This window comes from Syzygium oleosum, unplaced genomic scaffold, assembly GCF_021117445.2.
Source record: "Syzygium oleosum isolate NSW1041296 unplaced genomic scaffold, Sole_v2.1 Sole_v2.21, whole genome shotgun sequence".
Lineage (NCBI taxonomy): Eukaryota > Viridiplantae > Streptophyta > Magnoliopsida > Myrtales > Myrtaceae > Syzygium > Syzygium oleosum.
The window spans coordinates 2,946,872-3,017,777 of NW_026607505.1; the positions used below are offsets into that span (position 1 = coordinate 2,946,872).

A 70,906-nucleotide genomic window follows, 5' to 3' on the forward strand; every position below is an offset into this window, starting at 1 on the left:
TGTCTTACAATGCCTTCGTTTTTGTAGAATTCATTAAACTCACCTCCACAAAATTCTAGCCCATCATCTGTTCTTAGTCTCTTGATCTTCTTACCAGTCTGCTTCTCAATCAATGTTTTCCATTACTTAAATGTAACAAAAACATCACTCTTTTGCTTTAGAAAATAGACCCAAACTTTCCTTGAAAAATCATCAATAAAAGTAAGTACATACCTCAAATCAAGGCCTTTCGAAGGAACTTTCGCAGGGCCCCAAAGATCAAAGTGAATATAATCCAAAGTGCCATTTGTTGTGTGAATTCCTATCTTGAAACTAACCCTTTTCTATTTTCCAAAGACACAATGCTCACAGAAATCCAGTTTTCCAATTTTCTGACCACACAAAAGACTTCTTTTACTCAACTCCTCCATCCCTCTAAGACTCAAATGGCCTAGTCTCATATGCCATAATTTAGTATTATCTCATTCTGACATAAAGGATGAAACTGTAGCTACACCAGTAACTGTAATACCTTGCAGTTGATACAAAGTTCTAATTTTTAGACCTTTCATCAACAGAAGTGAACCTCTCATAATTTTCATAACTCTACCTTCGGCTGTAAACTTACAACCATTAGCATCAAGTGTATCCAAAGAGATAATGTTCTTCTTCAAATCAGGAACATGTCTGACATTCTCCAAGGTTCTGATCATGCCATCGTGCATCTTACTACTGACAGTCTCAATTCCACCTGCTTTGCATTTAGCATTATTTTCCATTAGAATAACTCCATCATCATATTCATTGTACGTGGAGAACCAATCACGATTAGGATACATGTGGTATGAACATCATGAATAAAAAAATCCAGCTATTACTGAATTTGTCTTTATCATCTGCAACCAATAACCAATCTTTGTTTTCTTCTTCAGCAACACCAGTTTGAGCGGGATTTTTGTTTCCCTGATTCTACGTATTCTGGTAGTTCTGATTGTTCTGTCGATTTGCATTCCTTTGATTTTGCTGATTCAGATTATTTTCTCTTTGCTGTTTTGCCTTAATTTCAGACAATTTATCTTGATATGTCCCTTAAATTTACAGTAGTTGCAAGTCAAATCCCTATGCTTCGATTTTGAACTGCTCCTACCACCATTGCTTCTCTCAACAGATCTTCCTCTAGCAACTAAACTAGCCCCATGATCATTATTGCCTTCAAAAGTCAATTATGTATCTAGTTTATGCTTATTTAGAAGACTAGTCATGACATCTTCAAAATCGATAGTTTTTCGACAAAAAATCATAGTCTCTCTAAAATTCTTATAAGAGGGAGGTAGTGAAACTAGCAGTAAAAGAGCTTGATCCTCATCTTCAATCTTAACATCAATACTTCTTAATTCAGAGATAATAGCATTGAAATCAGAAATATGAGACTTAAGAGAAGAACCTTATGCCATACGAAGAGTGAAGAGTCGTTGATTAAGCCTCAACCGATTGGTTAGGGATTTTGTCAAAAAAATACTCTCCAATTTCGTCCATAAACCTGAAGCTTTTTTATGATTTAGTACCTCCTGCGGAACTTCATTGGTGAGACACAACTGAATAGCAGATAGAGCTTTTTCATCCAATTTTTCCCAAGTTTCATCCGATGTGCCAATTGATTTCTTTCCTTTCCCAAACGAAAACTCTGCTGTGTAAAAACAACCAATACCATAGGTTTGCTACTCCCATCAAACTTCTCAATATCAAATTTTGTTGTTGAACTTGAAGCCATAACCAGAAGATCGAAAAACCTCAAGGCTATGAGACAATAACGAAATAAAGCTAAGAAGAATAAAGAACACACAAATTTATGTGGAAAACCCTTGAGGGAAAAATCACGGAGAGAGGAGAAGCAAAATCCACTATAGAATATTGAAGATTACAAAATGTGGCTAAAAAGCTAAAAACTTTTTGTCTCAACTTCTTAACCTAATAACTTGAGAAAAAGCAATATTTATATTGCCCCCAAGCCCTAACGTTGGCCCAAGTCCATACAAAATGTAAGACATACTCAACATTATCATTATTATCTTTTGGCTAATTGTCACAATTCTTTGTTATTACGTCCTTATCAAGCCCGATCTGGTATGTCCCTATTCAGTTTTTTATCTTGGTCAAGTTCACAAATTTTTCCTTTATCACACGCGTAAATTGTTCGTTGATCATATGGCAACTGCTTCACATTGAATGACGTCAAACGAAATATGAATGGTCAAGTTGGCAATTCCTCAAGAGCCCTTATCAGTGACTCAGCATATAGTTGAATGTCCAGAAAATTCTGAAATTTTGTTGGGCAATATTGATGTTCTAAAGTTTGAACCGCTAAATAAATGCACGGTTTAATATATAAATGGTCTTATATTCTCCTTTATTTGGATATTAACTTAAGACTAAAACGTAGAAATATGTAATACGGGAGGCAAATATGGGCTTGAAAAAAATTTGAACTCGAGACATCATGTTTAATAACATGTGAAAGTTTGTGGGATCAAAGTTAAATATAAATGGTCTTATATTCTCCTTTATTCATTTTGGAATTGTAGGCTGCCTCCCACAAATTTCGCAATGAATAAGGAAAAATAAATGTCTAGTTTAGCCAAGAAAATGTTAAACTAGCCCTTCTGTCTTACCAAGACCAGTCTCACTTGTATTAAATAAATTGCTGTCCAGATCTGATGAAGCACAATGTCCAAAGACATACAGTATCTGGTCAAAGATAGCTTTATGGGCAACAGTTTCTTCAACATTCAACTCCATGATCGACCCTGATGGATATGTAAAATACGTTCTCTCTAGCTTGAACAATTACATGTTGAATCCCTCTGGAGTTTGAAAAGGGAAATGGAGAGAAGGGTAGTGATCATAGGAGCAGGAATCAGTGGCCTTCTCGCCTGCAAGTATTTGGTCGAGAAGGGCTTTGACCCGGTGGTGTTCGAGGCCGACGATCGCATCGGGGGACTCTGGAATCGCACCATTCGATCGACCAAGCTCCAGAATGCGAAGGAAACTTACCGGTTCTCAGACTTCGATTGGCCGGCCTCCGTGCAGGACATCTACCCGAGCCACACTAAAGTCCTGGACTATGTAGAGTCCTATGCTCTGCACTTCAGTTTATATCCTTACATCAAGTTCCATTCCAGAGTGATTAGTATCAATTATGTCGGGGAGTCGTTCAAAGAGATGAAGATGTGGGATTTGTGGGGCGGGACAGGGACGGCCTTCGGCTCGAAAGGGAAGTGGCATATTACTGTCCTGGACACAGAGACTAATGCCACAGAGGTAAATTAGCTATTTCTTGATAGTTCAGTTCAATTCGATCCTGAGATTTGAGAAGCATCAATACGTGCTTATTGTCTAGTTTCAGACATTTATGATTGCTTGATGCGATTTTAAGTGAATGGTGCAGTTTGGCCAGGTTCACCAAGCTGAATTTGTTATTCTCTGCATTGGACGGTTCAGCGGGCTTCCTAACATTCCAGAGCTCCCACCGAACTATCGCTCCGAAGTGTTTGATGGCAAGGTGATGCATTCAATGGAATATTCAGATATGGAGAAATCTGCAGCTGCTGAATTGATCAAAGGAAAGCAAATCACAATCGTCGGTTCGCAGAAATCGGCAGTGGATTTAGCATTTGAATGTGCAAAAATAAATGGTAAGAGCAATATCGAGTAGACTTATCTGCTGGTAGACTGTGGTTGTGTGAATTGTTACTGTGAGCTATATAATCAAGTTCTGTCAAAGCTCTGAAATTCATAATATCCTCTTGAAAGTTCATCTGAAACTTCTGCAATTTCGTCGAACTACATTGAAACCCATTCTATAGATGAGTAGACAAGCGCATGGAGTGGGGTTCAATCATGCTCAAAGTTTCTGCACATAAATGATTTCGTATCTACAACTCCTGACGCTTCTTATAGGAATTGAATGGTTGTGGTAGCACACCAACAAGGACCATATTCTAATAGAAGACTTCATCGAGAGATGCGCTTTCCATGCTTTAAATGATCGAGCTTATCTGATATTAGCGTTTTCCTTATCCCATCCTCATTTCTTGGTCGGAATCAGGAGTCAAATACCCTTGTGTGATGATCCAGAGGAATCCTCATTGGTTCCCGCCCAGCGAAAGCTTCTTAATGTCTCACCTTGGCTACTTGTACTTCAATCGATTCGCAGAGCTGCTTCTTCATAAGCCGGGACAAAACGTCCTGTACCGGCTTCTTGCCACAGTGCTTTCCCCATTGGTATGCGCATGCTTCCACTTTTTCGGTTTAGTACCGCAAAAACTTGCTTGTCTATCAGTCGTAATCGTAAATAGACGACTCTTTTATCTGTCAATTTTTTTTTTCATAATTCTCTTTGTTATGTGCATCCACTTGTCAATCAAAAAGTTTGTTCACGAGGTAACCCTGAAATTTCTAGAGATGGGGCATCTCGAAATTCTCGGAAATCTATCTCCAGTGGAAACTCCCGTTGAAGAAGTACGGATTAGTACCGAGACAAAGCTTTTTCGAGGACATGTCTTCGTGTCAAATTGGCGTTTTGCCCGACAAGTTCTACGATAAAGTGGGGGAGGGAAGAATCCTAATCAAGAGGTCGGAGAGCTTTCGCTTCTGCAAGGAAGGTCTGATAGTCGGCGGAGAAGACAAACCGATCTCGAGCGATCTCGTGATCCTTGCTACCGGATATAGAGGCAATCAGAAGCTCAAGAACATTTTCAAAACTTCAGTCTTCCAAAAGTACCTCGTGTCTTCACCAACATCAATCATTCCTCTTTACAGGTACCATTTCATACTTGCAGCTGCAGCACCAGTTAGCATTAGTTTCCACTTAGAAGCCTTGAAATCCAAGATGCATCTTAATGTTTAAGTGAGGATTATCTATCAAGGACCAACAATAAGATATTATCTAACTCTGAGACCGCATTGCAGCATCTGGCTAACCTTAAGGTCTATTATGTATTATTACAACAATAAGGTGTGGTACGAATTCGAGGGCACTCAAAACGTAGTTTTTATCCCCAGAGGATTTTTTAGTCTCATTATACCTGTCTTAAATGCCGACTTCAGGCAGGTGATTCATCCTCGGATTCCGCAGCTCGCGATTATAGGATACGCAGAGGGCTTCGCGAACCTGCCGACCTCGGAGATCAGATGCCAGTGGCTCGTGCACTTCCTTGAAGGTAACATCAAGCTGCCGAGCATCGGGGCTATGGAAAAGGACGCAGCGAGTTGGGAAATTCACTTGAAGAGGTACGGTGGGAGGAATTTCTGGAGATCATGCATTGGAACCACCAACATATGGTACAATGACCAGCTGTGCAAGGACATGAACTGCAATCCCAGAAGAAAGAAGGGGTTTTTGGCCGAGTGGTTCCAACCTTACGGACCAACTGATTATGCAGGCCTAACTGATCAGAAACACTAAAAAACAGACATAAACCTTCCTATGATCAGTGATGGATTCGACATGTTGCTTGTGATATATTATATTATAGAATAGGGGATTGGTTCATGATATGGTCGTATGCTTGGATTTTTAAGCAAAAGTCTACAAGATTCGAGTCATACGAATGCAAAAAATAGTGATTTTTTGGCATTTTGAATGTAACTTCTTGAGACAACCCGCCCTTGATACCATGCTCTACAGAATGAGGGTGCTAAAGACATATTTTCATATGGTGATTTGAGATAAGCGTATTTTCAATGGCTTCCTGTGCTCTCTGACTCAGCCCAATGGTTATAGAGAATCCAAAGAGAAACTGCAGATTCGTACATAGAGGAAGATGCCCACAAGTCATAAAGAAAATATAAATTAATTAAAGATGATTGAGAATTGATCAAATTGCAATGAAAATCAAGGACCAAACCGTAAAAAATTAGTATAATTTACTCGAGATAAAACCTTCCAGAAGAGGGGGAAAAGACAACTCTTATTTGTCCTCTGTTTTTTTGTTGGGGAAAACAAGAAGCGAAAGACGTGAGTTTTGAGATGTTATCCCAAATTTGTATGGAGCCCCCAGTTACTTCGTTTGAGCCAGCATTTCCACATACAAGACACTCGGGAACAAACAAACATCACCCAACTGCGAAACTACGATAAAGAAGAACTAATGAACGAGAAACCCAGATCACAAAACAGAGACACCACGCTCTGCAACCATCTTGATGACCATGGCTTCCTCTTCGATGCACCAGCTGTCTTTCGCCAAACGCCCCCTTCTTCCTCGTGATTCCCGGCTGCAACCTCGCCCCCAATTCTCGTCCGTACGCTTCGCATCGTTCAGCGTCCGAGCCAGCTCTGCTCTTGCTGTTGAGCCGGTACACCGTACACTTTCCAAACGTTACGCCCGTTTTTTTTTTTTTTCCTGTCTCTCTTTTTTTTGTTTGCCCCAGTCTATTATGGAGTTCCTGCTATGCAGTGTTTTTGAGGCTGTTGATATACCGTAACTATGTATGCTCTAGTGTTGTCTTATTGTAATTCTCGCGTTCTTATTCCACAAAAAAGAAGTAAACTGTAATAAGAATGACATCAAGAACTGTCAAGAACAACCCCAGAGCCAGACACCTAACAAGTAAAAACTTTCATTGAGCCTTACTTGCTGAATTTTGCAGCATTTTTCTGTTAATGTGTTTCCCGTGGCATGCTGTTCAAGGTAGTCAATCTGACTTTGTGATGTGGTAACTTTCTGATTGTATAAGCCTTATTAGTCCACAATGAGTGTGACTTCACGATAATACATTGATCCCATCTTGGTTTAACACTTCACCAGAATTATGCTACGTAACCGCAAATGTTTGGAATTTAAAAGAGCGGCAACATCAACTTAGAAAGGCAGGATTTTTCACTGCCTCTTGAATTTGTGAGCCAACTAGGAAGTCAAATTTATTTTTTCTGTGTTTTAAGTTTGAGGGTTGAGTGGCGAGTGCAGACATTTCTGTAGTGTAGCAATTTAGTTTATGATGTATATGCGAATGATAACCATAACGGAGCCATCCAAGTTTGACTCTGAAATTTTTTCATTTTAATGAATCTGCTGCAGCTGAACTGTCTTAGTGCTGGATCTCTAGTCTGTTAATGACAGATCTTTTTCCCTTAGTAATGTTCCCAACAAACTGAATTTTTTTGAAATGCCATTTTATGGGATATATGCCAGTGCCGACATCCTTATGCAACATCCTTGTGGGCCAGCTTCTTTCTTTCTTTCTTTCATTAATATGCTTGTGAGTGAATCAGATTTCTCATTTCTCAGGACTTGGGAACTCAGAAAGATCGAACTTTGGAGGCTGAGATATTTTCATGCCCGATATGCTATGAACCATTGATAAGAAGAGGCCCATTTGGTCTAAACTTGTAAGTTCCGGAACTCATTATCTGATTTAGTCAACTGATTTGCATTAATGCTTTGATGGGATTAGTTCTTACTCATAACTTCAAAATGTTCAGGAAAGCTGTGTATAGGTCTGGTTTTAAGTGTAGTAAATGCAATAAGTCATATTCCAGCAAAGACAACTTTCTAGACCTTACTCTTGCTGCTGGTTTAAGGGACTACATTGAAGTGAAGCCAGAGCGGACAGAACTATTCAGGTATTATTAACTGTGGTTTACGACCAGGCCGCTTCAACTTGAATTATGGAATTATCATCATTTAATACCTTTTGCACTATTGGTGTAAAGGTCTTCTTCTTTTTTTACTTTTAACCATTACCTTTTTCGCTCTTTACCTCCACATCTGAAGTTATGTTCAATTGGTTGGGGTGGAAAGCAGGCGAGGGAGAACAAGTCCATACTTCATATGTTGAACTGTGATAATCGAGTCCTCTTTTTTATAGGCAGCAGGTTAAGGTTCCTCTATGGTTTGTGGATGTTCTTATAAGCCGGAATGGAATTTTGGAAATTATAAATTCCATAATGCTTTTAGTTGGTTGTGCCATTATTTGAGATGACTTTACACTTTTAACTACTGAATTAATTGTGTAATGGCAAGGATATTCACATAAGAAATAGGATATTGCCCTTCCCCAAGGATGGATGTGCTAGCTTCCTTGCACCCATTGCGAATAATACTTGGTCTTTTCGCAATTTCCTCATTCTCAGATCATACTTTTCTGCTCAATAAACCCACCATATTATTTAATTGCAAGGTACATAATGTACATTCTTGCTCAATTTCTGCACTACTTCGTCTTCTCTAGATTTCCTTAAAGATTCACTGATAAATTTCCGTGAGGGTTCCGATTCCTCACCTTGCATTCTTGCTTTTTATAGGAGCCCCCTTGTTTCATTCTTATAAGAGAGAGGCTGGCGTCAAAATTTTAACCGCAGTGGCTTTCCTGGTCGAGATGAAGAAGTACGGTTTCTGGCTGATTTTTTCCATTAATGGATTTAGCTATGAGGATATGTGGAAGATCATTTTGAAACTGCAATAGCTGTAGAAATTTTACCTTGTAAAATGTGCATGCGGTGTTCTTACATGGGCTATAAAAAAATATCAGATTCCTCCACTAAACCTGTTATGCAGGAGCAAGCCAATTCTAATTTTCTAAGCTTATTGTTCTTGCAAGATTTCCATGGTAAGCTGCTAAAGGTGTAATCTATTATCTGAATGCAGTTTAAAATGGCTGAAGAGTACTTCAAACCCGCAGAGGGTGGCCTTCTAGTTGATGTTAGCTGTGGAAGTGGTTTGTTTTCCAGAAAATTCGCAAAATCCAGGACTTATTCTGGAGTAATTGCTCTTGATTATTCCGAAAATATGCTGCGCCAGTGTTATGATTTCATTAAACGGGACGATGCTGTTTTAAAAGCGTAAGTTCTTTCACTCCATAGGAACTTGAAATTGTGGAAGCTGTCAAGTAAAATGTTATTCTTGTGTGCCTGTGAAATTAATAACTTATAGAGGAGATGGCTTTCATGATGCCTACTATTCTGGGACATTTGCAGGAATCTAGCTCTTGTTAGAGCTGATGTTTCAAGGCTTCCATTCTCATCTGGTTCGGTTGACGCTATACATGCTGGGGCAGCATTGCACTGCTGGCCTTCCCCTTCCAATGCTGTACGTTTCTATCTCTCATTTAATCTAGCTCAGTGTTATTGAACCGTACTGTCTCATAAGTCACATAGGCATCCCGGAAATTGACTAGATACTGGAGTTATGTTCGGGTGCTTCACAGAATTCAGAATGAGTAAAGTGAATTTCAAATACGAAATGGTGACACATGCCAGCGAATGAATGTTAGGCTTGAAGTTGTATCACAGATGGATGTCATTCCAAGCAGCTTACCTTAGTATTTTTTGTTTTGATCTCCTGAAGATACTTCTGTCTGGGTCATCATTTCCTTCAGTGGGGATTTGTATTAAAACTTGGAAGAGATTATCGATTACAAAATATAGTTGACAGTTACGCATCCATTATCGCTTTGAATGTGGCCAAGACATTCTTACTTTGAATATGGCCTATGGGCCATATCAACCTCTTTTCAGTGGTCATACTGGCAAAGTCACTCCGTGGAAGGATGGGTTAGTTATTATCAAGTTAAAATGGAAACTGGCCAGCTGCTGTGGCCCTGGACATCTTTATTGCACTACTCACTTCCAACAAAGATTAGCATTGAGTTGCCAACAATTGCCATTATAACAGGGGAATTACCTACCACAGATATCTAAAAGTCGAAGGATTTATAGGGATTACGTCCAGAGGCAACTTCAGACACTGTGCTATGTCTGCCTCCAGAAGGCAGAAGTACGTCATCAGAAGCATGGAGAGAGAGAGAGAGAGAGAGAGAGAGAGAGAGAGAGGGAAGGGGGAGTGGGGGCGGAAGCATGTAGGACCTGATAGCACCTCCCCTTGAACATGATGGTAACTTCAGATGGAGCTTAAATGAGTTGGTAAACCTGATTATGGAAGAAGGCTGAGAATGGAGACAAAATAATGAAATGCTAGAGCTATGTCTTCTTTTAATATGAGTGATGAAGGGTCAGGCAACAAGAGCCAGTAGTCTCTTCTGTCAAGAAGTCAAGCAACAAGTCTTCCTAAGCAGAGAGGTTATTTTATGTGGTAACGCTACAAGAAATGTAGAGATTGAGACAAATTGAATAGGTTCACAGCACGGCTGGCATGGAAATTAATTAGGAATGGAGCTTGCACAACCAAATTATATGAGGTTCTTAGTACCTTCGTGCAGTGATGCAGTGTGTTACAAGTGTATTGATGAAGCTGATGGTTTGGGAGTAGTTAGCGGATTGGTCTATGAGAGGTCTCTAGTAAACTCATGGAGTATTTCACATATATACATGTCCAGGCCATATTGACCAAGGAGGGATACCGCGGTGGAAGAGGGGATGGAAATCTTTGTAGCTTTAGATAGTTACTAGCATACTTTAGAATCTGGTCTTGAGGGTTGTGAATCTGTACCGTTTCAAATAATTTCTTGCCGGTAATTTTAGAAGTTAGTAATTTCATATCTGCATGGAAAAATAATGATAATTCATGGATCTGGTTTGCATGATTCTGTGACTCCTCCCTAAAGCGCTCAAAGCAAATTTCATCATGGCTTAATGTGGCTGAACTCAATGATAGGTTCAGTTTATCTAATCACAGTACAATGATGTGAAAAAAGATGTGGAAAAGAAATTTTGGTGATTACAGGTCTGACGAGCTTTAGCTGTGGAACAAGTTCCTGATATACACACTATTCTTCATCTACATCAAATGGCTCATATAAAGTTCTCGACCCCTCTGCCATGTATCGGCAGATTGCAGAAATTACTCGAGTATTGAGAAGCGGTGGAGTTTTTGTGGGAACCACCTTCCTCCGGTACACTCCGTCTACTCCCTGGATAATACGGCCTTTCAGACAGGTACATCTGTATGCATACTGCTTGGCACATTAGACCCATTTTTCTTCTTATAATACCACTTTTGTACACTTTAACCTGCATACATTGCTACTCCGCTTGGACCATGAGGAGATGAAAATAAGATATACTAATTCACTTACGAATGGATTGTCGTTTCATTAAGGTCTGCGATAGAGGTTTAGATTTTGAACATCCAATGCATGTGTATTGACAAGTAATCCATCTTGTGGTCTGATGCGAGCCCACTTGCTCCAGATATAGTATACTAAGTAGCGCGCGACACGCGACACGACACGCGATACGTTATTTCAATTATGTATAAATAAATATATTAATTAAGAAACTAAAAATAAATAATTAAATTTGAAAAAAAGGAAAGTACAAACGCTGCCTTCTCCTTTACGTCTCCACCCTATTTTCTCTCTCTCTCCCTCCTCCAAAGCCTTCTCTTTTAAGTTTTAACACTTTTTCTCCTCACGCTCCTCGACGCCCGCGAGGGAGAAGATATGCCTTCGGACACGAGCGAGCGCAGGCCGGCCCAGCCTTAGGCCTCCTCCATCGTCGCGGGGGGAGGAGCCGGCCTGCACCATCCGCCTCCGCCGCCTCAGGCGGAGCCGCTACTCTGCCTGTGCTGCGACTCCACCAACACCAAGTTTTGCTACTACAACAACTACAACCTTTCCCAGACTCGCCACTTCTGCAAGTCCTGCTGCCGCTACTAGACCCAAGGCGGCACCCTCCGCAACGTCCCCTTCGGCAGCGGCTCCCGCAAGTCAGCGGCAGCGGTGTCGGCGTCGGCGTCCGCCTCGTCGAAGAGGCCCCGCCTCCGTCCTCGTCTCCTTTCTGCAACTCCTCCAACTCCTCCATGACCCACGACCTTCGGCGCCGGACACGCGTGTCACCGGCATGTCCGGCGCATTGACCGCGTGTCGGATCTCCGACACGCGTTGACCACGTGTCGGCCGCGTGTCCGAGCGTGTTGAAGCCTGTCGGACACGCGACACATGTCCGACACCAACTCGGACGCCTCCCAAGCATGTCGGTGCTACTTAGTTCGTTTCATCAATGATTACTTGTGTGACTGTTTTCTAGTAGAATTGGATGCATAAACACAACGAAATAAAGAGTAAAGGCGAGAAAGAGAAATTGAGATATAAGGTCTATCCTGGTTCACCCTTAAACTAGGGCTACATCCAGCAAGAGATTCTACTATAATTAGCACCTCGCACCTCTCTGTTACAATTTTCAATAAAAGATAAAGAGATTATATATAGGCGGCATAAGAAAACCCTAGGAGCCGAGAAAGTCCTAGGCCATTTAGTAACTATTCACGGGCCTAAGCCCAAACTACCAATAAAATACTAACCGAAACTATAAAAACTCTCTGGTGGGACCATTAGTAAGTAATTCAAATTACTACAACACCCACACGCAAGATCTATTTCAAATATTCAACACGTATTCCCCGTAGTAGATAATCTATGAGTTGATTAGTCTGGATCTCCTTTTTCGCTCACTGTCTTGGTTAAACCATTCTACCTAGGCTGAATCTAACCCTCTCCTTTTCCGAAGTTGAAATTTCTTGAGCAAATGGTTCTGATCCGTGCACCTATAACTCACTCTGCATAACTCATAGTGCAATTACAATATTTTGTGATACTAGGACAGCTTCTGATTGCCACATACCATGCACTCTTACAACTTTCTGATGTATGCTGGACGATCTCATCCTATGTTAAACTCCCTCATAGAGTGTCTTGTGAAGACAAAATGAAATGCTCTCAGACAACAATAGAGACCGAAAGGTTTTCTTCCTTCATGGTCTTAGCATCTCTGCCTAGGTGGATTTCCACGAAACTCTTTTTTCGTACGGAGTGATTTCCTTAAGGTTGTCTCAAAGACAAGCTGTTATTCTCATAATGCGCGTCGAGCTTGTTTGTGACAAAGTTTGGTTGTGTGGCAGAGAACTGCGCAGAGTATCGGCTTTCTGACTGCCGAAGAGATCGAGGATTTGTGCACTTCATGTGGTCTAACCAATTACACAAGCAAAATTCAGCAATCCTTCATCATGTTCTCTGCTCAGAAGCCTTGACACCAAGTAATGCTCAAAATTAAGATATTATTTGCCCCATGATTAGTTTCAGTGTTTCTTCCTTATCAATAAAGTGGGTACTACATGATTTCTGAGAACATGTGAAATTATGAGCTTGAGTTCTGGGGAGGTGTAAAGTATTGTATTGTTACCAATAAGAAAGAAATGCATTTTGGTGTCAGAATGATGATATTTTAGGGCCTTCTTTGAGAGAGGGACCGGAATGACAGTGCAACGGCCAATGCCACGGTCGATTTTTTTGTTAATGATGATTTGAATCCAATGTTTGATGGTCCCAGATGGTCGAGTTGATAAAAACATTGGGTTAGTCTGTGGGCAAACTGATCCAATTTGTTTCTAGTGTTTAGGTGACCAAAACAATCTACTCCCTAGAGTTTTCTCTGTTATTCTTCTCTGAGAAAAGACCAAGTTCTTGGAGCTGCACATAAGGTTAACAGGCACACCAAAGAAGTAAGTCGAATTGACTCTCATGATGTACCTCATTAGACAAAAGAGTTTTCTTTTGTTCTTCTTTTATGAGAAAAGACCAAGTTCTTGGAGCTGCACATAAGGTTAACATGTAGACCAAAGAATTAAGTCGAATTGACTCTTATAATATACCTTATTCCAAAGGAAAAGAAGGGATTTAAATAATCACAAGAGAAAGGAATTGGAGAGATTTAACTAAAAATGCATTTTGAATTCTAGCAAGAGAAAGGAATGAAATGTTACATGTTATGACCGTAACTCTAATGTCTTTTTACGTGATTGTAATAAAAACTACAATAAGGGTAAAACTAGGGAAGAAGAAAAAATTATTTGATAAAAGCACAAATGCCCAAATTAACTACTCCTGATCCCACCTGTATACGTATCTATACGCATACAATAAAGAGTCTACTTATGTGTACAAAATCTTGTGATATTCATGGGATTCTCTGTGAGCTTCAACACATAGGCTCTACACATTTATATGTACTGTAATCAATTATGTTCGTAATGTTAACAATTTGTACATGAAAACCACACTAGCATCACTCTTAGATCTTTCTTTTGGAGAAAGGGCTCTACATGTGAGCTAGCTCCTACAATATTAAGTAATATATATGATATATAATTGTTTTTGGGTGCGAATATAATAAAGATGGGTGCATGTGGAGGAGGGTTGGAGTTATAAATAGGAGGTTTAATATCAGGAAAAACTCCAAATTAGTATATTTGTGTCACATTTATTACAAACTAATTTTTGTGTTACAAAAACCCTTCATACTAGTACACTCGTATCACATTTACCTTCCATTAGCTTCCGTCAAATTTCACTGTTAAATTGCTTAGTAGGAATAACGCGTGGTAATAACTCGGATGACGTGGCAAGTCCATGTGAAAATTCAAATTTCTCTCTTTTCTATTATTAATGGAATGACACGTAATAATAACTCAAATGATATGACAAGTCCACATGAAAATTCGAATTTTTCTCTTTTTTCATTATTTTATTCTTATAATTTTTAGTTTTTACGTCCCTTTCTAACAGCAAAATGTTTTATTCATTTTTTTTACTTTTTACCCAGTGCGCTCCAGCCTTAATATTCAGCTTCGTCTTCGATTTCTTATTGCCGTCAAAACCAATCTCTTTCTTTATTTGATATCTTGCTTAATTTCACTCATCCATGAGCACTCATCACTGCACTCTTTTTATCCTCTGTTTTATTTTCGGATCTTTCGAAACAAGCCGAACGAGTTCGACAAACAAACTTGGGAAAAAAAATCGAAATCGAGAGATTACCAGAGATAAAAGAACGTGCTCGACAAAGAAGTGGGTGGTCGAATGAGTCACGAAGACGAAGGCGAAATAGAGTGCTTGATGAAGACGAAGCCGAACAGACAACTGCTAGGGATCTTTCGGACCTAGCCCAACGAGATCAACAAGCAAACCCGTGAAAAAAAAAATTTGAAGAGGAGAAGAGAGGCAAAAGAGTATGATCGACAGAGAAGAGTGTGCTAGAACGAGTCACGAAGACGAAGAGGAAGAGGAAGCAGAGTGCTCCGAGGGGGAGAGAATGAGCCATACTTGTTTTCAAACGACGGCTAATTGAAGCCATTAAAAAGAAGAAGTTGAGTATTAAGGTTAGAGCTTTCTGAGTAAAAAGAAAATGAGAGAGATATGAATTTCCTTGTGAATTTGCCACGTCATCTGAGTTATTGACACGTATCATTCCAGCTCAATAATTTAACGATAAAATTTTACGGAAGGTAAATGTGACATGAGTGTACTAATTTAGGATTTTTTGTGATACAGAAATCAGTTTGAGGGCATATATGACACATGTGGACCGGTTCGAGATTTTTCGTGATATTAATTCTAAATTGAAAAGGCATTTGGAAGGGCGCAAAGAGATGCCAAAACTTTTGTTTGTTCTCCTTGCTGCTTCTCCTTTGACCATTGACCACCTCCGAAAAAAATAAAATAAAAATTGGAAATAAAAGCCCCATAATTAAACACTCAAAAACTTAGAAAAAGAAACATAGAAAAGAATAATTTTGTCAGTGCAAAGCTCCAGGAAAACGTTGTTCTCTAATTTTTTTTTTATGAGTCTACACAAGTCGAATACCAAAAATTATCTTATATAGCAATTACATTAATAACGTGATGGAGAAAAGAAATAAAGTTAAATCAATTTTCAATATAACGAAAAGGAAAGTAAGTAAATATGAATATATTCATATTATAAACCAAATATAATGGCAAATAAAACAAAATCCATAAGAAGAATATAAAGAATAAAATAACTAAAAATAAATATATCCGTACGTATATAGGTAGGGATTATTTAGCTCTAAAAAAAAGTAAATGAGAAAAGAGTTTACGTAAAGTGTAGTTAAATTCTATTCGAGATATAAAATGGTGCTGGTACAAAAAGAACGTGGTGTCGGGATTGGAATCGGGATAGCTATTGGAACTAAAATGAAAAAATCTTTATTTACACAACCATAATTTGAATTCGTACTACAAAACTCTATTGATATTTTTTAATAACTCTCATATTTGATTGAGATAATAACAAATAATAGCATACACAATATATCTTGATTGAATTTGAATCATTATCCATACTTATCATAAAAAGAATAATGATAAATTACTTCGGAATTTTTTTTCAACTCCAAAAACAATTACTTTATCTTTCTTGACGTGCCCATCAAGCCTGATCTGGTCGGCCCCTATTCAAATATTTATCTTGGTCAAGTTCACAAATTTTCCTGCATCGCAAACATAAATTATTTGACCTTATCGCGCGTGCTTCATGTTGAACGACGAACAAACGAAATTTGAATGGTCAAGTTGGCAATTTCTCTCAAGAGCCTAGATCTCTGTATTTAGCTGAAAGTTAAAGCTACTATGAAATTTTGTACCTTGTAGAATACTTCCAATTATTATAAAAAATTTAAATTATTACGTCAAGGTTTGGTTTAATATCTAAGTATTTTAACACTCTCTTTCATGCTTAAGTTGAACTTTGGGCTGACACTAAAGTATGCTAATATATAATACTGGAACAAAATAAAAGCCCGCAAAGATGAATTTAGAACTTGATGTTTTAATACCAAGTGAAATTTTGCTGGATTACAACTAAGTGTTCTAAAATTCTGTTAGAATATTTAAGTATTAAGTCACGTCTTCATTTTTTGACCAAAAAAAAAGTCGTGTCTTCACTTAAAAGTTTAAATTTTAAAACGATAGGTTGTGCCCAAAATTTCACAATAAATGAGGAAAAAACAAATGTCCAGTTGAGTCAAGAAAATGTTAAACTAATCCTTTTGTCAAGACCAACAACCAAGACCCCTTGTATTAAACAAATTGCCATCTAGATCAGATGAAGCACGATGTCCAAAATGGTCAAAGTTTGCTTTATGCGTACCAGTTTCTTCAACATTCAATCCATGATCAATCCTGATGGATATATAAAATATGTTCTCTCTAGCTTGAACAATTACATGTAGAATCCCTTTGGAGTTTGAAAAGAGAAATGGAGAGAAGGGTAGTGATCATAGGAGCAGGGATTAGCGGCCTTCTCGCCTGCAAGTATTTGGTCAAGAAGGGCTTCGACCCGGTGGTGTTCGAGGCTGACGACCGCATTGGGGGAGTCTGGAATCACACCATTCGATCGACCAAGCTCCAGAATGCGAAGGAAGGTTTCCGGTTCTCGGACTTCGATTGGCCGGCCTCTGTGCAGGAGACGTTCCCCAGCCACACTGAAGTCCTGGACTATGTTGAGTCCTATGCTCAGCGCTTCAATTTATATCCTTACATCAAGTTCCATTCCAGAGTGATTAGCATCGATTATGTTGGGGAGTCATTCGAAGAGATGAAGACGTGGGATTTGTGGGGCGGGACGGGGACGGCATTCGGCTCAAAAGGGAAGTGGCACATTACTGTCCTGGACACAGAGACTAACGCCACGAAGGTAAATTAGCTATTTCTTGATAGTTGGGTTCAATTCGGTCCTGAGATTTGAGAAGCATCATTACATGCTCATTGTCTAGTTTCAGATTTCCATGATTGCTTGATGCGATTTGAAGCGTGGTGCATATTGGCCAGGTTCACCAAGCTGAATTTGTTATTCTCTGCATCGGACGGTTCAGCGGGCTTCCTAACATTCCGGAGCTCCCACCGAATTATTGCTCCGAAGTGTTCGATGGTAAGGTGATGCATTCAATGGAATATTCAGATATGGAGAAATCTGCAGCTGCTGAATTGATCAAAGGAAAGCGAATCACAATCGTCGGTTCGCAAAAATCGGCAGTGGATTTAGCAGTCGAATGTGCAGAAGCAAATGGTGAGAGCAGTATCGAGTAGACTTATCTGCTGGTTGACTATTGTTGGGTGAATTGTCACGTATTATCCTCTTAAAAGTTCATCTGAAACTTCTCCAATTTTGTTGAAGTACATCGAAACCCATTCTATAGAAGAGTAAGCTAGTGCACGGAATGGGGTTCAATCATGCTTAAAGTATCTACACATAAATGAATTTGTGTCTGCAACTCCTGACTCTTCTAATAGGAATTGAATAATTGCGATATCTACTGCATACCAACAAGGACCATATGCTAATAGAAGACTTCATCAAGAGATGCGCTTTCCATGCTTTAAATGATCGAGCTTATCGGATATTAGCGTTTTCCTTATCTCATCCTCATTTCTTGATCGGAATCAGGAGTCAAGCACCCTTGTGTGATGATCCAGAGGAATCCTCATTGGTTGCTACCCGGTGACGGCTTCTTAATATCTCACATTGGCTACCTGTACTTCAATCGATTCGCCGAGCTGCTTGTTCATAAGCCGGGGCAAAACATCCTGTACTGGCTTCTCGCCACAGTGCTTTCACCATTGGTATGTGTATACTTTCATTTTTTCAGTTTAGTTCCACAAGACTTGCTTGTCTATATCAGTCATAACCATAAATAGATGACTCTTTTATCCGTCAAGGTTTTATTTATTTATTTTCATGATTCTCTTTATTATGTGCATCCACTTGTCAATCAAAAAGTTTGTTCACGAGGTAACCTTGAAATTTCTAGAGATGGGGCATCTCGAAATTCTCGGAAATCTATCTCCAGTGGAAATGCCCATTGAAGAAGTATGGATTAGTACCGAGACACAGCTTTCTCGAGGACATGTCTTCGTGTCAAATCGGCATGCTGCCCGACAAGTTCTACGATAAAGTGGAGGAGGGAAGCATCCTAATCAAGAGGTCGCAGAGCTTTCGCTTCTGCAAGGAAGGTCTGATGGTCGGCGGAGAAGACAAACTGATCTCGAGCGATCTTGTGATCCTTGCCACTGGATATAAAGGCGATCAGAAGCTCAAGAACATATTCAGATCTTCAGTCTTCCAAAATTACCTCGTCTCTTCACCAACTTCAATCATTCCTCTTTACAGGTACCATTTCATACTTGCAGTTGCGACACCAAGTAGCATCAATCAAAAACCTTTATATTCAAAATGCATATCTTATTTCCAAGTGAGGATTACCAACAACAAGATATTATCTAACTCTGAGACGGCATTGCAGCATTTGGCTAACCTTAAGGTCTCTTGTGTAACATTACAACATTTAGGTGTGGTACTAATTTCAGGGCATCCGAAATGTAGTTTTTTTCCCATAGGATTTTGTAATGATGCTGCGGCCGATCCTGGTTTTGTTGTAACAGTCTTATGTACCGACTTCAGGCAGGTGATTCATCCTCGGATTCCGCAGCTCGCAGTTATGGGATACACAGAGGGCCTTGCAAACCTGCCGGCCTTTGAGATCAGATGCCAGTGGCTCGTGCACCTTCTTGACGGGAACATCAAGCTGCTGAGCATCGGGGCAATGGAAAAGGACACAGCGAGGTGGGAAATTCACATGAAGCGATACGGCGGGAGGAACTTTTGGAGGTCATGCATTGGAACCACCATCATTTGGTACAATGACCAGCTGTGCAAGGACATGAACTGCAATCCCAGAAGAAAGAAGGGGTTTTTGGCCGAGTGGTTCCAACCTTATGGACCAACTGATTATGCACGCCTCACTGATCAGAAACACTGAACAAAAGACATAATCCTTCCTATGATCAGTGATGAATTCGACATGTTGCTTGTGATATTTTATATTACAGAATAGGGAATTGGTTCATGATATGGTCATATGCTTGGATTGTTCAGCAAAAGTCTACATGATTCAAGTCATATGAATGCAAAAATAAGCGTGATTGCATTTTGAATGTAATAACTTCTTGAGACAACCCACCCCTCAAACCATGCTTTACAGAATGAGGGTGATAAAGACATATTTTCATTTGGTGAATTGAAAAGAGCCCATTTTCAATGGCTTCTTGTGCTCTTGCTGGATTCCTTAATTCAATAAGAATCTGAGTCTACCCCCTCATGCTTCTCTATGACTGCCGAATGGTTATAGAGAATCCAAAGAGAAAGTGTGGATTGTAACATGGAGGTAGATGCCCCACAAGTCATCAAGAAAAAATAAGATTAATTAAGGACGACTCTATTTTCACTTTCGATAGGGACCAAACACACCCTTTATTAACCGAAAAGTCTAAAATGCCCTCAATTAATATTGCAACTAAGTTGGCCCGAAAAAGGCAAGTAAATTGGGATCTAAACACCATCTTTCTCGAAGCCAAATAAATGAAAAAAAAATTGGAAAATACATACACAACGCAACTAGAAATCTCATGAAGATAATCTGCAAAACTAGGGAAAAAAATATAGAAAGCCAATGAATAGATTAGTAAATGAATTGCACTTGAAGCATTGGTGATTTTAGGGTCATGCTATTTTCACCTCTTATATACCTGCATACACAATCAAAATTAGGGGTGAGCATGGTTCCAAGTTCTACTTTGGAACTTGAGAAAACCACTAATTTGAGTTTTCATTTTATGACTTGTTAATGTTTCATATTCTTCATATGTTTAAATATTAGTTGTAGTCAATGGATTATAGCAGCAAGTGGTGGTCATTAAATATAATGATTTACGCAATTATTAAATTAATAATACAAATGGAACCTAGGTAGAACTTGAAACCGTCCCGAAACCCGTGATAGGGTAGGTCCAAGTTCCAAAAATGAAAGAACTTATTCTCATGGGCGGGTTCCACCAAGTAGAACTTGTACAGTAACATGGAACCGCTCACTTTTAGTATCGATTCACGCAATGACTTTTCAATTTAATTATATTTATTTGAACTGTAATGCTAGGAAAACTAATCTTTTTATTCTATTTGATGAATGACAAGTTTGTTTAGTATTGTTGCGTTCATTTTTGTTTTGTTTAACTAAAATGAAATTGAAAAAAAACCTATTAGACCTCAAGCCTACCCTAAAACCTGTGATAGGGTAGGTTCTAGGCTCCAAGTTCTCGACGAGTAGGTTTGGGTTCCAAAAACAAGGAATCCGTGCTCGATGGTAGGTTACAAGTTCTAAGTGAAATATGTAAGGAACCTAGAACCGTTCACCCTTAATCAAGATCTACACCCTCAACTCTCTCTATCTCTCTGTGATTGGGAGCAAAGTCATTTGGTTGGGAAAAAACATAAACTCAAGATAAAATCACCTTTGCCTAAGGTGCGTTTCATTTACAAATCTCTTCGATGATTCGTCGTGCGCTTAAAGTTTATCGGGAAGATTTTCTTTAGTTAATGAGCAGTGAAAATACTTTCAATCTGTAAATGATAAAGAAGTCCAATGAAGATAACCTGCAAAACTAAACAAGAAAACATTGAAAGCCAACAAACAGATTCAAAATTCCTTACCAAGAAGATGGAGTAGGGTTGTGTGTTTAGATCCCAATTTTCTTGCCCTTTCATGGCCAATTTAGCCGACTATTTCAATTGAGTGCATTTTAGACTTTTTTTAAATAATAAAGACGTGTTTTAGCCATATTGAAAGTGAAAATAGAGTTGCCATTTAACTAAAGATGATTTATTTATCGAGTCGATGAACACAAGAATCGTAGCGGAGAATGATCATTTGTCGAATTGCAAAATCCAAGGACCAAACCACATAAAATTAGCATAATTTGCTCAAGTTAAAAGCTTCTAGAAGAGGCAGTAGAGAGAACTCTTCTTGTCCTTTTTTCTTTCGTCGGGGAAAACAAGAAGCAAAGATGAGATTTTTTCGATAATATCGCAAAATTTGTAAGGAGCCCAAAGGTACTTCGTTGAGCCTGCGTTTCCACATACCCGACACTCGAGAACAACCAAACATCACCCAACTGCCAAAGTACGATGAACAAGAACTAGAGAACAAGAAACCCCGGTAACAAAACAGGGACGCCACGCTCTGCAACGATCTTGATGACCATGGCTTCCTCTTCGATGCACCACCAGCTGTCTTTCGGCAAACACCCTCTTCTTCCTCGTGATTCCTGGCTGCAGCCCCGTCCCCGATTCCCGTCCGCTCGCTTCCCCTCGTTCAGTGTCCGAGGCAGCTCTGCTCTTGCTGTTGAGCCGGTACACTTTCCAAACGTTACGCCCTTTCTTTTCTTTGTCTCTGTTTTTTATCCCCGGTCTGCTATAGAGTTCAAGCTAAACAGTGTTATTTGAGGCTGTTGGTAAACTGTAACTATGTGCTCTCTAGTGTGGTCTTATTGCAATTCTCGCGTTCTTGTTCCACGAAAAAGAAGTAAACTGCAATGAGAATGACATAGAGAACTGTCAAGAACGCCCTCAGAGCCAGACACCTAACCGGTAAAAACTTTGATTGAGCCCTACTTGCTGAATTTTGCAGCATTTTTCTGTTTGTGTATTTCCCGTGGCCTGCTCTTCAAGGTAGTCAATCTGATTTTGTGATGTGGTGACTTTCTAATTGTATAAGCCTTATTAGTCCACAACAAGTGTGATTTTACGATAATAGATTGAACCCATCTCGACTTATTACTTCACCGGGGTTTACTACCTAACCCCAAATGTTTGGAATTCAATAGAGCTGCAACATCAACTTAGAAAGGCAAGATTTTGTATCGCCCCTTTGAATTTGTTAGCAAACTAGGAAGTCAAATTTTTATTGTTGTGTTTTGATTTTGAGGTTTGAATGGCGAGTACAGACATTTCTGTAGAGTAGCAATTTAATTTATGATGCATTTGCGGATGATTTCTGTAATGGAGCTATCCAAGTTTGACTCTGAAGAATTTTTCAATGAATTTGCTGCAGCTGAAATGTCTCGGTGCTGGATCTTCTAGTTTGTTAATGACAGATCTTTTTCTTTAGTTATGTACCCAACAAACTAAACTTTTTTGAAATGCCATATTTGTTGGGACATATGCCCTCGCTGACATCCTTCTGTGCCAGCTTCTTTCTTTCTTCCATTAGTATGCTTGTTATGAATCAAATTATCATATCTCAGGACACGGGAACTCAGAAAGATCAAACTTTGGAGGTTGAGATATTTTCTTGCCCAATATGCTATAAACCCTTAGTAAGAAGAGGCCCATCTGGTCTAAACTTGTAAGTTCTGGAACTCATTATCTGGTTTAGACAACTGATTCTGCATAATGCTTTGATGGGATTAGTTCTGACTCATAACATCAAAATTGTTCAGGGAAGCCGTGTATAGGTCTGGTTTTAAGTGTAAAAAATGCAATAAGTCATATTCCAGCAAAAACAACTTTTTAGACCTCACTCTTACTGCTGGTTTGAGGGACTACGTCGAAGTCAAGCCAGCGCGGACAGAACTATTCAGGTATCACTAACTGTGGTCTACGACCAGGCCGTTTCAACTTGAATTATGGATTGTCATTGTTTATTACCTTTTGCACTATTGGTATGAGGGTTATCTTCATCTTTTACCTTTTAATCACTTGCTCTTTACCGCCATATCTGAAGTTATGTTCAGTTGGTTGGGGTGGAAAACAGGTAAGGGAGAACCAGTCCACACATTGTATGTCGAACCGTGATAATTGAGTCCTCTCTTTTATAGGCAGCAGGTTTAGATTCCTCTATGGTTTGCGGCAACTTGTCGTGCCGCTTCAACTGGAATTATTGGCAGGGACATTTATATTAGAAATGGGAGATTGCCCTCTCCCAAAGGATATGTAGCTTTCTTGCACCTATTGAGAAAAATATGTGGGCTTTTTGGAATTTCCTCTTTCTCAGATCATAGTTTTCTTCTCAATTAACCCACCATCTTATTTGATTGCAAGGTTACATAATGTATGTTCTTGCTTGATTTCTGCACTACTTCATCCTCTCTAGATTGCCTTTAAGATTCACTAATAAATTTTCTGTGAATTATCTGATACCTCACCTTGTGTTCTTGCTTTTGCTAGGAGTCCCCTTGTTTCATTCTTATACGAGAGAGGCTGGCGTCAAAATTTTAACCGCAGTGGCTTTCCTGGTCAAGATGAAGAAGTACGGTCTCTGGCTAATTTTATCCATTAAAATATAAGCCATGAGGATTTGTGGAAGGTCATTTTGAGACTGCAAGAGTTGTAGAAAATTTTACCTTGTAAAATGTGCATGCGGTGTTCTTTCATGGGCTATAAAAAAATATCAGATTCCTCCACTAAATGTGTTATGCAGGAGCAAGCCAATTCTAATTTTCTAAGCTTATTGTTCTTGCAAGATTTCTAACCTGTTATGCAGGAACAAGCCAACTCTAGTTGTCTAAGATTATTGTTCTTGCTAGATTTCCATGATAAGCTGTTAATGGCGTAATCTATTATTTCAATGCAGTTTAAAATGGCTCAAGAGTACTTCAAACCTGCAGAGGGTGGCCTTCTAGTTGATGTTAGCTGTGGAAGTGGTTTGTTTTCCAGAAAATTCGCAAAATCCGGGACTTATTCTGGAGTAATTGCTCTTGATTATTCCGAAAATATGCTACGCCAATGCTATGATTTCATTAAACAGGATGATGCTGTTTTAAAAGCGTGAGTTCTTCCATTCGATAGGAACTTGAAAGTATGGAAGCTATCAAGTGAAACGTTATTCTTGTTTGCTTGTGAAATTAATACTAAAGAAGAGATGGCTTGGCATTCTGGGACATTGCAGGAATCTGGCTCTTGTTAGAGCTGATGTTTCAAGGCTTCCATTCTCATCTGGTTCAGTTGACGCTGTACATGCTGGGGCGGCATTGCACTGCTGGCCTTCCCCTTCTAATGCTGTACGTTCCTCTCTCTTGTTTAATCTAGATCAGTGTTATTGAGCCCGTCCTGTCTCATAAGTCACATAGGCATCCTGGAAATTGACTAGATACTGGAATTATATTCTGGTGCTTTATAGAATTCAGAAAGAGTAAAGTGAATTTCAAATAAGTAATGAGGACTCATGCCATCAAATGAATGATAGGCTTGTAGTTGTATCATGGATGGATGTCATTCCAAGCAGCTTAGGTTAGTATATTGATTTTGATCTTCTGAAGATGATTCTGACTGGATCATAGTGGGGATTCTTATCGAAACTTGCAAGAGATTTTACTGATTGCAAAAGATAGTTGACTGTTGCGCAGCCATTATCGATTTGAATATGGCCAAGCCATCCTATTTTTAATGGTTATATTGGCAAAGTCACTTCGTGGAAGGATGGCTTCGCTTATTATCGACATAAAAATTGAAACTGGCCAGCTGCTTCTCATGGCCCTAGACATCTTTATTGAGTTATTCGCTTTCAACAAAGATGAGCATTTGATTTGCCAACAATTGCCATTATAAACGGGGGAATTACCTTCCACAGATATCCAAAAGTTGACAGATTTGTAGGGGCCTTACGGCTAGAGGCAATTTCAGACACTGTGCTATGCCACACAGAGAGAGAGAGAGAGAGAGAGAGAGGGTGCGAACATGTAGGACTTGAATGCACCTCCCCTTGAATCTGATGGTAACATAACATGGAGCTTAAGTGAGTTTGAAGACCTGCTTATGGAAGAAGGTTGAGAATGCGGACAAATAATGAAATGCTAGTGCTATGTTTTCTTATAATATGAGTGACGAAGGGTCAGGCAACAAGAGCCGGTAGTCTCTGCTGTAAAGAAGTCAAGCAACAATTCCTCCTGAGCAGAGAGGTTATTTTATGTGGTAATGCTAATAGAAGCAGTGGAGATTGGGACAAAGAACAGGTCCACAGCACAGCTATGGCATGGAAATTAATTAGGAATGAAGCTTGCGCAACAAAATTATATGAGGTGCTTAGTACCTTCGTGCAGTTATGCAAAGGGTTGCAAGTGTATTAGTGAAGCTGATGGTTTGGGAGAAGTTGGCAGATCGAGATATGAGAGGCCTCTAGTAAACTCGTGGAGTATTTCACATACATACCCCTCCAGTCCATATTGACCCAGTATCGGGATACTACAGTGGAAGAGGGGATGGGGAGTGCTTGGGGAGTTCGAAATCTTTATAGTTTACATAATTACTAGCATAATTTTAGAAGCTGGGTTGAGGGGTTGTGGAATCTGTACTGTTTCAAATAACTTCTTGCGGGTAATTTTAGAAGTTAGTCATTTGATATATGCATGGAAAAATAATAATAATTCATGGATCTGGTTTGCATGGTTCTACAACTCCTCCTCAAAAAGTGCTCAAATCAAATTCATCATGGCCAAATGTGGCTTAACTCAATGATAGATTTCGTTTGTCTAATTACAGTACAATGATGTGAAAAAAGATATGGAAAAGAAATTTTGGTGATTACAGGTTAAATTTTAACAAGCTTTAGCTGTGGAATGAGTTCCTGATATTTAAAAAATTTCTTCATCCCATCAAATGGCTGATATAAAGTTCTTGACCCCTCTGCCACGTATCGGCAGATTGCAGAAATTACTCGAGTATTAAGAAGCGGCGGAGTTTTTGTGGGAACCACTTTTCTCCGGTACACTCCGTCCACTCCCTGGATACTGCTGCCTTTCAGACAGGTACATCTACTTGGCACAGTATACCCATTTTTATTCTTGTAATTAAATTCTAGAACCGTGTGAAATAAGCGAGGGACCACTTTTGTACACTTTCACCTGCACATAACGCTACTCCACTTGGAACATGAAGAGATGATATGAAAAAATAAAAATCACTTACAAGTGGATTGCCGTTTCATTAAGGTCTGTGATAGAGGTTTAGATTCTGATCATCTAATCCATGTGTATTGAAAAGTAATCCATCTTGTGGACTGGTGGCGAGCCCAGTTACTCTGGATGTAGTATATACATCCACCAATGATTTCTTGTCTGTTTTCAAGAACCACTTCATATTTGCCTTGGAAAAACATGTCAATTTGAGTAGTAGCAACAAAATTCATGGAGCATGAGTAAGTTATTCCTGTAGTTGATATTCTAATGAGCGGGTTAGTCTTGATCTCCTTTTTGGCTCACTGTCTTTGTTAAACCATTCTATCTAGGCTGTATCAGACCCTCTCCTTTCCGAAGTTGAAATTTCTTAAGCAAATGGTTCTTCTGATCCATACACATATGCCTTAAACTGTATAACTGCATAGTGCAGTTACTATATTTTGTGATACTAGGGCAGCATCTGTTTGCCATGTACCATTGTACTCTTACACTTTCTGATGTATGTTGGACGATCTCATCCCATGTTGAAATCCCTCGTAGATTATATTGTGAAGACAAAATGAAAAACACTCAGACAACACCATAGACCGTAAGGTTTCATCATTCATGGTCTTAGCATCTGTCTAGGTGCATTTCCAACTCTTCTTCTGTACGGAGCGATTTCCCTAAGGTTATCTAAAAGCCACTATTATTCTCATAATGTGCGCATCAAGCTTGTTTGTGACAATGTTTGGCTGTGTGGCAGAGAACTGCGCAGAATTACAGCTATCTGACCGCCGAAGAGATTGAGGATTTGTGCACATCATGTGGTCTAACCAATTACACAAGCAAAATTCAGCAGTCCTTCATCATGTTCTCTGCTCAGAAGCCTTGACACCAAGTAATGCTCAAAATTAAGATATTATTTGCCCCATGATTAGTTTCAGTGTTTCTTCCTTATCAATAAAGTGGGTCACTACATGATTTCTGTGAGCATATGACATTGTGAGCTTGAGTCCTGGGGAGGTGTAAAGTATTGTATTGCTACCAATAAGAAAGAAATGCATTTTGGTGTCAGGATGATAATATTATAGGGCCTTCTTTGAGAGCTTCGAGAGGGACTGAAATGACAGTGCAACGGCCAACGCCACGGTCGAGTTTTTTTGTTAATGATGGATTGAATCCAATGTTTGATGGTCCCAGATGGTCGAGTTGATAAAAACATTGGGTTAGTCTGTGGGCAAACTGATCCAAATTTGTTTCCAGTGTTTAGGTGACCAAAACAATCTACTCCCAAGAGTTTTCTCTGTTATTCTTCTCTGAGAAAAGACCAAGTTCTTGGAGCTGCACATAAGGTTAACATGTACACCAAAGAAGTAAGTCGACTTGACTCTTATGCTGTACCTCATTAGACAAAACAAGAGAAAGGAAATGAAGAGTAATATACTAATATGATATGACTTTAGCTTTACTGTCCTTTTACGTAATTGTATTATGGGAAAGAAAAATATATTTAATAAAAGCATCAATTCCTCCGAATCCCCTCAAACTCTTCCATATTCAGATGGATTTGCGGGGACTTATAATGCACATCAAATTAACTACTCCCGATCCCACCTGTATATGAACTGTAGGTAACCAACGACGAGTCACTTATGTGTACAAAATCTTGTGATATTCATGGGATTCCTTACGAGCTTCGATACATAGGCTCTACACTTATATACGTACTGCAATCGATTCCGTCCGTCACGCTAATAATTTGTACATGAAAACTGCACTAGCATAGCTTTGGATCTTTCCTTTAGAGAAAGGGTTCTACATGTGAGCTACTTCCTATGATGTTGAGAAGCATATGTTTTGCATAAATTATAAAACTTTGGGTGTGAATATAATAAAGAAGGGTGCATGTGGAGGAGGGTTGGAGTTATAAATAGAAAGGGCATTTGGACGGGGGCAAAGAGATCCCCTCGTGCGGCTCACCCGCTGACCCAAAACTCTTGTTTGTTCTTCTTGCTCCTTCTCCTTTGACCATTGACCACCTCCCCAAAAAAAAAAAAAAAAAAAAACCATAATCACACACTCAAAAACTTTAGAAAAAGAAACGTAGAAAGGAATAATTTTCTCAGTACAAAGCTCCACGAAAACCTTGCTCTTTAATTGTTTTTTTTTACGAGTCCGCACAAATAAATTGTCAAAAGTGCAATTTGTGTAACGATTACAGTAATAACGTGATCGAGCCAAAAAAAAAAGGGGGTCAATGAATCGAATTTTTTTGCCCTTTTTGTTGAGTATTTTTTGAATTATAAAGTACCTCAAGTTATATGTATCTTATGCAATAAGAAATGTTTCCTTTGATTAGTGTCGAATTTATCATCGGATCCTTTGCACGTGAGGTACTTCTTTACTACACCACCGTGCACCTTTTCATGGCACGTGGGGGTTGCCCATTCTTTGAAACTTTTGCTAAATTCTTTTATTTATTTATTTATTTTGGCCCTTTTTTTCCTTTTCTTTTTTCTTCCTTTCTTTTTCTTCCCTTTGTTCGAAGTTTTTGTTTTGAATGTTGTTTTCATAGAAAAAGTTGATTTTGTAAATTCAAATAAATGGAGGTTGCACGTGAGTAGTTTCCTAATTCCAATGGTCGGTTCTGATAAATCAAGAGGCGCCCATTAACCGAAAGGTTATTTGTATGTTCGGGACAAAATCATTTCGATGTTGTCCTGAAATGTATGGACAATATTTTGCTCTCCTCACTTTTGTCTTATCTTTTGGGTAATGAAGCCATTCTACATTCAAAATCTCAGAAATTATAAATGCTTTGGTATCTTGCCTATTTTAAAATTTATAATTTCTTCGATCATAGTATAATATACATACGTATATGTGTGTGTGATCGTATGTTGTCTTAAATATGAGAAAACGTTTTACGCATCCGTTGCATTGGTGTCCTGGAAAAGAAATTGATCACTTTGGAATAAAGTGTTGCATACATAGAGGGAAACTAATAGGGATTTGAATTTTGACAAAATCTAAGTATTAATATGCTTATTTCTCCATGTATCAATGGCAAGTGATAAAAGCGATTACATAAAATACTATTTTGTAAATTGTAGACATAAAATTGTGGGTCGTAACGTGAAATTAAAACAATAGGGTTTTGATTTTCTTCATTCTATATGAAATAGCGAGAAAAAATGCAGATAATCATCGAAAAGAAAATATATGAGCTGGAAAAAGGACAAATGTACAGGCGATTGTGAAAAAATTGATGATTGCATTAAGTAAATAATTCGCAAATAGATCCTCATAAATTATAACTGAGATATTGAAGCAAAATACTTGTTAAGTTAATTATTTTTTACTATAAAGCCATTAAATAAAAGTGTATGGATTTTATCTACCGCGATATCCTATATAATCTCACGTACACAAGCATATCCAAAATGATACGAGACCTAAAAATCAAGCTAGCAATACATTATTCACAAATAAATCCTTACGAAAAATATAACCGGTACATTAACTCAACGAGAAATAAAAAATCTAGATTAAGATCTCATTTCAATTCGAGTTTAGATGTATTGTGTCATCATAATAACACATTAGCATAATTTTGCAAAGGCGGTGTTAAACTAATGCATTAAAAACGTATTGGTGTATTTAAAAATTAATTTCCTATTTCGAGGAAACAGGTGGATCTCTCCCTTCAACAACATGTAGATGTAAATATTAAATTAGAATAAATTCCCAATAATAGAAAGGTCCAGAGACCTACCAAGGCAGTGGTCAATATGCCTATAAGCCAGCTTCGTCAGGACTTCTAGGCTAAAAAAGGATACGAATTTTCTAGAGAAGATTAAAATAATATCTTATATTATATTAATCCACGATTAGATGGCTTGATATTGCTAATGAATATCATTAGCTAGTGCTCTTATAACCATGGTCATTGCAATTATATGGAGCGGGGTAATGATTTTAGAGAAAAGAAATATCACGAGATGCAGTAATTTCACAACACCACAAGATATTAAAATAAGCAAAGTTTAGATTTTTTTTTTTAAAATTTTAAGGTCGTAAGGGAAAGTAACGACATATAGTAGAGAGGTACGCCAATCCAAGCACATCGGACGTATCAATGTACGTCGAACGTAACTTAACAGATTATCTAAACAAACATTCAATTATTCATATTTTTTCGTATGGTTATAGTTCTTAAGGTAGAAGAATGGGTAGTTGAGAAATGAGTGAAATTCCTCTCAACTAGGCCAACTCTTGATTTCAATGATTAATCTTTTATAAGTATATTATAGTAGTTTTCGAAGGGTCCATTTAGAGTGATTCTTATTTTTTTAGCTTAGTATTACTATTATCATTGGCTTTTTATCACTGGGGAAAGTTATTGTTATAATAATTGGCCATTTACTTACTAGGCATATTTTAAAACTTATGTAAGGAATGCAATGGAATCCAAAACATTTTGATCATTACAATCCAATCGTGAACCTTTCTTAAAAAGTGCAATCAAGTTTTCTTGGATGAATAGGACCAAAAATCACCTATGCAAGAGCCTTAATACTTCACTTCTCAATATAAATTTAGGACTTAATTATGCTTTTGAGTAAAATTTTTAAGACTTGATCGCATTAAATTAAAATATTGTTTGATTACTTTAATTTTAAAGTTTGGGATGAGATTGCATTCGGCATATCAGGCGTTTGCATTGAAAGAGGATTGACAAAATGCATGCTTAACTTTCCAATCGCAAAACCCCAGTTCAAGTAAAGAACCAAAATGTTAGACAAAAGGAAGACTAATTAGGAATTGGTCTCCCAATAAAAGAGTATTTAATACAATACATAGCAAACCCCAAGATTAGCCCTTGGTTGGAGCACAGAGGCGCGCCGAACTACGCACCCTCAAAATTGGCAACGGGGAAAATCTTATTAATTAGGGTCATTAATGTTCGCCTTTCTAGTGCTTAGTGAGTTGTGTTCTTTGATTGCATATTGGCTACAAATCCACACAGACAAACGCCAACAACACATAATTATTTGAACTCGCGAGCACAAACAAGATCTCCTCCTCGCTTTTGAGCGAGTGGAGTGGTTGGTCGGTCTAATGTTGCCATGTTTGATTCCCCAAAACCCGGGTGAATTTCCTCGTACATGTCTCTCCTTTTGGCTTTGGCATGTCTTTGATGGCAAACCCACCACCACAATTAGGGCAAAAAGGTAACACAGAGGGAGAAAGAGACAGATAAAAGAAGAAAACCCATCACCAGGGTTTAGGAAATTGTGTTTTTCACGGCTTAATATCGGTGATTAATGTTCACTAGCTTCCTCTTTTGGGCCCTTGTCTCCTTGTATCCCGTGAAGCAAAGGAAAATCAAAGAAGAGTAGTAGGATCCATATTGAAGAACCCCTTTTCTTTTCTCGAGATTATTATTGCATCTACCCTATGCTTGGACATCATCTGCATCCTTTTTGGAGGGGTAATAAGAAATTTGTTTGATGACGAGGGTGTGTGTTGAACAAGAGTGACTTGGAGGGTTTTTCGGTCAAGAATATTAAATTTTGGGTCATCGAATGGACTGAACTTGCGGTCACATATGAACACACTAACTAGCTGAGCTGCAAATCGAAAGGGATCTTGAGTGGAGTTTTGAATTCTTGGATCCCTAAAAACACGCAGAGCATCCACTGCTGCTTGAATAGGTTCAATTCACTGGTAGTGAACAGGGAAAGTTGTGGGATGCTGCCTCCTTTGTAATTTATATAAATACATGCTTTTACCCTAATCGAGTAAATATTTAATCTTAAAGGGTTTAGTCGGATGGTAAATAATTGCGATTCCGAGCTTCAAGGAGCCCGAGATCTCAAATTTAGCTCTTGCTCAAAAAGCTAATGCACCTAACAAAGAACAGGTAATTAATCGGTCGTGAGGATAGATCGACGCGTAAAAATAACTAATGCTACGCTTATCCGCAACTACTTGCCCCGTAAAAGGGAATCCATGATATCAACACTCAACAAGTTTTGAAGCCATATTATTAGGTAATAACATATTATGGTAAAAAACTATTCTCGGATTGACAATTTTCTATATTTCAATCGTATAGCTTTTAATCTATTAAGTTAATTAACCACACATTCTTTTAATAAGATAAACTTTCAGAAATGACAATGATTTTGCAAAATTTTGCACATAGACAATGTCAATTATCAACATGTTACGGTCGACAACTAATTTTTTGGATCAACAAATTTTATATCTTTACTTTATTTGTGCTCTTATTTTTGCCACAAAAGTTCACTTCTTATTATAGACAAATTTACAAGCCCCAATATTTCCAATTGCGCTTTTCCTTTCGACACCATACTTTTCGCGAAAGTGTTCTAACTAATACTCAGACGCTGGTCTTGCTTTATGCTTGATAATTACTTCATTTTGAAGTAAGGAATGTAGAGTTGACCTTTTACGTAAGCATATACATGAAGAAATTCAGAGAAAGTAAATAGCGCAAGTTATGGAACAACAGGAACGAATTGTTTGTCTAAACTAATTTACCCATTTACCCTAGTGAAAAAGATTGTCCTTTATGAAGAAGTCAAGCAAAATGATAGGTTTGACAACAAAAGAAAGGTTATATATTCTTTTTGTGGTCGCTTTTTTTGACTTTCGACATAAATCTTGCAAAATTCCAAACGAAATAGTCATATCGTTGACGTGAAAAGAGCGGAGTTAATCAATATAATCCTATGACGTATGTATTCATAATTTTTCATGAGATATGATTGGTCGTATCTATCGTGTCGATGCAACGGAATCATGAAAGCGAATAACAGGAAGTTTTGGTGGACCAACTTGGCTTGGTTGATGGCATGTAAAGTAGTAGCTGAATCCCATTTTCAGCATGAAACACAATTGATCACGTCAAATCAAGCTGTCATACATGGAAAAAGAAAGTGTCTGTCGATGGCTGATCATTACCATATCAAGAACAATATATCATCAAAAGGGCTGTCCCAAACCAAACTTTACCCTCCATAAATTATTACATTGCATGTGGACTGAATGGCTTCCACTACACAAATTGCAATTGGAACACACCAAAAGAAAATGAAAATGAATGTGGGTGTCTCCAATTTCAAAGTCCACACGCACCAACAAGTTGCTGGGCTAAACCCGAGATCAGAGAATCAAAAAGAAACAAAAGGCAATACATATGAGCTAAAAGGCACATCCTCCGAGGGAAGTGTAATATTTTCTTGTTTTTTGGGTTGGTCAAGTTAGGTTTTTTCTCATGTAATTCTTTATATTTGGCGAGTAAGAGGGCTCTCCAGCCAAGGAGATGATAAACATTAATTTATGAGACTTTTGAAGTGAATGGGAGACACGGAAACAGCGCCCACGTTCTGCCTCATATCTTACTCCCTTACTTTAATACTCTCTCTCTCAAAAAAAAAAGAAAAAAAAATAGATAAGTGTTTTTTTTTTCAAGAAAAAATAGAAACCCGCTTCCCAATTGACAAAAACTTTGGGTCTCTCAAAACTCAAAGGGACACTAAATATATACCCTTCCCTCTCTTGTGATTCTCCATAAATACTCTTCTTTCCACGTACCATTCTCTCTCTCCCCTTCCCTTCCTTCCCTATCTTTTGATTACTGGTGTCTCAATTCCACTTGCTCACATCCTCAACTTTGTGGCTAGTGTGTTGTCTGTGTTGATCACCTATACCATGGTGAGTGACTCTCTCTCTCTCTCTCTCTCTCTCTGCTTTGAGTTTCCTATGATCTGATGAGAATTTTGGGTTCTGGATGGTGCTTTTAGGGTGTTCAAAAGCCTGCATGGTTGGATGCTCTATACACACAGAAATTCTTTGTGGGGTGCTCTTACCATGAGAATGCAAAGAAGAATGAGAAGAACGTATGCTGCTTGGATTGCTGCGTTAGCATATGCCCTCACTGCATCCCGATCCATCGCTTCCACAGACTTCTCCAAATTCGGCGCTACGTGTACCATGACGTCGTCCGGCTAGAGGATCTCCAGAAGCTCATCGACTGCTCCAACGTCCAAGTAATGATCGATCGCCGATAATTATATCGAAAAGAAATAAAGAACTTTCCTAGAGCTTTGTTAGCGACATAGTGATATAATCTCTAGCTGATCCTATTGATTCTCTTGATTTCTTGAAAGGCATACACAATTAACAGTGCTAAGGTGGTGTTCATCAAGAAAAGACCACAGAATAGGCAATTCAAAGGGGCCGGGAATTATTGCACTTCCTGTGACAGAAGCCTCCAAGAACCCTTCATCCATTGCTCTCTAGGGTGCAAGGTAACTTTATTTCTTTATCAAGAATTAATCATGTTGTTTGATTTTCTTTTCATGCATAATCATGAAAAGATCAGGAAATGATCATTCAAAGCAACCCCTAAAGAAGAAAAAAAGGGCCTAATTACACTTTAAACCCCTCAACTGTAAGAATTCTTGCTCGTTCAAACCCTAAAAACGTGAAAAAATGGCTTTTGATTGATGTTATCTTACTGTCAATTTTTGCACTTAACTACTTGTGTCTAATTAGCTAGAAGATATCATATGATCTCATCATCTTACTTAAACTGTATACACACACACACATAATTATTTTCAATCTGTAATTTAAGATAACATCACGCACTACTTTTTGCAGATTTTGGAGATAAAAATATAGGAGTCTATCTATCACTGTAGTTGAAAGAGTGAATTCTGAACACCATTTCAAATTATGAGTATCAAACATCAATAAGGGCTTACTAATTCCACGAGAATAATAACCATCATATGATTTATAAAATTGTATGTCCATGTACTCGAAGGTGGATTATTTGCTGAAACACAAGAAGGACCTCACTCCCTACCTAAGGAAATGCAAGACCCTGCAGCTGAGCCCCGACTTCTTGTTCCCGCAAGACATGGCCGATGACGACATGATGACCAACGAGACGCAGCACTCGACCATTGTCGACTGCAGTGACTCGCCGATGAGCGACTCCTCGGGCTCGTCCGGATCGGAGATCAACAACAACATGATGATGATGAGCAATAACATCGCATGCGGCGGAGAGGTTGTGCGCAAGAAGAGATCGAGTGGACACTACAGCGTGTGTGGAAGATCAGCAAGTAAAGTGTCGCAGGAGGACATAATTATGGCCTCCAGCATTAGTAGTACCAGGAGAAAAGGCATCCCACATAGATCTCCTCTATGTTAGAAGAGAGGAAAAAAGAATAATATTAACTTCAAGTCCTTTTTTAACAAATTCTATCAAAAATATGATTTCCTCTCTCTCTCTCTCTCTCTCTCTCTCTCTCTCTGGGTCTCGTTTGGAGTAAAATAATGGGTTGGTCGGAGAGTTTGTCTTAATGGCATCACGTGATTCCCAGTTCCAAGTTATCGGCAGTACAACTTTCTAGGGTTTTACATTGTAATTGCCTAATGTCCTTATTATATATACAAGCTAGGAGCTAATTAAGCTCGTTCAATTTGGACCCAAAAAAGTTCCCATTGATGAATGGACCACTCTCAATGATCTTTCCTTATAGATCTCCATGTTACATGTACTAGAGCATTCCATTCCATGGAGAGAATTTTTAGGAACCACTACTTAAATCGAAGGTCGCTGTATATCATAATTCTTCAAACTTATTTTGATCTCACATGACACAAGCCCACACCTACTTCCATGAACTTAATTCAGTGAATTGATAATTTCTTTTTCGATGATTTTAACCTGAAATTAACTTGTCTAACCATGCCACATTACCGATTGAATTGCTTTAACGGTCCATAAATTTGAGAGAGAGAGAGAGAGTAAAAAGTTCTAAATAGGATTTGACCGGTCAAATTCCTCCTCGCACACTCAATAAGAAAAGTGGGGGTGCTCTGCCATGAACTCAGAGTTTACACTTATAAAATAGTTGTCGTTTGAAAAGGGACGTAAAGGCTAATCATAGCATGTTATTTTAGAAGACAAAAAGGTGTGGAATCTAGAACAGTAATGGAAGAAAAATAATGAAAGCGATACGCCTATATATTTCTGTTAATGAGTTTCACTCGAGACTCAGATAGAGAGCACATGAAAACAAATCAATGGCTCTTGAATACGGTGTTAGCTATGCAGACGTACATTAAGATCTTAGGGTACGTTTATTTCGCGAAAAATAAATAATTTGAAAATTAATTTTCCGAAAAATGATCGTTTGCATTGCTGACGAAAATAAATTAACGGAAAATATTTTCATTATCTACGAAAATGTTTAGACATAAGTTGTTATCGATAATAAAAACATTTTCCATCGACTAATTATTTCAAGTGATATAAGCGATCATTTTTCGGAAAATATTTTTCAAATCATTCATCTTTCGCGAAACAAATAGAGTCTTATAGTCCAATCCACTTATGGATTTTGAACAATGCTAGAGGCATTATGTTTTCTTCTTTTAAAGTTATTTATCCCTGGAAAATAAAGAGTAGAGTACAGATACTCTTACGATTGCATTTCAACCATTTCTTTTTTGATTCGAATCGTCGTGTCGCAAGGGTAACAGAGGCGTGAGCGGGTTTCAACAATCTAATCGAATCTTGACATATTTCTTTGAATCAAATTTCAGTAAAGGTCTAAATGTAGACCATAGTAAAGCCTATCTTTTAACTGCAAATTTGAGGAAGTCCCACGTTCAATGGTATTATTGCTTTTTTCCTTTTTCATGGTACCAGGAGAATCAACTTTTCCTTGGAATACTTTGATGAATTGATGTTTTGACGTAGAAAGAAGCGATAACTTGGAAAACCTTCCACAATTCGACTGGAATTCAATTTGATAATAATCTGAATACAAAGCTGGACGTCATTTAATAATGATAAGACTCCTAAAGATATCCGAATTAATGAAGATAACATCAAAGCAAATCAAATCTAATCTTATCTAATAAAATCAAACGAAATATTGATAATTCGAAATTGCCTAAAGTAAAAAACTGCCTGAAACTCTATCCAGACGACTTCGAAATGCTAAAATCCATCATATGTCACAGCATAGCGGTGAGTCCGAATGATACGGCCATTTCGCTTCAACCGACCAATTTTGAGCGCGATCCGAGGTCGTTTTCCCCAAAATCAGAAAAACTGCCGAGATTTCCGGCGATTACGACGATCACATTTTTCAAGATAATCACAGGCTAATTGTTCTACATCATGTTTAATTTATTTTTTGTATATGCGATAGGAAGAAGATAAAGGAGATAAGAAGTGGAGGGTGAGAGCTCGACCTTGCAACGAGATTAATTGTGTATTCGTGCTAAGCTACACTCAAACAAGAATGGAGCCAAAAAATTCGAATACTAAGTTCTAAATGTGGAAACTCGCTGAAAATGCAAATGAAAATAAAGAGTTGTTTCGTCGTAGCTGGAAAAATGAATGCGGAATGTGCCTAGTTTATTATTGCTAAACGATAAAAGAGTGATTTAAGTAAACTATTAGAGAACTCCGCATGGCAAAGTGACGGGATTAACCCGACAAGATCAAGCTGTCGGGAGATCATGCATCCCGACGGTATTGAGATTAAACACCAGTTAACCATTATCTAGTTACAACGGTGCCACCACTAACTAAAAAGCCATGCATACATTGATCTTCATATCGATTTGACCACTGTAGATTGTAAGGCCACTGTAGAGCACTGCACATTTTCGGAGTGTCACGTGTCCTTAATGATGAATGTTTGTCCATTCGTATTGCCAATTGTCATCCAAAATCACCGCCCGAGAACCCATTAAGAAAAAAACGTTTATGTAAGATAAATGGCTCGATTGGGCAAAGGATTGGACTTCTTAGAATCCTAATTTGAATTCTTTGTACTCTTTCGATCATTTACTGAAGGATCCGGGTCGTAAATCCGGATTGCCTTAACCCAAATTTTGTATCACAGATCAATTCGCGGAGCTATGCTTTCGTTGCACTACAAAAAAACACGAAATTTGCGACGAACGTTTTTCCGTCACAAATTTGCGACGGAAAATACAATCCGTCGCAAATTCCGTCGCAAATTTGCGACGGAAAAACGTTCGTCGCAAATTTCCGACGGAAAATAAAACCGTCGCAAATTTGCGACGGCATTGTAAGTCCGTCGCAAATTTGCGACGAAACAACGTCCGTCGCAAATTCGTAGTTTATCAGCCCGTAATATTCCAACCCTATCTCTCTCTCTCTCGCTCTCTCTCGTTTTTCTCCCTCTTTCATATGTCTGAAATCAGCAAAATTCGCGGGCGCACATATTAATCTCGGTGAAGCTTTTGTACCGGTAAGTGTCATAGCTAGCTTCGTGACTATTCGTCGTTGCATTGTAATTTCTTTTTTTTTAATATATGTTTATGTTTATTTTTTTTTGGTATCTGCATCACCGGTTTAACGACCGGCGACACCTCGCCGGCCTTTGGATTAGGCCGAACGGCCACGCCATTTTGCGACGAAAATAGTTTCCGTCGCAAATTTACGACGAATAAATGAAAATTCTGTTGTAAATTTGCGACGGATACTATGTGCCGTCGCAAATTTGCGACGGATACCTGATTCCGTCGCAAATTTGCGACGAATAAATGGAAATTCCGTCGCAAAATTTGCGACGGAGTTCGATCCGTCGCAAATTTGCGACGGAAAACTATTTCCGTCGCTATTCCGTCGCAAATTTGCGACGGATACTATTCCGTCGCAAATTTGCGACGGCACATAGTATCCGTCGCAATTTTGTGACGGATACTCTATCCGTCGCAAATTTGCGACGGAACATAGTATCCGTCGCAATTTTGTGACGGATACTCTATTCCGTCGCAAATTTGCGACGGCACATAGTATCCGTCGCAAATTTGCGAAGGATACTGATCCGTCGCAAATTTGCGACGGCACATATATCCGTCGCAAATTTGCGAAGGATACCTCGATTCCGTCGCAAATTTGCGACGAATAAATGAAAATTCCGTCGCAAAATTTGCGACGGATACTATTTTCCGTCGCAAATTTGCGACGGATACATTCCGTTTCCATCGCACATTAAAAATTATTAAAAAATGATTCTTAAGTGATTATTCTTTTTTGGGTATGTGCCTAATTGAAGGTCTCGCAATCCAAGTGGACGTTGCAATTCTCATTAAATTGATCACTTTCTCCTACAAATATTTCAGTCAAATATTTGGGTAAGTCTTCTTTACATTGTAATTTTTTCTATTTTTGCAATTTCATATTAATTGTTGCGTGAATAACAAAAATTATCATTTCCAAAATTTTATGGTTTTAATTAAAAACAATAGATATGATATTTTAAATATTTTACCAGAATTTTTTATTTTAATACGAGACACAATGCAAAGAGAAAGGGTTTGGATGTATAATAAGAACTTACACGGACGTCAAGGATTGACGAGATGAGTTTAAATCTTGGGTTGGAACTATTTTTAGACTTTGCTAGTAGTAAATATGAGTTTATGGATGGAAATAAGTTAAGGTGTCCGTGTAAAAAGTGCGGTAATGGTAAATTTCTTGTGTGTGATCAAGTTAGAGAACACCTTATTAGATTTGGGTTTACTCCGAACTATTATAATTGGACTTCCCATGGTGAACCATTTATATCTGATGAAGGATATGGAAGAAGTGACCAATTGTCAGTTAGGGAAGAATGTGACTATTATGAGCAATTGAACCCATACGAGAGGATGGTGATTGATGCAGCTAGTTATAATTTTGTCACAGAATCAAATCATGCAAGTACTAGTTTTACTCCTACACGTGAACAAGTGGGTACTAGTCATGCTTCACAATTGGAAGATATAGGAGTAACGGGTTTTGAGGAGAATGTGTATAATGAAACTTTTCAATCTAATCAGTTCTGGGATGTCTTGAAAGTAGCAGATGAACCTCTATGGGCAGGTTGTAAGGACCACACTCAATTATCGGTGACAGCCCGACTATTAAATATCAAGGCAGAGCATAATGTGTCTGCGGATTGCTTCAACTCTTTTGTTGAAGTAATGCGGGAATCATTGCCTCGTGATAACAACATGCCAAGTGATTTTTATGATATGAAAAAGCTAGTGGATAACTTAGGTCTTCCGGTTGTAAGGATTGATGTATGTAGTAGGGGTTGTATGATATATTGGAGAGATGATGAAAATGCAGAATCTTGCAAATTCTGTAGCCAACCTAGGTACAAGATTAACAGGAGGCCGGGTCGTAATCGGAAGCGTAAATCATGCAAGCAAATGTTTTATCTGCCCTTAATCCCTAGATTGCAAAGGCTTTATGCGTCTAAAGCCACTGCCGAACACATGACTTGGCATGCAAATCATGAAACAGAAGAAGGTCTAATGTGTCATCCTTCAGATGCAGAGACATGGCAACATTTTGATAGAACATACCCTGAGTTTGCAATAAAGCCTCGGAACATCAGGTTAGGTCTCTGTGCCGATGGATTTGCTCCATTTGGGAAAACAGGAAAAAGTTATTCATGCTGGCCAGTTATCTTAACGCCGTACAATCTTCCACCTGGTATGTGCATGAAAACACCTTATATGTTTTTGACATTGATCGTGATAGGGCCGCAAAATCCAAAAAAGTTGATAGATGTTTATATGCAACCATTGATTGAGGAGTTATAACGGCTATGGGTTGAAGGTGTCCCTACGTATGACGTTTCTACCGATCAAACATTTGTTATGAAGGCTGCCCTCCTTTGGACGATAAATGACTTTCCAGCTTACGGAATGTTATCTGGATGGAGTACAGCTGGGATCTTAGGATGTCAAATATGTTTGGAGAGGACAAAGTCATTTAGATTAAAACATGGAAAAAAGCCTAGCTATTTTGACTGTCACAGACAATTTTTACCGCCAAGTCATCCTTTCAGAATGAATAAGAAAGAGTTCAGCAAGAATAGGACTGAAAGAACGCGTCCACCATTGAGGTTGACTGGCAATCAAATTTGGGAGCGTGTGTAGGACTTTCCAACTGTTGTTGAAAACCCGCAAGGCATGACTTTTGCGTACGGAAGTACACATAAGTGGACAAAACGCAGTATTTTTTGGGATCTACCATATTGGAAGGCCCATCTTATTCATCATAATCTTGACGTCATGCACATAGAAAAGAATGTTTTCGACAATGTCATAAATACTGTGATGGATGTCGCCGGAAAAACAAAAGACAACTTGAACGCAAGAAAAGATATGAGAGATATTTGCGATCGGCCAATACTAGCTGTGGATGCAAGCAGCAGGGGACCAAAACCGAAAGCAGTTTATACATTGGATAAGCAGTAGAGGCGAGTTGTTTGTCAATGGTTGAAATCTGTGCGGTTTCCTGATGGATATGCTTCGAACCTCGGGAGATGTGTTGATTTGAAGGAATGCAAGTTGACAGGTTTGAAGAGTCATGATTGTCACATCCTGATGGAAAGACTAATTCCAATAGCTTTGAAGGAAGTTTTACCGAACTTTATATGGGGCGCCATTACAGAATTAAGCAATTTCCTCCATGATATTTGCTCGGCAGTGTTAAAAGCATCGCACATGGAAAAACTAGAGAGAGATATTCCAATTATTCTTTGCAACTTAGAAAGGATATTTCCTCCAGCGTTTTTTTATTCGATGAAGCATCTCTTAGTTCACTTGCCTTATGAGGCTAAAGTTACAGGTCCCGTCCAATTTCGATAGATGTATCCATTTGAGAGGTAATGTTTTCTTTAAAATACAGTTCAAATGAGTTTATCATATAATATGTCCCGATAAACTTCTTTCTATTTCAACTAGATTCTTAAATCATTTGAAGAAAAAAGTGAAGAATAAGGCACATGTTGAAGCTTCAATTTGTAATGCATATATTGTGGAAGAAGTGACGACATTTGCATCATACTATTTTGAGCCGCACGTTCAATGCAAGAGGCGGAGAGCAGGCAGAAATGATGAGGGCCCCATTGATCCCAATTGCACAGCATTCTCTATTTTCAATTATCTGGGTCGACCAAGCGGCGCATGTCAGTTTCGTTATTTATCAGGCGAAGAACTTCATGCAGCCCATACTTATATTTTACTGAACTGTCCAGAAGTCGAGCCATACTTCAAGTAAGTGTAAATTTGTAAATATATGTTTTGTGTGTCAAATATTTGCTAATAATGATATGGTTTTTAATATTAGGATTTTCCAAACTTCAATGTTTGGACTACAACCAAATGAGTTTGACCGTTTGTGCGATGAACAATTTGCAGCATGGTTCAAGACATATGTAAGTTGCCTATGGATCAAAACCAAGTTATTAAAATTATATACATCATTTAGTTAAATATATATTATTAACTTTGCATGTGTAACCTTATGTTCACAACAATTATGAACACTTTGGAGGGCAAGAATTGTTATATTATCTGTCATGGGGTCCACAGTTAAGAGTTCGAAGTTGGCCAGCATATTTCATAAATGGATATAATTTTCATACTCAAGAATATGGAATGGGAAAATCCACAATGAATAGTGGTGTGTCTGTTCGGTCATCCAATGGTGACAGTTCGAAAGATAATTTTTATGGCTTGTTGGATGAAATCATAGAGATAGAGTACCCTGGACCATTAATGATGCGGGTTGTGTTATTTAAGTGCACGTGGTTCGACCCCGTCAAAGGAATGAAGGTGCATACGAAGTTCAATTTGGTTGAAATAAATCACAAGAAAAGGTATATGAAGTATGAACCATTTGTCTTGGCACAACAAGCAATTCAAGTATGTTATGCATCATATCCTAGTTTGAAACGTGACAAAGCTGATTGGTGGGCTGTATGTAAAATCAAAGCACGGAGGAAAATCGAGGAACACTGGACGGATAGAGCCTACCAACAGGAGGAAGTGTCTAACACGGTTGAAATTGAAGAATATAACATACCAACTTTACGAGATCCGTGTGGAGCAATGATAGATGTGGATCCAACTGAAATTTGCGAGTTAAATGTACAAGAATATTCAGAATCTGATTTTCAGACAGATGACGAAGACGAGGACAAGGACGATGATGAAGACGAAGACGAAGATTAAAATTTTTGTCACAAAACACTACAGATGTGTAATTATTAATGCTACAAGTGCTATTTTGGTTGTTATCATTATTGTTATTGTGCTTTTTTATTATTGTTATTGTCGATTATTCTTTTTATTTTAATTGATCGTCCGAAATTTTGTCCCTAAATGCCGACAAGTCTAATATTATTAACGTGCCCTAACATTTCCGATATTCTAATTTCTATTGCAACATTTGAGATGCCTAAATTTTGGATTGAAAAAAAGATGTAACAAATTTACGACCCAAATAAATGACATGCTAAATTTTTGACCGAAAAAAAAGTCACAAATTTACAACGTTCATGTAGTATGTGCATATTTGCGCCGGACTCAAGCTGTCCGTCGCAAATTTTGCGAGAGAATTTGTACCGTTCGAAATTGTATACGGATAATTTAATCCGTTGCAAATTTGCAACGGAATTTTTTTTACGTCGTAAATTTGCGACGGATTTTTATTTCTGCTGGAAATTTTTTGTCGATCGCAAAATTTGCGACCGATATGGAAAGTCCGTTGCAAATTTGCGATGGAAAGTTGATTTTGCGATAAGATTTTTACCAATCGAAATTTTCGGCATAAAAAAAATCCATTGTAAATTTGCGACGGACTCAGCCATCCGTTGCAAATTTTGCGACGGACTCAGCCGTCCATTGCAAATTTTGCGACGGACTAAGATTTCTGTCGCAAAATTTGCGACGGACTAATCTGTCTGTCGCAAATTTGCCGTTCAAATTTTGCCGTTAAAATTTGCAACGGAAAAATTAATCCGTCGCAAATTTGCGACGGAAAAATTAATCGTTCGCAAATTTGCGACAGATAGCTTAGTCCGTCGCAAATTTTGCGAGAGACAGATTAGTCCGTCGCAAATTTACGACGGACAGTTGAGTCCGTCGGAAAATTTGCGACGGACAGTTGAGTCCGTTGCAAATTTGCGACGGACGGCTGAGTCCGTCGCCGTCCGTCGTAAATTTGCGACGGACAGTTGAGTCCGTCGCAAAATTTGCGACGGACTAAGCTGTCTGTCGCAAGTTTGCGACGGATAGCTGGAGTCCGTCGCAAATGTCCGATGTACAACCACAGTCCGTCACAAATTTTAGGAGGGAAATTTTGCCGTTCAAATTTGCAACGGAAAAATTAATCCGTCGCAAATTTGCGACGGAAAAATTAATCCATCGCAAATTTACGACGGATGTTTAATTCCGTCGCAAATTTGCGACGGATTTTTGTTTTCGTCGAGAATTTTTGTCGGTGGAAAATTTGCGACGGACGTCAGCATCCGTCGCAAATTTGCGAACGACCGAGCAAGTCCGTCACAAATTTACATTGTTATTACCCCTCCCCTTTCCCCGACGCCGCCCCCCGCCCGATCTGCGCATTCCCTCCCGCCAGTCGCCGTCGCCGCCCAGCCGTCGCCGCGCATCACCGGTCGGCCCACGAGCCCCCGCCCGTCGCCGGTCGCCCCAGCCGCCCGCAGCCCCCCCCGCCCGTCGCACGCCCCGCCCGGTCGCGCCCTTGCCCCCGCCTCGCCGACCGCCTCGCCTCATCGCGCCCTCGCCCCGCCTCGTCGCCCGCCCCGCCTCGCCGCCACCCCGCCGGCCCTTCGCCGCGCCGCCCGGTCGCCCCTTAGCTCGCCTCGTCGCCCGCCCCCCGCCGGTCGCGTCCCCGGCGGCCAGCCGCCGTCGCCGCCCGGCCTCGCCGCCGTCGCCCGCCCCCGGGAGCCGGCCAGCCCGCCCAACCGCCGCCGACGCCGTCGTCCTTCGCCACCGCCCTGTCGCCGCGTGCCGCCGTGCCGCCGCCAACCAGCTGCCACCCGCCGCCCGTCGCCGCCGCCCGACGCCGTCGCGCCCCACGCCTTGCCGCCGCCCGACACCGTCGCCGCCCCGATCTTGTCGCCACCGAGCTCCGCCGTCGTTCGCCGGTCGTGGCCGAGCACCCGGCCGACTAGTCACCATTTGAGCTCACGCTTGCGCCGGGACCGCCACTGTTCTATCGGCCGATTTTTATTGTCCTTGAACCAAGTAAGCAACTCTCTAAACCCTAGTTAGTATAATTAGGTAATTAGTCGGACTTGTTTAAGGATTATTTAGGATCACTTTTCGTTGGCTAAGTTACGGGTCGATTTCAGGATTGCATGTGGCTTTGATCGATGGTCGACTGGTTAATTTGTCTATTATGTGAATGATTAAGCGTTAAATGACGATAAGGTGATTGATTAAGCGTTTTCACAGAAAATGCTTGAAAATTGAACAATTCTATAAAAAATCAAGGAAAATTACGGAAAATTAAAACAACGGTATATGTTGGCAACTAATATGAAATTTGACGGTAAAATTTTTTTAAACTTTTTAAAAAACAAAAATTTCAGAACATCACAAAATGGCAAAAATTAATAGTGACCACCCATTTTCAATGAAATTTAGATTTTTTAACGTTCAGGGGAAAAAAATATTAAAAAATTAAAAATTTCCATAACCTTATAAAATGGCTTAACATAAATGTGGTCACCCATTGTGAGGGAAATTTTTATTTTTTTTGGGTGAAAAAAAAATTAAAAAAATATAAAATTTCAATACTGCATAGAATTGCCTAGAAAACATGTGGCCATCAACTTGCAGTGAAATGTAAATTTCTTTAGATGGCCAAAAATAAATTAGAATTGAAAAATTTTCAAAATTTCACGGAATGACTTATAATACATGTGGCCACCCACTTTTAGTTATATTTAATTTTTTTAACGTGCCCTAAAAATTATTAAAATAAATAAGGACAAAAATTTTGGAAACTTTACTTAATAGCTTAGACTACCTGCGGCCACCCAATTTTAGTATGGATAAATTTTTTTATTTCACGAAAAAAATTTATATTAAAAAATAATAATTAAAAAATGCTTAAAATTTTAAAATTTCAAAATTTTACAAAATGTCTTAGAATATCGATGGCCACTAACTTTTAGTGAAATTTTGTTTTAGGGCCCAAAATTTTTTTTTGCAATAATAATAATTTTTTTTCTTGCAAAACTGCTTAGAATGACTTAGAATACCTGTGGCCACCCACTTTCAGTGAAATTTAAATTTTTGTACGTTGTCAAAAAAAATTTAATCAAAATGAATGCGATTCATATAGTGATGTTTAATACCTGTAGCCACCCAAATCGTGCTCATACATTGATGTTTCATATCAAAATGAATGGGATTCATAGTATATTTGTTTGTAGGAAATTGCACATCATAAACACTCGACATTGGCTCATTTCAAGGAAACATTTTCTCAGTCTTTCCATCAAAATGGTAAGCTTCGTCATTTACATCATTATGTGTTCGTAATACGTGTCAATAGTTCTTTACATATTCGCATAACCTTCCTACTTGTCAGTATAAACGTGGAGGTCACATGCCTAGAAGACAAGGCTCTTTCTCGTCCTCGTCCCCGTCCCTTTCCTCTTCCCCTATCCCGGCATCTAACCCTCAACCACAGTATGGCCCGTCACAATATGGACACGTTGGCCCTTCCTCCAACACTCAACAACATGTTACGGGACTTGGCCACATGCGAACTGAACGTTCTCCAGTTCAATCTCCTTTAGCTCCATCTCCTTCCGTTCCACCCCATTATTCGGCGGAACAATCAAATATTGACGGAAACAGAGGTTAAGAAGATAACCGATTCTTCATATGCCCATTTGGAGATTCGTAAGTACTTCATTTTTATTTTAGTATATGTAATATTTAGGGCTTTAGATATTGATGTCAATTGAATTGTCCATGTTGCACAATATTCATATGAATGCAGATTCACGAATGCTCCGTCTGTTGTGAGGGAATTGAACAAAATAGTAAGAAACTTTTGGATGGGAGAGTATATTACTTACAGAAATGTTCCACAAGAAGTGAAAGAAATGTGGTGGAATGAGTTCAAGGTAAGTTTTACATATTTTATTTTCTCACCAATTAAGTGTGGTGTAGTATATTGATGGTCAAGAATGATGTAAAGGGACCAGAACAACTCAGTAGTTTTCGATACCTAAAGGACCAAATATTTTCCCCAACATGAACTTTACAAAATCTGTCTATATTTGTCTAGTGCATGGTTATGGATATTTAATCATCATAATAATTTTCAATTTGTATTTTTATTCATTGCAGTGAAAGTTCAAGTGGAAGGAAGCGGAAGACAATGAAGTGAGAAGAATTTTCGATAAGAAAATAAGTGATTTTATGCGAAATGTCATGAATAGAGCGAAGAGCAAGCAAGCGAAGCCGTCTTTCTTTACAGCTGACAATTGGGAGGCAATTAACACATTTTGGGCATCTGAACAGAGTCGGCAACTCTATGAGCAGAATAAGAAGAATCGATCTTCTAGTTCTAGTGATGGGTCAGCCACATATGCTGGGGGCTCTATCAACATTGCGGAGCATCGCAAACGACTGGTAAGTCTGTTAAATGAGTTATAAGTTAATTTAATTCAATTACTCATGTTTAAATTTTGTAGGCACATGAATTGGGGACGGAACCGACATTTGCAGCTACATTTGAACGCACATTTCAAAAGAAAGATAAGACATGGACTGTCGATCGAGCAAAAGCTGTTAAGGTATGTAAGGTTATACTTTAGCTTATATGTAAACTATAATGAAAACCGTGAATGCTTTCAATATTTTTGGTAGATATATATATAGTGATTTTATTTTCATCTACATTGTTAATGTAGGAAAAATATGATGAACTTTTAATGAGCAGTGCTAGTGGTAGTGATGATTGTCTTGAGTCCCGGCCACCAGTTGATAATATGGCATTATGGATGGAGGCAACGGGTGGGGCGAAAAAAGGGAAAATATTTGGGATGGGATCATTATCAAGGATGTACATGCCGAATAGTCCTGGAATTTCATCATCCACTGGGACTGGTCGAAGGAGGTCACGAGCAGACGAGCAATTGACCCAAGAAGTGAATCGTCTGAATAATTTACTTGTTAAGAAGGATGAACGAATACATAACTTGGAACAACAAATGAGAATCGTTATGCAACACCTTAACATCAATCGCTATGACGATCCTCATGTACCTCCAGCCAATCCAGTAGGTGATGGGTACAATGATGACCAACACATTGATGCCGAGAATGCTGCTGATGATGATGATGATGAAGATTTTCTCCGGTCTTTCTAGTTAAAATTCTCAAAATCGGGGTTAAGCTTGCTTCATAATCTTGGTTTTTCATAATTTCACTCATATTCATATGTAAGAATATTTATGTTCGTCCCAAAACGTATTTTTGTTAACCCTTTTGTTATTTTACACCTAGTTTCACATCCATGCATAAACGCTTTTTTTATATTCTGGACTGATTTATGTATCGACATTTCCTCAGGTCTCGACAAAAGTGACTACTTTTGGTGTCCTGCCATCGTACCAAAGCTGCGTCTTCTTCTGTATGGTTTTTTTGCGTCTTCTATGGTTGTCCCGTCTCTTAGTTCATGTTTTGATTGTATTGTAAGATTGGATATCAAATAGGGCAAAAGTACACCACAAGTGCCATAACTTGTGTACGGCGATCACTTTGGTGCCATAACTTTTTTTCGGATCACTTTGGTGCCAAGTCGGAGGAAAAGAGATCACTTTGGTGCCAATTTGGCCGGAAATCCGACGTGGCATTTTTTATTCATTTTTTACGCCGACGTGGCTCGCCGGAGGCTGAGTCAGCGTGTACAGTCAGCATTTTTTATTTTAAATAATTTTTTTAGCGTGTACAGTCAGCATTTTTAATTTTTAATATTTTTTTCTTTTTTTTTCTTTCCTTTTCTTTTCTTTTCTTTATTTTCTTTTCTCCCCTCGCCGGCCGGTGCCGGCCGGCCACCGGCAAAGCCCGCGAAGGGCTGGGCGAGGCGGCCTTGCCCATGGCCGACGAGGGCGGCCGACCCTCGCCGCGGCCGAGGCGGAGTCGGCCTCGCCGGCGTCGGGCGAGGGAAGCCCTCGCACAGGCGGGCGAAGGTCGCCCTCGCATCACCGACGAGTCGGGCGTGGGCGACCTCACTCGCCCGGGCGAGGGCTTCCTCGCTCGGCTCGCCGGCGAGGTCGCCCTGCGCCGGATACGGGCGAGGGCGACCCTCGCCGGCGTCGGGCGAGGTCACCACGCCGGACTCGGGCGAGGGCGACCCTCGCCCGCCCGGGCGGGGGCTTCCCGCCCGGACGCCGGCGAGGGTCGCCCTCGCCGGATCCGGCGAGGGTGACCCTCGCCGGCGTCGGGCGAGGTCGCCCACGGCTCGGGCGGGCGACCCTCGCCCGCCCGGGCGAGGCTTCCTCGCCGACGCCGGGCGGCGAGGGTCGCCACGCGGTCGCCTCGCGGGCGAGGGCGACCCTCGCTCCGCCGAGTCGCCAGCGAGGGCGACCCTCGCCCGCCCAAGCGAGGGCTTCCATCGCTCGCCGTCGGACGCCGGCGCGGGTCGCCTCGCGTGGGACCTCGCCGCGAGATCGCCTCGCCGGATCTCGGCAAGGGTGACTCCTCGCCGCGCCGCCGTCGGCGAGGAAGCCCTCGCCGGGCGGGCGAGGGTCGCCCTCGCCGAGTCGGCATGGGCGACCCTCGCCCGGCGAGGCCCCCGGCGGCGCGGCCGGTCGACGCCGACTCCCGGCGAGGGTCGCCCTCGGATCGCGCCGGCGAGGGTCGCCTCGCCGGATCCCGGATCCTTTGGGTGAGCGAGGGCGACCCTAGTCGGCGTGGGCGACCTCGCCACGGCTTGCGGGCGGCGTAGGAGCCGGCCTCGCTTGTCGCCGGTGAGGGTCGGCCGCCCCTCGCCGGCCATGGGCAAGGCCGCCCTCGCCCAACCCTTCCCGGGCTTCGCCGGTGGCCGGCCGGCAACCGGCCGGCAAGGGGAGAAAAGAAAAAAATGAAAAGAAAAGAAATAGGAAAGAAAAAAAAAGGAAAAAAATATTTAAAATTAAAAATGCTGACTGTACACGCTAAAAAAATTATTTAAAATAAAAAATGCTGACTGTACACGCTGACTCAGCCTCCGGCGAGCCACGTCAGCGTAAAAAATGAATAAAAAATGCCACGTCGGATTTCCGGTCAAATTGGCACCAAAGTGATCTCTTTTCCTCCGACTTGGCACCAAAGTGATCCAAAAAAAAGTTATGGCACCAAAGTGATCGCCGTACACAAGTTATGGCACTTGTGGTGTACTTTTGCCTATCAAATAGTATTATGTCAGACTCTACAACTTTCCTTCTGTTATTTATTTCAATTATATGTCATTGTGGCTGGTTTGTCAGAATTTATGGTTTGTTCGTTTTTCTGTTTCAATTATATATCATTGTCTCCTTTGATTGATATGGACAAGAATTTATGGCCGAAATGATATAAAAATAGCGACGAATATTTTAAGCCTAATTTTGCTATCATTAAAGTTTGTCACTAATTTGCGACGAAATTCGCGACGAATTTTCTGACGAAATTCGCGACAAATTTTACGACGATTTTGCGACGAAATTGCGACGAATTTTGCGACGGACAAAGTCGTCGTAAATTTGCGACGACAAAGTCGTCGTAAATTTGCGACGAAATTGCGACGGAATTTTGCGACGAATTTGCGACGGATTTTTGCGACGAATTTTGCGACGGATTTGCGACGGATTTTTGCGACGAATTTTGCGACGGACAAACGTTCGTGGTAAATTTGCGACGAAATTTGCGACGAAATTGCGACGGATTTTTGCTACGAATTTTGCGACGGACAAACGTTCGTTGCAAATTTGCGACGAATTTGCAACGGATTTTTGCGACGGATTGAGTTCGTCGCAAATTTGCGACGCGACGAATTTGCGACGGATTTTTGCGACGAATTTTGCGAAGGATCGAGTTCGTCGCAAATTTGCGACGAAATTGCGACGGACTATGTGCCGTCGCAAATTTGCGACGAATTTTTTTTCTCCGCAAATTTGCGACGAACTTGTGAATTCTCTGTCGCAAAATTTTGCGACGGCACATAGTAGCGACAGAATTTTTTCCGTCACAAATTCGATTTGCGACGGATTTTTCCACATTTTCCGTCGCAAATTTCGTCGCTAATCCGGTGTTTTTTTGTAGTGTTGGTAAGGTGGTCCCTAAATTTAGCGTTAACAGTGGACATGTGTTGGTGATGTAATTGAGAGGTCTCAACCATAGAATCAGAAACATTTAAGTGGCTTCTAACTCTAATTATTCAGCGCACGTCTTAATCTTTTGATCCGAAACAATAACTATCGCCAATTTTCAATCGTCATTGAATGTCTTAGTTTTCAATACTCAGTGGAGTTTTCAAAGAGGATTACTCATACAAATATTTCTCCTCTTCGATTTTGATCCATCTACAAGTATATACACTCTTTGAACTTGTGATGAGCTTTATAAAAAACCAATATTGTTTAATTATTTGGGGCTTAACTAAACAAGTAAGAATCGATCCATCCGCAAGACAAAAGCAAAGCGTAACACCCCCGAAGAGCCCAGCTCGCTTTAAAGATGGAGAAACGAGTGAGTGATGTGGATCTTCACAAGCCCAATATTTCTATGAGAAGTTTTGATGGACACCATAGGCCCAGACCCAGAAACTTAACCAGCCCAGCAGCCCAGATGAGAATTTCTAGTGCAATACTTTCTTTTGTGCAACCAAGTACCTCAACTTTTTAAATATGGGTCAATGTGAGCTTTCCTCTAAAATCACAAAAAATACCAACTTGGACACCGATGCCATTTAATAACCATCAACCATCCACATCGGTATCCTATGTGGCCTCTCGAGATGATGTTACGTTAGCAAAAATTTATTGGACGACTAAAATCGTCCAAGTCGGGACTCTCTCTCTCTCTCTCTTTCTCTCTCTCTCTCTCCTCATCACTAGTTAACACTTAAATAGAGATGACACGATTTTTGCCAAGTAAACGACTCAAGTCATGAATTATGCTTAAATTTTTCCGTGCAAGTGAGTTACGTCACCAAACTGACCTAACATGGTGATTTACTTAACGGATGCTTCACGATAAACTAGAAAAGTTAAGGTACTTGATTGAAAAAACAAAGAGGTTTAAGGATCTAGTTGTTTCGCAAAAAATGAATGATTTTGAAAATATTTTCCAAAAAAATGATCGCTTGTATCTTTTGAAATTATTAGTCAATGAAAATTTTTACATTGTCAACAACAACTTATGGTTATTGAAATACTTTGAAGATAATACATACTAGGTCTCACCCGAGGAAATCATCGGCATCCTGTGGTCGATTTGGAGGGCACATAATGGGTTTGTTTTTATCTCCCGCTGGCGGAACCCGAGCAGAACATTAGAACTTGCAATTACACAGTAAGCCAGTTTTTTGAGATGGAATCCAAGGCCGAAAAATGAAATTAAGAAAAAGGAAAAGCTTACCTTCTTCATGGCAGCCGCCAGAGAGAGGATCTCTGGTACTCAACGTCGATTACTCCAAATCGGAGAACTCATCAGAAGCAGCCGTAGCAGGGGTGATTCGAGATTACAGAGGAGTGTTGGCGGATGGCTTCGCGAGCTCCATCTTGGCTGAATCGACCAAAACCCTAGCTTTGCTAACTAGTCTACGCTTTGTCGAAGAGAGAAGCAAACGTGAGGAGTTCCGTGGAGTTCAGCTTCAAGTACAAACATATTGTACTTTGCCGGTTGGCTGTATTGTAGAAGAAGAGCAGAGCCCATGGGCACTACGGGCCTAGATTGATGAGTGCAAAGCAAAACTGGCCTAACTGAAATCTGTGAACCTAGCCCGATGTCCAAGAGATGCAAGTAAGGGCCCGTTTGGTAACGTGCCAAACAGTGAAAATTTCTGTTCTTTTGTTCCCAGAAATAGTTTGGGAACAGAAATGCGTTTGGTAAATTTTTTGTTCCCTGTCACATTTTTGCAAAAATTTGTGCCCAAAAACAGTTTTGGAAGAGAAACAAGAAGTAAAAAAAAGTTACTTCTTGTTTCTTGGCATATTTTGAGAATCGGCTTTTTTTCTTCTTTTTCATTTTTTTGTTTTCTTTTTTTTGTGTTGCTCTTCTTGGGTTGTGGCCGGTCACCAGCGGCCGGCGACCGGCCACAACCCAGGGCTGGCGAGGGCGTCACGGCCCTCGCCGCGCCGCCGGTGGAGGCGGGGGTCCCCCTGCCGGCGAGGGCTGGACCCTCGCAGCCTGGGCGAGGCGGCTCGCCGTCGGTCATGGCGAGGTCGGCCTCGCCCGGTTGGGCAAGGCCGAGCCTCGCCGTGGGTCGCGACGGCAAGGTCGGCCTCGCCCAAATGCGGCGAGGTCGAGCCTCGCCGTCGCGACCCACGGCGAGGTTGGCCGCGGTGGGTCGCGATACCTCGCGGTGCGTCGCGCAAGGCTCGGCCTCACCCGGTCAGGCCGAGCCTCGTCGTCGCTACCCACGACGAGCCGACCTCACCGTGGGTCGCGACGGCGAGGCTCGGCCTCGCCCGATCTTGGCAAGGCGACCTCGCCGTGGGTCGCGACGGCGAGTCAGCCTCGCCCGGATCCGCGAGGCCGAGCCTCGCCATCGCGACCCACGGTGAGGTCGGCGCCTTCGGCCGTGGGTAGCGACGACGAGGCTCGGCCTTGCCGCAGGCAGGTGGCCAGGGCGGCGGCGATGGCCGCGACGCCCCGGCCATGGCCACGGAAGAGAATGGGTAGAAATGAAAAAAAAAATTTATTAAACAATTCAAAATATTATTAATAAAAAGAAATTTTGTATAGTTACCAAATGCATTTCTGTTCTTTTCTATTCCAGGAATAGAAATTTTGGACAATTACCAAACGCCTTCAAATGCTCAGAAATTGTTTCCGGGCACAGAATCAAAAAGAATCATTTCTGAGTAGAAATAGTTCCCGGTCACAGAATGGTTGTCATGCGCACTCTAAGCTCGCGAATTGGGTCTCTAAAGCCCAGCGAAAGGAGGAACTTCCCTCAAACTGGATATCTTATCCCTTGAAACCTTTGTTGGATATCTTATCTTGCAATGTGAACGAACTTTCTTTGAGTTAATGAAATTTCTATTTTTATCAACCAAAAAAAAGAAATAACAACTTCTGTCTAAACATTTTCATGAACGATGAAAATATTTTCGTTCATTCATTTTTGTAAGCAAAACAAATGATCATTTTTAAAAAAATATTTTTCAAAATCATTTATTTTCCACAAAATAAACACACCCTAGATATATAATTGTAAAATGGATAGAAGTTCAAAAACTTGTAATGTCATTACCCCTTTTAAATACGTCCGACTTAAACCTGTTCACCAATAAACATCCTACTTTTATTTCGACAAGGCTTTCTTTTAATCTCCTAATCAATTATTGCCCGTTCATGTGTCCACAATGTTCCAATATACTTTTAAAGTCTCTTTTCCAAACCTTTTCTCCAGTGATTTTATACATTTAGATAACCCAAAAGTATCTTCAAATAATGTGTAGTTTTTTAATAAATCCATAATTTTGTCTGCTAAATAACTACCTCCAAAATTGTCGGCTGGAGAATGACCCCTGTCAAATCTTTCTTGTGGCTTTGTATAAATTATCATTCTAACTTGACACTTTGACAAATTCACTAGCTACTTATTACTGATTCCATTCATTGCAGCATTGACAAGTACCATAGAGGGATAGGACAAAGATCATTTGGTCAATCGGATTATAATTTCTTTGAAATTTTGGGAAACCCATTCACTGAATTCATGACTCAGCAAGAAAAAAAAGTGACTAAAGATCTTTAGTCACCTCTATTCGATTCATTATTTGCATGACTTTTTGGTCTGATTGTGATGCCTCGTGCATTATCTCTCGCCACCGTCTTAGATAAACCCTAAAAATGGAGCTCATCATCCCCAGATTGACGACCATGCATAGTTTTGGCTAATTGGGAGGTGAAAGCGGCGGGGAAATTATCAAATCAGTCATAAATCTATTATAATTATGTAAATTCAATTATAAATATTTTGCATTATTATCAATTTAATTCATCTGATCAATTTTAATCGGCCGGCGTTGACGAGGACGCATGTCGATGCCGGCCGTTTGGCTAACTTTGACGTGGTAATTTTTTAAAATATATATATTTTATTTTTCTCAATTTTTTTCATTTTTCCTTTTTTTTCCTTCTTTCATCTTCAACCTCCAATGACCAGCTAGAGGTGGGGGCAGGCAAGGCCAGCCTCGCCCACGCTTGGCGAGGTCAGCCCCGCCAATCGCTAGCAAGGCCGACGCCAGTGGCTGGGCGAGGCTCAAACTCGCGCTCCATTGGCAAGGTCGACCCTGCTAGCCGCTAGCGAGGGCGAATTCAAGCCTCGCCAAGGGGACCTTGCTAGTGGCGGGCGAGGCATGCCCTCGCTAGCAACCAACAGGCCCGACCTTGCTAGTAGCCAGCGAGTTCGAGCCTCGCCCAGCGATGGCGAGGTCAAGCCTCACCATGGGCAGGTGAGGCCGACCTCGCCGGCCTCCAGGAGGAAAAAAAAAAGGGAAAGAAAATAAAATAAAAAAGGAATAAAATAAAATAAAAAAAATAAAAAATTTGCCACGTCAGCGTTAGCCGAACGATCGACGCCGGCCAGCATCCCCATCAACGTTGGCCGCCCATAATTGGCCGGATGTACTAAATTGTCACAAATGCAAAAAGTTTAAGACTGAATTAGTACAAAAAAAGGTTTAGAACTGAATTGACACAATTGCAATAAATTTATGACTGTTTTGGTAATTTTCCCCGAAAGCAACTAAAAGCATACATATCAGATCACATCTAAAACTAGAAAGTGAGTGATTTTAATGGACAATAATACAATAAATAGAGCCAAAAATTGATATTTTAGGGAGTTAATTTCATAGGGCTTTTCCCTTTTCTCATAGTGGCGCAGTCTTCTTCATCCTTTTATAAACTGCACTTAGAATTTATCCTAATTTAATCGAGCTTTATCCTAAAGATATACATTCTCGACATCTTTCAATCGCACTATCATTCATAAACATAGAATTTTTTTGGTGCTTAGGGCTCTTTCTTTCACGTCTTTTTGCATAGGACAGAAAATTCGAAGCATAAAGTCCGACACTTTCCCAATGATTCGATTCCATCTTGCGTATAAAGTGAAGCATTGCGAGTTCAAGGAAGTTAAACATGCATGGTATACCGACGTAACATCTTCTCTAACTATTTAACCTTCTTTGTCATGATCAAATTTAGATCCAATTTCTTGTGGCCCGTCTAGGTTGTCTTCCTTTTCTTTCTCTAGGTAAATTGGCTTTTCGGATCACTTTAGTGCGAGTCGGAGGAAAAAGAGATCACTTTAGTGTCAATTTGACCGGAAGTCGACGTGGCATTTTTATTAATTTTTGGCGCGACGACGTGGCTCGCCGGAGGCTGAGTCGCGTGTACAATCGTATTTTTATATTAAATAAATTTTTTTCAACGTGTACGATCAGCATTTTTAATTTTAAATATTTTTTTCCTTTTTTTTTCTTTTCTTTTTTTCTTTTGTCCCTCGTCGGCCGGTCGCGGTGGCCGGCCGGCCACCGGCGAAGCCCGGGAAGGGCCGGGCGAGGGCGGCCTTGCCCATGGCCGGTGAGGGGCGGCCGACCTCGCCGGCGTCGGGCGAGGAAGCCTCACAGGCGGGCGAGGTCGCCCTCGCCGAGTCGGGCATGGGCGACCCTCACCCGGCCGTAGCGGCACCCTCGCCCGCCGGGCGAGGGCTTCTCGCCCGACGCCGGCGAGGTCGCCCTCGCCGAGTCCGGCGTGAAGCGACCCTCGCCGCATCGGGCGAGGGCGGCCACGCGGGCCGGGGAGGCCTCGCACAGGCCGGCCTTGCCTGTCGCCGGCGGGTCGGCCGCCCCTTGCCGGCCATGGGCAAGGCCACCCTCGCCCGGCCCTTGCCGGGGCTTTACCGGTGGCCGGCCGACCACCGGCAACCGGCCGGCGAGGGGAGAAAAGAAAAAAAAAGAAAAGAAAAGAAAAAGGAAAGAAGAAAAAAAAAAGGAAAAAAATATTTAAAATCAATCCTTGGTGAGTTCATAATAAGAGATGATGCTTCTCGACATTTGAATTTGAGATTTGGAATCTTGATTCACGACGTCTTCTCTAGAGGAAGGGAAATAGGGGAGGTACAAATTTCAGGAAAATTATTTAAATAATCCTAATTAAGCCTATTGTGTGACTGTTAATTCAGTCCTAAACTTTTCAATTTGACCAATTTAGTCCCAAACCTTTAAATAATTTTCCAATATAATCCTTCTGGTGAATCTTGATCGGAAATCACAGACATGAATGCCAGCTATCCTATGTGGCACAACCACACAACCGGCTTTGATGTGGCGTCTTCTCTAGAGGAAGGGAAATAGGGGAGCAACAATATTCATGAAAATTGTTCAAATAATCATAAACCTATTGTATGATGATCAATTCGATCATAAGTTTTTCGATTTGAACAATTAACCTTCTGATAATTTTTCAATGTAATCCTTTTGGCGAATTTTTGTCAGAAATCGCAGACGTGGACGCCGACTATCCTGCGTGGCACGGCCGGCATTGATGTGAATGATTTTTACAATTTTTTTAATTATTATTTTTTCTTTTATGCCTGTGGCCGGCCTCCGCCGCTCTCGCCCATTATCTCCTCTCATGGGTGCCTGAAGTCAAGAGGTCGCACGGCATCCCAGCAGTAAACTTCTCCAATGTGTCAAGTAGGGATGAACTCATATATATTCCACTCCTCAAGAGGCTGGGAGATGAGTATCAAGGCGAGCACAACCTCCTTGGGCGAGGGGGTCGCCAATCGTCGGCCACCGCCAAGACTGGCCACAAGCGAAAAGAAAAAGGAAAGGAAAAGAAATTCAAAAAAATTGGCAAAATAATCCACAACCTTTAGAAAGCAAGAGACATATATCATTGTTTTGAGATACCTGGCGCAATCAATTGAGGCTTAGGGTATTTCCAATCCAGAAACCGAAAATCACCTATTCAAATCTCGCCGACTGCATGTACAACACTCGGATTCAAGGCCTCCTGTTCGGAATAAATGCCTCGATTTAATCAGTTATAGCTTGTAGGGTGTTACACGGGCCTCCAAATAGCCCGACCTCTAAGTTCGTACCCCGCTTGGTCATCAAAAATTAAAAATAGTAAATTCATATGAAACCACAACCTTCATTAGCTACTAGTTCTATAATTTGAGAAGTGGGTACAAAACCCAAAGCATTTTACACAACCCTCCAAACCTAAAGGCCAAACTACAAATGAACAAAGCCCCTACCACGTCACATACAATAATTGCAAATGTCCCCAAAAGTGATCCCCCGAAATCCAAATCTTAGTCCTCTTTTTCTATCTTGTCCCTGCACATAACAAACTGGGACCTAGTTTTATGTCACAAAAGCGTTATTATTGGAAAATGCAATCTAGCCATCGGACAAAGCCAAACCCATCTTGTGTTTGCGCTTTCAATAGCATCAATTTGCCAAATAAGCTCCTCCCCATGTTTGGGTATCCGAGAAATATCACTTTCAACTGGAGAACTCAAAGAAGAGAGTGTCTATCGAAAATTATGTATCGAGTATGAATCCGTTAAATAAAGATTCAACCCGAATGAAGTGCGCAGAAACTCGAATCTAACTGGAGCACATGGATTGCCTTCATCTATTGTTGAACCATCTGCCGATGAGTCACATTAACCGAACGAATGTTGGATTTTTTTTTTTTGTTGTGCTTATTAATATGTTTGATTGCTTTTTACATATATAACAATATTATTATATAATATTCAGTGTCAATCACCTCCCACAAAATGTTGTGCATTGGCGTTGTGGCAAATGGCACCCTCATCTCCATGATTGAGCCCTTACAGCTCACGTCCTCACCCACCCCCATCATTTTTTTTAAAGACCCCCTTATGTTGTTGTCTTTATTGGCCCAGATATTCCTTGGGACCTAAGTTTTTGTTTCTTATTTCTTGGAACGCCTCAACCGGTGGCAAAACTCTTTGAAATCTTTCGACATTGATCCAGTCATTTTTCGGAAGCTTAACGCACAATCAGCTCAAGCTAGCTTTACCCATTTGAGAATTAGGGTTCATCTCACGGTTTCCGTAACAAGGTTGGTAAGGGTATAGTCTTTCGCCGATTAATTTCGTCCTACGATGAAAATCCGGAGTCTTAGAGTAAGGGGATGCTAGCATTTCGACGTAAAAAGCGAGGATGATTTAGGTATTTGAAATGGTTTGGAAATTGTTCAGAGTGTGAACCGTAAGTCTATGAGATTAAAAAAAGGGAATGTCGTGCGTGTCTTCCTCAGAATAGATTTGTCCGAATCCGCATGCATATATAGTTTAAGAAACTTGCCTCTGTACTATTCTTGGAATCAGGTGTTTTGCTGTGTGAAACAATTACCTAAGCCATGTGCAATGTGCCGCGTCTAGGAGCTAAGCCAGCACAAAGCACCTAAACAAAGTTAGGTCAAAGACGGCTTTCAATAGTCTGAGCATAAGAGGCTTTGATTCGATGCATCGGCGGTTTTAATATGATTTCGCTTGTGTGAGTTTGAACCTAGATTTGGTTTGGTTCTCGGGGCCGGTGATTCGAGGGGCTCGATGCGCGCATCCATATGGAAGGATGTAAAATGGCTTTTTTCTAGCCGTGTTGGCTCAACTCGCGAAAATGGACTCAAATAAGTGAGAAAGACTCGAGAATTTCGTCTCGTTAAGGATTTGGTCCGGTCCGGTCCGATGTGATCCACACGTAAAACCGAGCCCCGCGGTTGGTGTACGCGCATCGGATGTTGATGTAAAAGCATTGGAACTGGACCGCAAAGATCTTTGAGACTTGGCATCAAATTGAACGGCAAAGGGGGGCAATCGGTACTGGTACTACTTGGGGGCAATGAAAGTGAGCCGGGGACCATACACGGATTGACCTGTATTCCACAGAAATATCCAAAAAGAAATTGACATGTTTTAATAGGATGTGTATGGTCAACATAGAAACATAATGCACGACATACGACCTAATCAATAGTAGTATTGACTTTTTCTTGCCAAGTATATCTACTTGGTGTTCTACTCCTTACATCGCTGGCATTTTGGCATGTCCTTGGAGCTAAATATGCACAAAATTACTCTCTGACATTTTTTTACATTTAATATAGAATAATGAAATGGATATAAGAATGATCGTGAGGCGTAGGGATAGATACAGAATGTCTGCGAAAGTCTTGCACAATTGCGAAAGTCTAGCAAGAATCAATCAATCCGATCTTTGATCGAGCGTGTGGAAGCTTTAAGCTACTAAAATCGGCATAATATATCTAGTCACTTTCTATCACATTATCATGAAAGCTCAAAACACAAGTGTTAAAACATCTGCTTGTTTAATGGGTTTTCGTGGTTTTTACACGAATTTGTCATCCTCTCCTTATAAACTTAAGTTTTTCAGTTGTACTTTCTGACATGACATTAAAGTTAGGTTTTGTCCCCGTTAATTTCGCATAAACAATCTCCCGTTCGTCAAATTTCACGTGACATTCCTAAAGGGTTTATATATATATACACTCGAATTGAATCAATAGACATAGAAAAACAGCAAACCCTATGCTTAAGCAAGAAGCAACTTGGTTGGGGACAAAAATGTTCTTGCTCACCTGGATGGCATTAAGTATGTAGAGAGAGAGAGAGAGAGTGTGTGACACTTCGAACTTGATGATGAATCAACACGCTTTTAGACCCAACAAACGAGAGAGAGAGAGAGAGAGAGAGAGAGAGAGAGAGAGAGAGATAGTAAAGATTGCTTTGCACTCAAATAAAAATGCGGCTTTGCAAGACATCCCGCCACGTCTTAGGCATTACTCAACCATTTATATACTTATAAATTTCAAATGTTATCTACACTCGTTGACGAAATAACTTATGCAGTAGAGATCTTGATAAGAATAAGGGTTAATATCATGAAATATCCTAAACTGGTATACTTATGATAAATTTACCCTACCAAAAATTCCAAACCGGTACACCTGTGATAAATTTACCCTCCCTTAGTTTTCGTTAAATTTCACCGTCTAATTTCTAAATTGGATAACACATAACAATTTACGGGTATAACACTTTGGGGTTTTACTCCTCCGTTTGTCACAGAATTTATCAATTTGTGACTTTTCGTGATATTAATCCAAATTTACGAAAGGTAAATTTGTCACAAGTATACCCGTTTAGGGTTTTCGGTGGTCAAAAAATCAGTTTGAAGTAAATCCGTCACAGGTGTACCAGTCTTGGGTTTTTCGTGGTATTAACCTTAAGAATAACGTGTGGGAAGAGAAGCAAAGTTTTAATCTTGATATCCTTGGCCTAGACAAATACATTCAGCTAGCATACACAGTAATGAAGAGATCTAAAGTGGGGGGAGGGGGTCAAACTCCTTTGCTAGGGAGAAAAGGACCTTCAGCAGGTGACCCACCCACCCATCTTCCATACGTAAACGATTCTCCTTCACCAGAAAGCAAAGAAAAACAGAGCCCATTCTTCTACCCAAGAAGAGCAAAAACAGAGAGCCCATTTTTAGCCTTCAAAAAAGCCTTTGCATTTACCGACACGGAAGCCGTCCATCTCTCTCTCTCTCTCTCTCTCTCTCTCTCTCTCGCCCCTCACCGAAACGCAAGAATCGCCTGTAACAGAGATCTCAGCTCTTCACACTCACATCACATTACTCTCTCTCTCTCTCTCTCTCTCATCAAGAAACAGGGGCAAACGCGAAAGAAGCCATCAATGTCGCGCCTTGGATCAATCCCACTGCTCTCTCATTGCCTCCTGCTCTCTCTGTTCTGCCTCTTCTTCTTCTCCTCCTCTGTCTCTTCCGACTCCAGCTTTCGCTTTCACCGTCTCAGTGATTTACGTGTTCCGGGTTTGTTTCTGCTGCTTTGGGTTCCTCTTGATGAAGTTTTTTGGCCTTAAAGGCCGGTATTTTTTATTTTTGCTTTTTGGTGCAATGACATGCGGTTTTTGCCTTTTGGTTTCTGTTTGCTTTTTTTTTTTTTTTCAGATGATGGGTATGAGAAAGGGTCTCTTTGGGTGGCTCCGTTGGAGGCAAGGAGGCACCTTGCTGATGAGACGACGGGGAATTCCTCGCTGATATTAGCAGCTCAAAGGACGCGCCGGAGAGACCCCACCAACGATTTCAAACGTTACACTGGTGGATGGAACATTAGCAATCAGCACTACTGGGCCGTGAGTGATTTTTCTTTTGGTTTGTTTTTTTGTCGTTTACCAAAAGTTCCAGAATTTGGAGTTGTTTCGTCAAATTTATTTTGGTGTGGCCGTTTCTTGATATCAGAAGTTTGGGTCAATCGCCTTTTTGTTGGTTTCTCTTGCTTTTGCTGGCTTCGAGATTTTGGTCTCTAACATGGGTCGTGATGGTTTCTTGTGCGGGTTCTAAAGGTCCCCAGGTTCTTTTATTAGCCTCCTGGTCATATTATTTTTAAATGGTGAGTTTGTTGTTCATCTCATGATGAAAGTTTTTGGTGTGCTTGTGATAGCCATCGTTGCCTGATAACCGGTGGCTTCTCAATTGTACAATAAAGAAGGCTATTCTGGAGTGTATTATAATTTTAGCTTAGAGAAGAGTGTTGGACTGCTCTGTGCTTAATTGGGGCTGTGCTGGAGTTACTTTGTCGATGTGGATTGGTTGTGTTATCTATGATGTCGATAATATTTTTGGGTTTTATCTTTTTGGGTTTCTTGTTCTGTACTTTTTGGTTGATCATTTACTTGGGTAGGGACTGATTTCTTGATTTTGTAACGTAATGCAGTCTGTGGGATTCGCCGCCGCTCCATTCTTTGTCATCGCAGCAGCTTGGTTTGTAATCTTCGGGCTGTGCTTGTCTTTCATCTGTCTCTGCTACTGCTGCTGCCGAAGAGAACCTTACGGATACTCCCGGGCTTGTTATGCTTTGTCTCTCATTTTTCTTATGCTCTTCACAATTGCAGCGATGTAATTCCCTGCCTCCTCACATTTAGACAGATGTTCAAACTGTTGGTCGGTCGATTCTAAATTGAGTTTGTCTCTCTTTTATGCGACTGCAGAGTTGGCTGCATCGTTTTGTACACTGGTCAAGGGAAGTTTCATGGCAGTACCTCGGATACTCTTAATTTTGTGGTGTATCAGGCAAACACCACCTCTGAAAACCTCAGGAAAGTGTCAGATTATCTTGCCACGGCAAAGCAGATTGGAGTGGATGCCAATTTTCTGCCTGCTAGTGTTCAGAACAATATTGACGCTGTGCAAGGGAAGATCAACTCCTCTGCAGCTACTCTTTCTGCCAAAACAACGAAGAATTCCAAAGATATTCAAGATGGCTTGGATAGCATGTAAGCTAAAGGCATATATACATCTTATATTCATGTTTGTAGTTCTTCAGGAGACCTTGATCACCAACTTTTCCCTCTCTATGCCAGGAGGTTGTCTCTTATTGTTCTTGCTGCTGTCATGCTATTCTTGGCATTTCTTGGATTTCGTAAGTTATCTGACTTTCCTTGATCTTTAAGTCAGCAATAAATATGATAATCTGTATTATTCTAATACCATTGATATAAATATTCTTGCAGTGTTCTCTGTTCTTGGATTGCAGTGTCTTGTGTACTTGTAAGTAACATAAGATTTAAGCCTTTCCTAAATTGTGGTTATGCTGATTGAAACTTGCTTTATAAACACTTGTAGCCTGGTCATACTGGGATGGATTCTTGTCACTGGCACATTTATCCTGTGTGGCGTGTTTCTGCTCCTCCATAAGTAAGTGATGTAATTTATTTATCTTTCCTTGAGCATTAAGTTTCCTATCCATTGAAAGTAATTTTTTAGGCTACTTGGCAATGCACACTGTCAATTGCTAATCATATGTTTGACCTTTCATACCGCACTGCTTTACTTTATAATAATTCTTGTGATAGGTTCAAGCTTGGATTTCCATACCCTTTTGTTGGAACAAGCTGATTTATCTGTATCTAGAACAGAGGATCATGAAGCTTCTATTTTTTAGTTTATCACATATTATTCATGATTATAAAGGAAGAACCATGAAGCTTCTTCTAACAAGTTTGTCATGTTTTGATCAACTTAGTTATATATGGACCTTTTTCTCTGTCAGTTCTCACAACTTCTGCCAGTCACAATTATTTCCAGTCAATCTGTTATCCGACTCATCAGTTGGGCACTTTCTTGTTGATGAACTGTGTGAACCACTTTGAGCATCTCTAGAAAGGGTCTGTGGATATTTTCTTGAAGATATTATAAATCAAGACAAATTATCAAATGCTATCATTCTTGCACTTTTGGCAAATTTAGAGCTTTCCCTGGTGAAATTAGAAGAGTTCTACACATGATTGGATTGTCCTAACACAACTGTTCTTTTGGAGTTATGGTCGCCATATTCATGGTGCTCATTATATCCGGATGGGGATTTTTTTGGTTTAGAGGGAGAGGATGGGCTACGGAGGGGAAGTGTTTGCAATTTTCTAATAAGCATACGGATTGTGCTTTTACACCATTAAAACTAGTCTTACGTTAGTCATGTGATTTTGTTGCCAAAAGAAATTAGAAGTTCCTGCTCAATTACCTCTTGTTGTTTGCCAGTGTTGTTGCAGATACATGTGTTGCAATGGATGAGTGGGTGCAGAACCCCACAGCTCATACAGCTTTAGACGATATTATCCCATGTGTTGACAACGCAACTGCCCAGGAGACATTGTTACGCACCAAAGATGTGACCTACCAGCTTTCAAGAATGGTTAATGTGGTCATTACCAATGTATCAAACGTCAACTACCCGCCAGCAGCTGGATCTTTATATATCAACCAGTCTGGACCATTAGTGCCCACCCTTTGCAACCCATACCACGCTGATCTCACCACTCGACAATGTGCTTCTGGCGAAGTCGATTTTATGAACGCCACACAGGTACAATCGTAGACATCCCCTTGTTGATGAAGATCCACTAGAATGATATAGAACTGAGTCTCGGACTTAGTAGATACTCCATACCTTCTTTCTTTTTTTCCAGACTTCACTTAATGCCTGAAAAATCAGGAATTATTTGGAAAATATTTCTGCAAACTGTTTCATGTCTTCAGGGATAGAAAATAATCTGGTCAAAGACCCATTCACGAAATAGCTTTCGAGATATTTTCTTCAAAATTTTTCTTGAGAATTCTGGAGCACAAAACACATCTTTTCAATATTTTCCACTTTTGTTTATCAAGTATGTAATGAAACATGCAGCACCTATCTATTCATCCTACTTTAATTCTGAACCGTCTAGCAAGAAAGTTGTTATCGCTCTTCCCATATCTTCTGATAGTACTCTTATCTGAAAAAAACTAAATACTCTATTTACATCCTACAACAATTTCTTATTTCCTAAAGAAACTCTAAGAACAACTTTTGAAGAACATTTCTAATAAATCGCTCTCAGTGGCATTTATCTCTTGTTGGGAACAATGTCAGCAAGGAGACTCAAACATAAAGTTCCTTTTCTTGCAGGTGTGGAAGAATTACGCTTGTCAAGTGTCCTCATCAGGCATCTGTACTACACCGGGACGGTTGACACCGTCATTTTACAACCAGATGGTTAGCGCCGTAAATGTGAGCTACGGCTTATACCACGATGGTCCGTTCCTTGTCGGCCTTCAGGATTGCTCTTTTGTTCGCCAAACCTTCACGTCTATAAGTAGCAACCACTGTCCTGGCCTCCGTCAATACAGTCAATGGATCTATATCGGCCTGGTGTTAGTCTCTGCAGCCGTAATGCTGTCTTTGATCTTCTGGGTGATATATGCAAGAGAACGACGCCATCGTGTATATACTAAGCAGTTCTTGGCCAGATCTCAAGAAGGCCGAGACAAGGCGCCATAGGTTTTTTCAAATATGTAGAGATGTTAGTTTCCTTCATGTACATTTCTGTGTCCAACGTATCTTTCCTCTGTTTTGGAAATTATACTTAGGCAGTGTTAGAACTCCTCTAGTACGATGACGACGCTTTTAGTATGTTGACTTGTTGCTGATGTTTGAGAACCCAAATGAAGGAACGAGTGCCTTTGCCTATGTTTTCTTCTTGTCAATGACTTTGTTCCCTCTTCATTCATTTTAGTGGTATCGGGCAAACCCGCAACCGCGTAGATTCAGGGGCTGGTGACTGCATGAGGTACACAAGTCGTCCGGTCCTTGCTTGCTTTCCAAGATCCGAGCAGGTCTTGGAACGGAGGACGGACGAAGGACCGATGTGCAACCACCGGGCCACGGTCCACGGGACAAGAAAATGGAGGAAGCTAGACCTGGTTTTCCCTTGACTGTTTTAGCCTCTCTGGGGTTGTCTCTCTCTCTCTCTCTCTCTCTGATCTTAGCCCCACCAAAAAACATATGTTTAAAGCTTAATATATGGCCTAAACCAATGTTAGAGACACAAAAGTCCAAGCTATGGCACACTAATCCTTGGACTAGCAGATGAAATGTCTTGCCATCAATCAACATCAGATTGGTCCAGCTCCCAGAATCACTATCTATCTCCGGCTTTGCGCACACTTGGATCTCTTTCACTGAAAGATCAAAAGTAGATCAACTAAAGAAAAAAATCATCAACATCATGGCGGAACAGAGATGTGGTGACTGGGATAATGTTTGTTAGGTGCCCTTTTCTGAGACAGTTCTTTGTGGCGTTCTGAGATGATGCTTCTGCGATTTCCTTTCTAAAAGAAATAATTACCTAGTGAAATGGTTGGACGTCTCCATCATTTTGATCCGAAAATTTGTCCTCATTTCTTGCCGACTTGATCATCCTCATCTTGTGCGTGGAAGCAAAACAAAAGTTTCTTCCAAACTTGTTCCTCGTTGCCACGTCTATCGTCTCTCATGGGTACCGTGCCTCCAAAGATTTTCATCGCTGGATTAAAAAGTAAAAGTTCACAACGGTCCGATTGGATTAGGTTGAACGATTGAGATCTAATGCATTTCATTCCGTAAATGAATGATTGTGAAGGCACCGTAACGGTTCAAGACTATAAATTGACCTTACTCTTCATATATGGGATAAGAAACTAAAAAGAAACAATGACTTAATTTGAAACTTTAAAAAATTAAAAACCTGCTTTTGAAGAATCGCTACGATCACCTTAATCACAAACCAATCAATCTGTTGTCAAAATATGATAGGAAATAAAAATGAAATTTAGAGGCCACCCTCGTAATGCGTATCCGACAGAAAGCTATACTTCACTGGCTATCTTGTGACTTTTAAGACTATGTATATATCCCCAAGCTATACTTCACTGGCTATCTTTCGTGAACTAAAATTTTAATATTATTTTTTATTTTTGAATTTTTATTAATTTTTATATTTTGGCTTTTTTTTTTTTTTGGGGAGGGGCCAGCATTAGGAAGGTGTGCAAAAGAGCCCGAACCGCCGTGGCCGAACCTCGCCAAGAATCGCTCGTGAGTCGGGCGGGCTGGACTCAACCGGATCGGCAAGGCTTGCCGTTGGGCAACCGATCCGGTCGGTCTAGCTCCGGCATCCTCGCCCAATGCGAGGCGACCTCGTCCCGCAGTTTCCGATCCTCGAGTCGCCGCGAGGCTCGTCTGCCGCGCCTTTAGCGAGCAGGCCCTCGCCGCCGGGTTCCGATCTCGGCCGGTCTCGGTCGCGCCCGGAACCGCTAAATATATCCCACCCCCGTGTAAAATTATCACCGATACATTGAGGTTTTATGATTAACCCTTTCTTTACTTTCAGAGTATCAAATGTCCGGCGCATGGGGTTTCTTCTTGGTAAGTGTTGTCTGAGTATGATGGTTCTCATGACCTAAACCCTAACCTGAAGTTTTGAGTGTTACCAGAAGCTAGCAGTATGATTTTTTTAACTTCATTTGCTCCACAAATCTGGAGTATATGGTAACGCAGCAAGCACTTGTAGCTCCATGGCAATGAAACTTTGAAACTTGCAAACCATTTCCTTCATTTTGTCCCCTAAGAGCAAGTGACTGCAGTCAATTTCCTTTTGGACATGTCCTATTGTGCTTAAATTAACTAGTGGGACCAGTTCCATGGAACCACCCGGGAACCAAACCGGACCGGTCCGCGAGTGGATCCATGGATTCAACGGGCAGTTCCCGATTTCAATTTTTCAGAACCGGTCCTTAGTGGGCGTTTCCCGGTTCTAGGGTGGGAACCGCCCACTCGGACCATGCTCACCCCTAGTCAGCATTGATTCAAGATAAATCCAAAACCTAACCAGACCGACTCTACCCAACTGGTTCTAGTCTAGTTTTCGGTTACAAACAAGTTTTTGAACTGGCTATTACTGGTCCGGTTCTTTGTTTTGGGTGTAGAATCAAATTGAACCAAGGAAGCGAACCCAAAGACCAGACCAAGAAACCCTAATTCTCTCTTCTCAATTTTATCTTGCATCTTGTATTCTTGTTATTGCCATTTCTACCTTTTGTTTTAAGGGGATTTTTAAATAAAATTTGTCCTTTCAAGAGATAAAAAAAATGAAATTAAAAAAAAAAGAATTGGCTAGTTCTCGGGTAAACCTTGGAATTGGACCGGACCGGACCAACATGTCGATTCCAAGGTCTATAAGATAGACGCCAGGTTTTAAAAATTGGGAACCGGTCTCAACGGGATAGGATCGAGGTCTGAAAACTCACCTTGGAATCACCCCTAACTACGTTGACTTAGATGGTAAGGGAGTTTGCTTCTTCACTTATGGGGGATAAGAATAGTAGGAGTGTCATGATTTTTGTACATTTTTTTCTGTGCCAACGACCCTCGTTAACCACGAAGGCCTTGCCCTTGGCTGGTGGGTCTGCAAAGGCCCTAGGCAAGGCCATTGCCGAAGGCTTTACCCGTAGCCAATGAGGCCACAGAGGCCTTGGCCAGCAACTAATTGGGTCGCAAAGGCCTCACCCAAGGCCATGACGACCTCGCCGGCTGTGGGCGAGGCGGTGAGGGCGTGAAGGCCCTTGCTAGATCTGGGCAAGGCCGCCACCTGCAATCGACGAGCGTCGTCAGCGATCCTCACCGACACAGAAAAAAAAAAAAAAAGCAAAGACGAAAAGAAAAAAAAATTCAAAAAAATTATCAAAAATAATAATTAAAAAATTTTAAAAATTATCTACGTCAGCACTAGCAATGCCGCATAAGATGAATGGCGTCCACGTCGAATTTTTCAGTGAGGCAAAACGCCGATAGCACTTCAGTGATAGATTTTTTTAATTTGTGACACTTAAATAAGCGAAAAAGAAAATTATAACCGTCAAATGAGCGTCGTACGAAAGTCATAGCACTCTTATTATTCTTATCCCCTACTTATGGTATTGCTTCAAGCCTTATCGAAAGCACTTTAAGACTAAAATCTTGAATGCACCACGCCTTTGCAGAAGAGTGCAAACGGATGTGGTACAATGCGTACTCGAGATCGCAAAACAAGGTGGACTAGTAGAGGTTCACGAAAGTTGGTTCGGACCACTACCTAACCCGCTAATATATTTAAAAAAAAAATTAACGTGACCCGTGATTAAAACTCATACACACATATAAGTTCCTATCCAAATTGGAAATCGACTCAGAATCACAAAATTTCAATGGTAGGATTTGCCAACTATTCAGCAATTATGCACGTAGCGGAAAGAATTGTAGTACCCGCGTCGTTCTCGCCAATGTAGAAAGGTCAATATAAAGGGGTATTCCAATAAATCAGGGGAAAGAAGGAGCCCACAAGTTTCCCACAAACTTGGAGCTCCCTCTAAGCTTGCCATACAAACGAGGAGGATCACCCATTAATCGTTTGTTGGCTCCTTGGAGCAAAATCTTGCATGCATCTCCATTTCCATGGCATCAAGAACTGAAGCATCATCATCAAGAACGTGCCTATGCTCGCCCACCAATCACCCGGGCTCTTTCCGATGCAACCTCCACAAGAACCACCCCGCGAGGGCCACGGACCGGAGGGCGGCCCGCCGCATGCCCCCACCAGGGCACCGGGAACTGGGGATGATGACCAGAGATGAGGGGATCAAGGCATTGCTGCTGCAGATCATCAATCCATCGAGGCACGACCTCAAAAGGAAGAGGAGCTTCGAGCCCAAGCCGAGCAGGTTTTGCTTGATGAATGGGGTTGCAGTTTCTTGATCATTTCATTTTATAGTTAGGAATATGTGCATGTACATTTGGTACATGTCCACAGATTTTTACAATAGGGTTAGTCTGGATTTTAATTGACCTATGATTAGAATTT

General features: G+C 40.4%; 5 protein-coding genes and 1 pseudogene across 5 annotated transcripts; all 6 read left to right on the forward strand.

Annotated features, from left to right (window-relative positions):
• The first annotated feature begins 2,646 nt into the window (after positions 1-2,646).
• LOC115690759 (probable flavin-containing monooxygenase 1) lies at positions 2,647-5,722 on the forward strand. The gene is made up of 5 exons (XM_030617225.2): positions 2,647-3,297; positions 3,434-3,671; positions 4,085-4,260; positions 4,439-4,797; positions 5,086-5,722. The coding sequence occupies exons 1-5, from the start codon at positions 2,860-2,862 to the stop codon at positions 5,441-5,443; spliced, it is 1,569 nt and encodes a 522-aa protein (XP_030473085.2). The 5' UTR covers positions 2,647-2,859; the 3' UTR covers positions 5,444-5,722.
• Positions 5,723-5,959: 237 nt separating this feature from the next.
• On the forward strand, positions 5,960-13,248 carry LOC115690761 (uncharacterized methyltransferase At2g41040, chloroplastic-like; annotated as a pseudogene).
• A 2,043-nt stretch (positions 13,249-15,291) lies between these two features.
• On the forward strand, positions 15,292-19,632 carry LOC115690758 (putative flavin-containing monooxygenase 2). Its single transcript, XM_030617224.2, has 5 exons — positions 15,292-17,431; positions 17,566-17,803; positions 18,182-18,357; positions 18,546-18,904; positions 19,196-19,632. The coding sequence occupies exons 1-5, from the start codon at positions 16,994-16,996 to the stop codon at positions 19,551-19,553; spliced, it is 1,569 nt and encodes a 522-aa protein (XP_030473084.2). The 5' UTR covers positions 15,292-16,993; the 3' UTR covers positions 19,554-19,632.
• A 2,016-nt stretch (positions 19,633-21,648) lies between these two features.
• Positions 21,649-27,669, forward strand: LOC115690760 (uncharacterized methyltransferase At2g41040, chloroplastic-like). The gene is made up of 8 exons (XM_030617226.2): positions 21,649-21,979; positions 22,873-22,973; positions 23,068-23,208; positions 23,795-23,876; positions 24,201-24,394; positions 24,516-24,627; positions 26,266-26,370; positions 27,266-27,669. The coding sequence occupies exons 1-8, from the start codon at positions 21,824-21,826 to the stop codon at positions 27,392-27,394; spliced, it is 1,020 nt and encodes a 339-aa protein (XP_030473086.1). The 5' UTR covers positions 21,649-21,823; the 3' UTR covers positions 27,395-27,669.
• Positions 27,670-34,071: 6,402 nt separating this feature from the next.
• LOC115690762 (protein RGF1 INDUCIBLE TRANSCRIPTION FACTOR 1) lies at positions 34,072-35,829 on the forward strand. The gene is made up of 4 exons (XM_030617227.2): positions 34,072-34,248; positions 34,338-34,583; positions 34,704-34,844; positions 35,366-35,829. Exons 1-4 carry the CDS (start codon positions 34,246-34,248, stop codon positions 35,756-35,758), a joined length of 783 nt encoding a protein of 260 aa, XP_030473087.1. The 5' UTR covers positions 34,072-34,245; the 3' UTR covers positions 35,759-35,829.
• A 26,324-nt stretch (positions 35,830-62,153) lies between these two features.
• LOC115690773 (uncharacterized) lies at positions 62,154-66,740 on the forward strand. Its single transcript, XM_030617239.2, has 9 exons — positions 62,154-62,531; positions 62,670-62,854; positions 63,436-63,617; positions 63,710-63,994; positions 64,082-64,140; positions 64,232-64,268; positions 64,344-64,415; positions 65,256-65,580; positions 66,163-66,740. Exons 1-9 carry the CDS (start codon positions 62,396-62,398, stop codon positions 66,532-66,534), a joined length of 1,653 nt encoding a protein of 550 aa, XP_030473099.1. The 5' UTR covers positions 62,154-62,395; the 3' UTR covers positions 66,535-66,740.
• The last annotated feature ends 4,166 nt before the right edge of the window (positions 66,741-70,906 follow it).

What these genes read in the sequence shown, in the direction of transcription:
- LOC115690759 (XM_030617225.2), top strand. Translation starts at nt 2,860, where the DNA reads ATGGAGAGAAGGGTAGTGATCATAGGAGCAGGAATCAGTGGCCTTCTC. An exon ending in CAGAGACTAATGCCACAGAG is followed by an intron (nt 3,298 to 3,433) that starts GTAAATTAGCTA and finishes CAGTTTGGCCAG; the next exon opens with GTTCACCAAGCTGAATTTGT. An exon ending in CCACAGTGCTTTCCCCATTG is followed by an intron (nt 4,261 to 4,438) that starts GTATGCGCATGC and finishes TGAAATTTCTAG; the next exon opens with AGATGGGGCATCTCGAAATT.
- LOC115690758 (XM_030617224.2), top strand. Translation starts at nt 16,994, where the DNA reads ATGGAGAGAAGGGTAGTGATCATAGGAGCAGGGATTAGCGGCCTTCTC. An exon ending in CCACAGTGCTTTCACCATTG is followed by an intron (nt 18,358 to 18,545) that starts GTATGTGTATAC and finishes TGAAATTTCTAG; the next exon opens with AGATGGGGCATCTCGAAATT. An exon ending in TCAATCATTCCTCTTTACAG is followed by an intron (nt 18,905 to 19,195) that starts GTACCATTTCAT and finishes TACCGACTTCAG; the next exon opens with GCAGGTGATTCATCCTCGGA.
- LOC115690760 (XM_030617226.2), top strand. Translation starts at nt 21,824, where the DNA reads ATGACCATGGCTTCCTCTTCGATGCACCACCAGCTGTCTTTCGGCAAA. An exon ending in CTGCTCTTGCTGTTGAGCCG is followed by an intron (nt 21,980 to 22,872) that starts GTACACTTTCCA and finishes ATCATATCTCAG; the next exon opens with GACACGGGAACTCAGAAAGA. An exon ending in TTCCTGGTCAAGATGAAGAA is followed by an intron (nt 23,877 to 24,200) that starts GTACGGTCTCTG and finishes ATTTCAATGCAG; the next exon opens with TTTAAAATGGCTCAAGAGTA.
- LOC115690762 (XM_030617227.2), top strand. An exon ending in TCGACTGCTCCAACGTCCAA is followed by an intron (nt 34,584 to 34,703) that starts GTAATGATCGAT and finishes ATTTCTTGAAAG; the next exon opens with GCATACACAATTAACAGTGC. An exon ending in ATTGCTCTCTAGGGTGCAAG is followed by an intron (nt 34,845 to 35,365) that starts GTAACTTTATTT and finishes ATGTACTCGAAG; the next exon opens with GTGGATTATTTGCTGAAACA.
- LOC115690773 (XM_030617239.2), top strand. Translation starts at nt 62,396, where the DNA reads ATGTCGCGCCTTGGATCAATCCCACTGCTCTCTCATTGCCTCCTGCTC. An exon ending in CAGTGATTTACGTGTTCCGG is followed by an intron (nt 62,532 to 62,669) that starts GTTTGTTTCTGC and finishes TTTTTTTTTCAG; the next exon opens with ATGATGGGTATGAGAAAGGG. An exon ending in TTGCAGTGTCTTGTGTACTT is followed by an intron (nt 64,269 to 64,343) that starts GTAAGTAACATA and finishes AAACACTTGTAG; the next exon opens with CCTGGTCATACTGGGATGGA.